This window comes from Eurosta solidaginis, chromosome 5 (genome assembly GCF_040869045.1).
Source record: "Eurosta solidaginis isolate ZX-2024a chromosome 5, ASM4086904v1, whole genome shotgun sequence".
NCBI lineage: Eukaryota > Metazoa > Arthropoda > Insecta > Diptera > Tephritidae > Eurosta > Eurosta solidaginis.
In genome coordinates, this window is record NC_090323.1 from 238,029,599 (window position 1) to 238,101,687 (window position 72,089).

General features: G+C 37.6%; 4 protein-coding genes across 4 annotated transcripts; 2 read left to right on the plus strand and 2 right to left on the minus strand.

Moving 5' to 3' along the window:
- Positions 1-18,482: 18,482 nt before the first annotated feature.
- RNaseX25 (Ribonuclease X25) lies at positions 18,483-42,882 on the plus strand. The gene is made up of 2 exons (XM_067789034.1): positions 18,483-19,167; positions 39,238-42,882. The coding sequence occupies exons 1-2, from the start codon at positions 19,094-19,096 to the stop codon at positions 40,163-40,165; spliced, it is 1,002 nt and encodes a 333-aa protein (XP_067645135.1). The 5' UTR covers positions 18,483-19,093; the 3' UTR covers positions 40,166-42,882.
- Spn28Dc (Serpin 28Dc) lies at positions 30,223-34,895 on the minus strand. The gene is made up of 2 exons (XM_067789033.1): positions 34,209-34,895; positions 30,223-31,563 (listed from the first exon to the last, which is right to left on the minus strand). Exons 1-2 carry the CDS (start codon positions 34,772-34,774, stop codon positions 30,624-30,626), a joined length of 1,506 nt encoding a protein of 501 aa, XP_067645134.1. The 5' UTR covers positions 34,775-34,895; the 3' UTR covers positions 30,223-30,623.
- A 1,963-nt stretch (positions 42,883-44,845) lies between the features above and the next one.
- Positions 44,846-46,474, minus strand: LOC137252900 (UBX domain-containing protein 1). Its single transcript, XM_067789035.1, has 3 exons — positions 46,293-46,474; positions 45,597-46,178; positions 44,846-45,536 (listed from the first exon to the last, which is right to left on the minus strand). The coding sequence occupies exons 1-3, from the start codon at positions 46,340-46,342 to the stop codon at positions 45,203-45,205; spliced, it is 966 nt and encodes a 321-aa protein (XP_067645136.1). The 5' UTR covers positions 46,343-46,474; the 3' UTR covers positions 44,846-45,202.
- A 3,671-nt stretch (positions 46,475-50,145) lies between these two features.
- LOC137252902 (uncharacterized) lies at positions 50,146-60,411 on the plus strand. Its single transcript, XM_067789037.1, has 3 exons — positions 50,146-50,432; positions 50,488-52,109; positions 58,645-60,411. The coding sequence occupies exons 1-3, from the start codon at positions 50,243-50,245 to the stop codon at positions 60,217-60,219; spliced, it is 3,387 nt and encodes a 1,128-aa protein (XP_067645138.1). The 5' UTR covers positions 50,146-50,242; the 3' UTR covers positions 60,220-60,411.
- The last annotated feature ends 11,678 nt before the right edge of the window (positions 60,412-72,089 follow it).

The following is a 72,089-nucleotide window of genomic DNA, read 5'->3' on the forward strand; positions in this document are numbered from 1 at the left end:
AAAGCTTTTGATGGCAGAAATGCGTTCGGAGTGTTTGCCAAACCACTGGCGAAAAGGCGAGCCTGCGGCCGCCCGCCAAATTAATATCTTAACTGTACATCCTGTTGTTGAACCAAAATGTTAATTAAAATGTATTTAAACCTACTACTTAGGTTTCGGGCTACTACACTGAAAGAAACAGACTGGTAAAATCAACCGAAATAGGGGTCAATTCAACCGAAATTTCTGTTAATTTTTATCCATTGCTACAAGATGTTGAATCAACTGCGGCCAAATCGTTGATTCGTAATTGACCGTTTTAGTAGTCAAATGAACAAAAAAAGTTGTTGCGACAGTTTTGTACGAAAGTACTTATGTTGCCATATACATAAATAAAAAAATAAATGTAAGGCGAGATAACCACCGAAGAGATCTAAGGCCGAGCTTCTCTTCCAACAATTTGCGTCGTGCTCCTCTTAATTTTCCCTACATTACAATTGACCGGACGGGACCTATATGTGTTTTATGCCGACTCCGAACGGCATCTGCAAGGCAGATGGGGTTTCACTGAGAGCTTTTCATGGCAGAAGTACACTCGGAGCGTTTGCCAAACACTGCCGAGGGGTGACCCCGCTTAGAAAAATTTTCTTCTAATTGAAAAATCTTATTTCTAAAATTTTTATATTGCTTTGCCCGGGGTGCGAACCCCGGCACACATTAAACATTATACACTTTATTATTTTGTTTTATTAAACGCACTTTCACCAAATTTTATAATTTATTTAGTTTATAGTTTTGAACTTCGCTTTGGAAATAGAAATGAAAATAGCAGTCACAAAACTGATTCTCAATTCTTTCAGTTCCAGCTTAGCTCATTATCAATTTCTTTTCTCGCATGTAGTTGCCACACTTTATTGTTTCGAACAAAACTTTTAGTATAAATGTATGACGTAACATTTAAAAAGAGAACTTGTAAGTCATAGAAAAGTAAAGGATCAAATCGCTAGAACGTAATTCACCACTGGAGTAACTTTACATGTAATTCGGCAAGTTTAATTTTCGTAACACTTTAAGTTGAAACGATTCCAAAACAACTCAAACTTTTATGTTGTCGGAAACATCAATATTAAAAAAGGATGTTTTTTTATTATCTTATTAGATACGTTCGCGTGAGTGAAAATTCGTAAAAACTTGAACTAACTTTGGAAAAATCCTGTTCGTTCAAGCAAAACTTTTGCAACAAGAGGGCGCAATTTTGCATTTCGCTTGGACGAGAAGTTGCAAAATTGTACCCGATACATAGGTGTCCCGGTATCTCATAATTTTTGCACAGTAAATTCCAAAAAGAGTTTTTTCGTTTTGTATTGATAACTGAAAAACTAGTTTTTTGTTGTTTTCCCATTTTGTGTGTTTTTTCGATTTGATGGCTTTCTTGTTTTGGTGTTTTTTTTTTGCAACAAATGGCACCATCGTCATAAGTACAAAGTAGAGAGCGCAGTGAGCGTAAAATTCTCTTTGAAATTTGCTCATGTATGGACAGTTGATCGCCGTTGAAATGATCTGTAAGTTCAGTTGTGTTAACAGAAAAATCAGTTAGATTGATTAGGAATCTGTCAATTTTACAAAATTTTGTTAACTTAAGAGCGACAATTTCTCTTCTGTTGAAATGACTAAACTAATTTGTTCGTTTGACAAAGAACTCGGTCCAATTAACCTTAATTCGATCAATTTCACCGAATCTCCGTTAAGTCAAGTACAACAGAACCGATTTGTTGATTTTACTAGCACCATTTCTTTCAGTGTAGGTCAATCGATTTACCGTAATGCACAAGTGTGACTGTATTCATAAACCAATTGGATTGCCCCCACATTAGGCCGGGTCGATTTGTGGGGAGGCAAAAAGATCGCCCATTACTCTGTGAAAATCATATTCTAGGGATCAAAATAAGAAACTTTGCCGAAGGAACCATACCTCTAAAATGAATTCTGATACCCCCCCCCCCCCCCTTTGGGTCGTAGGGGAAAATTTTGAAAAATCCCACTTTGAAATGCCTATGTTTTTTTCTTTTTGGAGTTTATTTTTCTCTTTAGAAATTTATTTAGTTAGAACATTTGTAAATGAAAAAATGAATTCAACTTAGTAATAGAAAAGAAATTAAAAAAAATTATTAGAAATTAGCGTTTTTACAACCCCCTTTTAAAACCAAGGCATCACTGTGATGCATTTGCATGTCGTAAAATTGCTTGTGTTGTTTTTTTAAGCCACCACAAGACACAGCAGGTAGAATTGAAATTGCCCCTACCCAAAAGTTCGACCCAAAGGGGGGGGGGGGGGATCAGAATTCGTTTTAGAGGTATGGTTCCTTCGGCATATTTTCTTATTTTGATCCCTAGAATATGATTTTCACAGAGCAATGAGCGATTTTTAAATCGACCCGCCCTACCCCACATATTACATTCATTTTTGACCAGAAGGAAAGACAGGCATATTTTTTTAATGTTTGAGAAAATTTAACAACAACTAAAGCATAACAGACGAAGGGATACCACAACTGTTTTAATTATACGGTGTAAAACTCCTCGGACTTTTCTTCCGGCACTGCTTTTCAAACCCGCACTCGTGAAATGATGTTCTTGTTGACGTTGCAACTCAACAATTTTTGCATTGCGGATTTTTATGATAACGCCAAGCCTAACTGGATGCTCCTATTGCATGGAAAGTTGAGATGTTATTACAAAATCTTTCCCCTTGGATTTACGTAAAATAGCAGTTAGTAGAGGATGTGAAGGGGTTGGATTAAATGTTTACTTCACACGTGGTCACTTACTGAACGCATACGGGCTTCTCAAGTAGTTTCCATAACCAGTTTCTTTAGCGTTCGCTTCTACCAACATAGTAAGCCAAATATGAGATGGATATTTTTACTTTTTTTGTTCATTTGCAAGAGTATGAACAGATTCATATACATATGCATTTATTCTTTCTTTCGTTCTTTAATTGGAGTTTAACGTCCATTGCGACTTTGACCGCGTTTCCCCCGGCGGGTTAGGGGGCTTAGAATACACCCGCTGCAGGTATGCCTGTAGTAAGAGGCGACTAAAATACCAAATTGATTTAAGGGGCTGCCAGCGCAATTTCTCCAGCCCAATTGGCAACCTCACCTAACCGTGGCGAATCCTGTTTCTTTAACAGCCGTGACTCTGGCGACCCCAAATTCCTCATGGATATGGGGGGTGGGAGGTCGTGATGGCAAAGAAGGTTTCATGCGGTCCTTAAAGGAGCTTTGTTACCGGAACGTCCGGTCTCTGCTTCCGGCAAAGGACCATCAAAATCGATAAAACGCGCAATGTAGCATAGGCACTGAACTATTTGTATAACGGCATAAAGTCAATATTATATCTTCTTCGATACACAACGGCACCGCTTTTTATACTCAGCGTGCTTTGCACACAGAGTATATTAAGTTTGATTAGATAACGGTTGGTTGTACAGGTATAAAGAAGCGAGATAGATATAGACTTCCATAAATCAAAATCATCAGTATCGAAAAAAAATTTGATTGAGCCATGTCCGTCCGTCCGTCCGTCTGCCCGTTAACACGATAACTTGAGTAAATTTTGAAGTATCTTGATGAAATTTGGTATGTAGGTTCCTGGGCACTTATCTCAGATCGCTATTTAAAATTAACGATATCGAACTATAACCACGCCCACTTTTGCGATATCGAAAATATCGAAAAACCGAAAAAGTGCGATAATTCATTACCAAAGACGGATAAAGCGATGAAACTTGGTAGGTTGGTTGACCTTCTGACGCAGAATAGAAAATTAGTAAGTTTTTGGACAATGGCCGTGGCACCGCCACTTTTAAAAGAAGGTAATTTAAAAGTTTTGCAAGCTGTAATTTGGCAGTCGTTGAAGATATCATAATGAAATTTGGCAGGAACGTTACTCCTATTACTGTATGTGCGCTAAATAAAAATTAGCAAAATCGGACGAAGAACACGCCCACTTTAAAAAAAATTTTTTTTTTAAGTCAAATTTTAACAAAAAATGTAATATCTTTACAGTATATAAGTAGATTATGTCAACATTCAGCTCCAGTAATGATATGGTGCAACAAAATACAAAAATAAAAGAAAATTTCAAAATGGGCGTGGCTCCGCCCGTTTTCATTTAATTTGTCTAGAATACTTTTAATGCCATAAGTCGAACAAAAATTTACCAATCCTTTTGAAATTTGGTAATCGCATAGCTTCTATGACGATAACTGTTTTCTGTGAAAATGGATGAAATCGGTTGAAGCCACGCCCAGTTTTTATACACAGTCGACCGTCTGTCCTTCCGCTCGGCCGTTAACACGATAACTTGAGCAAAAATCGATATATCTTTACTAAACTCAGTTCACGTACTTATCTGAACTCACTTTATCTTGGTATGAAAAATGAACGAATTCCGACTATGGCCACGCCCACTTTTTCGATATCGAAAATTACGAAAAATGAAAAAATGCCATAATTCTATACCAAATACGAAAAAAGGGATGAAACATGGTAAGGTAATTGGAATGTTTTATTGACGCGAAATATAACTTTAGAAAAAACTTTATAAAATGGTTGTGACACCTACCATATTAAGTAGAAGAAAATGAAAAAGTTCTGCAGGGCGAAATAAAAAACCCTTAAAATCTTGGCAGGTATTATATATATAAATAAATTAGCGGTATCCAACAGATGATGTTCTGGGTCACCCTGGTCCACATTTTGGGCGATATCTGGAATACGCCTTCACATATACAACTACCACCACTCCCTTTTAAAACTCTCATTAATACCTTTAATTTGATACCCATATCATACAAACACATTTTAGAGTCACCCCTGGCCCACCCTAATGGCGACATTTCGAAAAGGCATCCACCTATAGACCTAATGCCCACTCCCTCTTAAAATGCTTAGTAACACTTTTCGTTTGATACCCATATCGTACAAACATTCTAGAGTCACCCCTGGCCCACCCTAATGGCGATATCTCGAAAAGGCTTCCACCTATAGACCTAATGCCCACTCCCCCTTAAAATGCTCAGTAACACCTTTCATTTGATTCCCATATCGTACAAACACATTCTAGAGTCAGCCCTGGTCTACCTTTATGGCGATATCCCTAAATGGCGTCCACCTATAGAACTATGACCCACTCCCTCTTAAAATACTCTTTAATACCTTCCATTTGATGTACATGTCATACAAACATATTCCAGGGTTACCCTAGGCTCATTTTCCTACATGGTGACTTTCCCTTATTTTGTCTCCATAGCTCTCAGCTGAGTATGTAATGTTCGGTTATACCCGAACTTAGCCTTCCTTATTTGTTTTTTTTTTAGATTTATGTCCATTTTCAAATAGACAAATCCCTCCAAACGTGCGGCTGTGAAGATTTATTTGGCTGCAGAGATGTAAGTGTGCTGACAAAACCCTGGAGTATAATATTTTCGGTTTAACTGATCGGTCTGCCAGGTCCTCGGCGGATAGCAAGCTCTTTGTTTTGACCTCGTTTACCGCCAGACCCTTTTCATGTATCTTGGGGCCGTTTTCACTATCTCCGGTTAAAGATGGATGACATTTTATTTGACAGAAATAGTTTGGTAATCTGTCGAATAAACTGCTGTTTTGCGTGAACTGGATATGGAAAACTCAGCCCCAAAACTAGCCCTTATCAGGGGCTTATACCTTTGCACTCTTGTATAGAATATTGCGAAGTCAAAAAGCAAAAGATGGGTTCATGGTTAAATTTAACAACCACGTCACTGTCGGCAACCATAATTCTAAATAGTAAAGGACTTCATTTTGTTGGGAACCAGCATTTACGAAATCCAGCGAAGAATCACTTTGCCAACAAATGCTGCTTAAAAATTAAAAAGTTAAGTCCTCTCTATGTAAACGAAAATCAGCTCCACAAATACCCCTTTTGCATTAGCAAGGCCGCTGATAACATCTGATAAGGCGGCTCTGGGAGTACTCGGAAAAAAGTATGCGAAGGATTTACGGACCTGTATGCGTTGGGACCGCCGTGGTGCAATGATAGCGTGCTATCCTACTACGCCGAAAGGTTTGGGTTCAGGTCTGGGAAAAAGCATGAAAATACTGTTACAATATTAGCAACACTAAGGGGTACTGTCATCTCTAAGCCGATGCTAAGCAGTGATATCATGCACATCCATAGATCAATCATTATGTATCTACATAAACGAATCAATAATTGCGTCTACACATATGTACGTATCCGAGCAGCGGAGAAGCAATGCACAAACACATGCATATATCTTATCTGAATTGCTCACAAGAGAGGGCAATAATTTGTGCAAGTATTACTCAAATGTGAAGTTATAAACGTAGTTGTGGCTGGCAATTTTGTAGCTGATAACTAACTAGTAAGTTCTGGAATGGAAAAGCCTAAAAGTATGCAATGGGAAATCAAAAAGTATAAAAGGCGCGACAGTAGAGGCGAGAAATCAGTTTCATTTGAGCTATCAATCAGTTTGGTTATTAAGCCAGCTAGTTGCAAAGTATAAGTGTTATTGTGAAGTACTTTAATAAAGGCCATTTTTATAATGGAAACAACAGTTTAGTGATTCGAACTTAGCAGAAGGGCAAATAAGAGGATTTGCAAGTAAATTCGTTACAATTGGTGTCAGAAGAGGAATTGTTGAATAAATTCCGGAGATTGGGAATACACCTTGGACATGGCAAAGTTAAGTGAATTGAAGATCCCGCAACTGAAGAAGGAGTTGGAGAGCCGTGGAGTGAATACAATCGGCATTAAACTCGAACTTCAGGCACGACTACGAGAGGCAATGGAATTAGAAGGAATTGACGTGGAAGAGTATGTCTTTCATCTTTATGGCGATGAGACAACAAAATTGGAGGAGAAAAACGAAGCATCGCAGGCAGTTACTAGCACAGACTTGAACGTGATATTAGCTGCAATATCTGCACAAACGTCGACAGTAACATCCAAGATGGAAACACAACTGGAAGAACAGAAAACATATATGGCATCCCAACTGGAATCGCAGGAGACACGCATAACATCCAAGATGGAAGAACAAGAGGAGCACTTATCATTGCAGGTGGCACAAATGTCTTCGCAGTTAGAAGCACAGGAAGCAAGGGTAACATCAAAGCTGGAAGCGCAGGATGCAAAAATCGCTCAATTTCAGGCAGAAGTCAAAATGAAATGGAAACAAACAAATGGCATCTCAAAATGTAAACTTCTCTTAGAACTTACATAGAAAATCAAAATTCAACAGACTTCTAAGTCAAGTTAAGTGTTGCCAAGTTTTGAGTAATCAGTAACATGCAATGTTCATTTAACAAAACTGTAAGTGACAGTTCTCAAGTCAAGTCAAGTCTATGCTAAGTATGAGTAATGGGCGCTTTAGGGGTGTATTATTGACGAGATATAGACGGGTTTTCGATCTGTTATGGAGGTGATATAAATCTGCGGTCCGTAATAAAGTTATCGATTTTTTAAAGTTATCTATTATTATCGATATGTTATCGATCTTTGTTATTGAAAACTTATCGATTGTCAACATTAAGAAAAGGTATCGAATAATTATCGATATGTTAACTAAAAGTAGATCGATTTGGATATTAACCGATTTATTATCCTAGTGTTAGCAATTTGCTATCGGCGTGTTACCACTTTGTTATCGGTGTGCTATCGAAAAGTTATCGATGTATTATCGGAGATTGCCAATTTGTTATTATCTTGCTATTGATCTGTTTGATAAAGGTTTCGATACAACCCCAATATAAAATCTATGGCACGTCTGTAAACCATTGATTACAAGCCAATAAGAAACCCATAACTCGACGATAATAATTCGCCATGGATAATAAGCCGATAATAAAACAATAGCGAAGTTCTTCTCAAAAAAAGGAAAAATTATTTATTTCTGATAAAATTAGCTCTGCTGTTATTTAACTCCTATCCCTGGGCAAGCTCTATTTGTTTCAAAATATTAGTTTATTAGGGGTAGTCCCGCGGCAGCAAAAACTCTGAGTGTATTTCTGGCACGAAAAGCTTCTCGAACCGAAAATGCATCTGCTTTGCAGATGTCGTGTTAAATCGGCATACAAAATAAAAACTGAAAAGTAGCACAACCCGAATAGACATCTCGGCCTAAATCTCATCGGGGGTATATCGCCTAGACTTTATTTTTATGTTTTTATAAATTAGCTTTAAACAGGCAACAATATAGTCCGCCGAATGAAGACACAGTTACATCGCAGGCTTGACAATGGAATGCCAATGCAAAAAATGCTCCGGCCAAGAGAGTTTCCTTATCTGAACCCTCATATAGAGATGAGGATGGTTGGCGATGGAGCGTGCCAGTTAGTTTAGCGTAGAGCCGACTTACTTCATTTGTTTGCGGCCAAAATCATTTCCATCGTTACGCATCAATTAAGTTAGTAAGATCGCTAGGCATCTTTTTCGTGTTTTGTTTTTACTCTGGAATCTGGTGCCTCCGAGAATTTGGTTTGAGGCTGTAGGCGTAGTCAATCAGCCTCTTTCGGTTAGTACTATATAGTAGTTTTCGTGTCTGTGATACCGAGGATTCATTTCTTGCCCGAAGTGTCATTAAAGTTGATAAGCGCAACTTGAATAACGCGGCTGGGCAGCGCTAATATGCCTTTTATAAGCCGTTGTACACTTTGACGTCTTCTATCAACACATAAGTTTGGGAAAATGATGTGTTGAAGACACTCGAGGTAGGGACCCTTTCCCTAAAAGGGTCCGGACTTATCTTTGTTTTTAACTATTATTCAAAAGCCTTTAATTTAAGTAAAATGTGTTTTGCTGATATACTAATGACTAGGCAAAAGTTGGAATAATGGCCAAACTGGCAATTATATTAAAAACATTTTCCTAAAAATACTAATTTGATGGTGAAAATAAAAAGTAAATTAAACAAGTAAGGAAGGTTAAGTTCGGGTGTAACCGAACATTACATACTCAGTTGAGAGCTATGGTGACAACACAAGGGAAAATAACCATGTAGGAAAATGAACCGAGGGAAACCCTGGAATGTGTTTGTATGACATGTATATCAAATGAAAGGCATTAAAGAGTATTTTATGAAGGAGTGGGCCATAGTTCTATAGGTGGACGCCATTTAGGGATATCGCCATAAAGGTGGATCAGGGTTGACTCTAGAATTTGTTTGTACAATATGGGTATCAAATGAAAGGTGTTAAAGAGTAGTTTATGAGGGAGTGGGCCATAGTTCTATAGGTGGACGCCATTTAGGGATATAGCCATAAAGGTGGATCAGGGTTGACTCTAGAATGCGTTTGTACGATATGGGTATTAAATGAAAGGTGTTAATGAGTATTTTAAAAGGGAGTAATCCTTAGTTCCATAGGTGGACGCCGTTTCGAGATACCGCCATAAAGGTGGACCAGAGGTGACCCTAGAATTTGTTTGTACAATATGGGTATCAAAAGAAAGGTGTTAATGAGTATTTTAAAAGGGAGTAATCCTTAGTTCCATAGGTGGACGCCGTTTCGAGATATCGCCAAAAGGTGGACCAGGGGTGACTCTAGAATGCGTTTGTACGATATGGGTATCAAATGAAAGGTGTTAATGAGTATTTTAAAAGGGAGTAATCCTTAGTTCCATTAGTGGACGCAGTTTCGAGATATCGCCATAAAGGTGGACCAGGGGTGACCCTAGAATTTGTTTGTACAATATGGGTATCAAAAGAAAGGTGTTAATGAGTATTTTAAAAGGGAGTAATCCTTAGTTCCATAGGTGGACGCCGTTTCGAGATATCGCCACAAAGGTGGACCAGGGGTGACCCTAGAATTTGTTTGTACAATATGGGCATCAAACGTATGGTGTTAATGAGTATTTTAAAAGGGAGTGGGCCTTAGTTCTATAGGTGGACGCCGTTTCGAAATATCGCCATAAAGGTGGACCAGGGGTGACTCTAGAATGTGTTTGTACGATATGGGTATCAAATTAAAGGTATTAATGAGGGTTTTAAAAGGGAGTGGTGGTTGTTGTATAGGTGGCCGCCTTTTCGAGATATCGCCATAAAGGTGGATCAGGGTTGACTCTAGAATGCGTTTGTACGATGTGGGTATCAAATGAAAGGTGTTAATAAGTATTTTTAAAAGGGAGTAATCCTTAGTTCCATAGGTGGACGCCGTTTCGAGATATCGCCATAAAGGTGGACCAGGGGTGACCCTAGAATTTGTTTGTACAATATGGGTATCAAAAGAAAGGTGTTAATGAGTATTTTAAAAGGGAGTGGGCCTTAGTTCTATAGGTGGACGCCGTTTCGAAATATCGCCATAAAGGTGGACCAGGGGTGACTCTAGAATGTGTTTGTACGATATGGGTATCAAATTAAAGGTATTAATGAGAGTTTTAAAAGGGAGTGGTGGTAGTTGTATATGTGCAGGCGTTTTCCAGATCGCGACCAAAATGTGGACCAGGGTGACCCAGAACATCATCTGTTGGATACCGCTAATTTATTTATATATGTAATATCTGCCAAGATTTTAAGGGTTTTTTATTTCGCCCTGCGGAACTTTTTCATTTTCTTCTACTTAATATGGTAGGTGTCACAACCATTTTATAAAGTTTTTTCTAAAGTTATATTTCGTGTCAATAAACCAATCCAATTACCTCACCATGTTTCATCCCTTTTTTCGTATTTGGTATAGAATTATGGCATTTTTTTCATTTTTCGTAATTTTCGATATCGAAAAAGTGGGCGTGGTCATTGTCGGATTTCGTTCATTTTTCATACCAAAATAAAGTGAGTTCAAGTAAGTACGTGAACTAAGTTCATTAAAGATATGTCGATTTTTGCTCAAGTTATCGTGTTAACGGCCATGCGGAAGGACAGACGAACGACTGTGTATAAAAACTGGGCGTGGCATCAACCGATTTCGCCCGTTTTCACAGAAAACAGTTAACATCATAAAATCTATGCCCCTACCAAATTTCAAAAGGATTGGTTAATTTTTGTTCGACTTATGGCGTTAAAAGTATTCTAGACAAACTAAATGAAAATGGGCGGAGCCACGCCCATTTTGAAATTTTCTTTTATTTTTGTATTTTGTTGCACCATATCATTACTGGAGTTGAATGTTGACATAATTTACTTATTCCTTCTCCGATTTTGCTAATTTTTATTAGGCGTACATATAGTAATAGGAGTAACGTCCCTGCCAAATTTCATCATGATATCTTCAACGACTGACAAATTACAGCTTGCAAAAATTTTAAATTACCTTCTTTTAAAAGTGGGCGGTGCCACGCCCATTGTCCAAAATTTTAATAATTTTCTATTCTGCGTCATAAATTCAACTCATCTACCAAGTTTCGTCGCTTTATCTGTCTTTGGTAATGAATTATCACACTTTTTCTGTTTTACGAAATTTTCGATATCGAAAAAGTGGGTGTGGTTATAGTCCGATATCGTTCATTTTAAATAGCGATCTGAGATGAGTGCTCAGGAACCTACGTACCAAATTTCATCAAGTTACCTCAAAATTTACTCAAGTTATCGTGTTAACGGACGGACGGACGGACGGACGGGCATGGCTCAATCAAATTTTTTTTCGATCCTGATTATTTTGATATATGGAAGTCTATATCTATCTCGATTCCTTTATATATGTACAACCAACCGTTATCCAATCAAACTTAATATACTCTGTGAGCTTGGCTCAACTGAGTATAAAAAGAAATTGGGCTCAAAATAACATTCACTGGTTTTATTCATATGGCTCATTGTACTAATTTTATTTGGTGAAAATTCCAAGTTAATTTCGAATAATCCTTGTGTTCCGGAATCGATTTAAATTTTAAAATTCTTTACTTTGGCTTTTATTCCTTAGTGCCACAAAGTATATGTTTCTATGTTTGAGATGTAGGTGGCGCAGTTGTTCGTAAGTAACACTGAATATGCGTTGGTTTCCAACTAAAACAACACAGCTGAAGGTCGGTAGATGTCGCCCTAATCTGTTGGGCTTTAGTATTCAATTTAAAATTTTTTTGCGTAAAAGAAATTTTGGATAATTTGAACACATTGAGTGCGAATTTTTGAGTGACTAAAAAACGAAAGACTTAAGCAACAAACTTATTTTCATTATAAAAAATGTTTCATAATTTTAAAGTTTATTTTAAAAGTAAGGTTATCTCAGCCGCTGTGTTGGAGTTTACACAATATGTCATTAACCCGTACTTACTTGCCGATAAAAGAGAAGGACGACACGGACATGAGTTTCATGAACTCTTAGAAAAGACCGATGCACCGGTTTTACTTACTTACTTAATTGGCGCTTAACCGTTTGAAAACATTAACGAAGAAATCTTTGGTCAAAGAGTCAAACAAATTTAGCCTCCACGACGTTACTTCTTATGACAGCCAAGATATGAGCACGCTACCGCAGAGAAAATTTGGCTAAAAAATAATAAGGTGCGTTGCCCTGCAAAACATATACGGGCATACAAATTGCTGCCTATGCTGATTTTATGGATTTCATTGGACTAAATAAAGAGGCCAAATACGTGGGTCTGTCTTTGAAGTATGTACTTTCTGGCATCGCAGAAGAAATGGGTACATTGGTGACTACGTTACTTTTGAGAAATTTAAATTCGAAACTGTTAAATATTTCGTCAACTTGAAAAACAATTATAGCAGCGAAAATGTTGGTAGCCTCTTAATTATACGAAGAAAATGTACGTTTTTCCCATATAACTAAACTCCTTTCTTGGTGGCTATATATCACCGACGAATCATGGGTCCCTCAACAACCCCATCCTATTAAGCAGTCTGGAAACATAAACGCCGTCAAGATAGAATGAGATTACCCAAAGAGTATTCGACAGATCATTTTCTAGAAAATGAATGGTCCTTTCCGCTATGCCGAAACTCATCGATATGCTGCCCGAGCCATTTTATGCGAATGAAAGCCTTCGGTAGTAGGAAAAAAGTGCAGTTCTCGCTGTTTGGGAAGGTCAATTGCAGAAGGAAGTTAGTTCTCTGGCCATTTGTTACGATAGCAGTAGACAAAAAATGTAGTTTCGGCTGTTGTGAGAAGTTCCAGATAGCGCAAAACAAAAGCTGTCTGGTAGACTTTGCTGAATGCTGCCAAAATTTGCTATGTGGTTAAACGAAAAATAAAGAGAAGTAGAAGATAATTGCATTCTCGAAGGATCTTATTAGATAACAAGGGTAATACCATAATACCAAATAGCAAACAAAATCTTACGAATTTTGAAAAATCGTACATCTTAATCTAATTTTCTGGATTTCTTACTAGGTTGTCTACCATATCCTGGGGCAAGTCATATCAAATATTAAAACATCTCGGAAAACGGCTAAGTAGCGGTGTGGCAATTTATCCAAGTGTATTTCGGCATTGAAACACTTCGCAGCAAAAATACATCGGCTTCGATCTTGGCATAAAATACGCGGGTGTCTTCAATTTGTAGCAAAATTAAAAAAAATGGCACGCTTCGGAGGAAAAACCCGGCCTAAATCTCTTTGGGGGTAAATCGTGCCAAACTCTTATATTACTAGTGGACTAGGCAGGCTTTGTTTTGTCCGAATTAAAGTTTTTTCCTACTTTAAAGATTGTGTCAGTTGGCTCTTTCTCTATCTTTCTCCCCCTTTTCCCCTCATTGTCCCTCTATCTCTACCTATGTATATTTCTCTATCGCACTGTCCATATCCTTCATCATCATCATTAATTGGCGCCTAAGTACCTAAGCGCTACGGTTCTTTCATAATAGGTCACGCCAGCTATCCCTGATTCGGGATAACTTATGCCAATCGGGAGCACCAAGGGAGGCCAAGTCGGAGCATTTTCGTCCATTAGCATAACATGAGCTAGCCAGCGAATCCTTGGGATATGTATTCGCTGCACTATCTTTATATCTGTGTTAAGCTCATATAGATCATGACTAAACCTCCTTCGATGCTAGCCATCGGCATCACGTACAGGACCATACATTTTCCAGAGAACTTTTCTCTCGAACTTTCCAAGAGCCAACTCTTCGACGCCATCTATGATTCCTAACAATACGTCAGGACAGGTACGATGAGCGAGTTGAGAGAATGACTTTTGTTAGTCGAGAGATAACTTTTCAATTGCCTACTCAGTCCAAATGAGAACTTGTTGGCAAGAGATTTTAAATTTTCGCCTGTGTATCCTCCGATTTCATCACGCATGGTATCCATACCTTGGGGGTACTGCGTGGAGATTTGTGTTTTATCCACCACCTCAAACCGCGCGTTCATGTTTTGTCTTTGGTGGTTTGGTACCACTTCCTCTAGCCACCGCAAGCTCGCGATGTTGTCGCACGCTATCATCTTCACACCATTATACCACCCCGGAGTCTCAGCCTTAACTCCCTTTAGCACCTACGAGAAAGCCGGAGTCTTAGCGTTATCTCCCTTTGGCTTTTCTCCTACTTCTTTAGTTGGAACTTCCCTCTGACTCGCAGCTTTCGAGGTAGTTGCTACCTCGCTATTGGGACCCATCTGTCTTACAGTTTTGTGCCTACTTGTCTTGTCTATGCGACTTCCCTGCCTCGCGGCTCTGGGACTGGGTCCTTTTTGCCTCTTCCTCCTCGTGCTGGTTGCAGAACCGAGGGTTTCTCGCAGCAAACCTTTTGAACTGCCTTCGACCTACTTATACCGCCTCATGAGCCCATTCCAAGCGCTCGATCTCCACTTCTGTTGGGTTGACCACTGCTCCCAGGCGTTGGATAATTCTTAGTGCTGCACGGTACTGCGAGAGAGCTCTTTTACTTCCTCTTTTCAAACACGGAGTTCATTGAATCAGCACTAATCTCGCTCCCCGAGTCCGACGCATCGCTTAATGCATATTTATCATCCTTGGCTTGTGACTCAATCCTCCTCTTATCATCGCCCTTATTACAATTAGGTAATGAGTCGTTCATCTTGGTCGTACAACCATCTGCCCAACAAGGCGGGCTCAGCGGTTCAGTATTACATACGGGGAAAGAACCGTCCGCCATAGCAGCGCCCCTTACTGTGATAAGGCCATCAATACTTCCGGAGGTGGCCTGGCATCGGGAAGGCTCCATTCGAATACAGCCGAATTTATCCCCTGGCTGCAAATCGTCCAATAGGCACGTTCCGCATAACACCCTGGATTAGGGGGCTGGCAGTTCTTTGTCACCGACATCCAACCGCCCTCCTATGAGGCGAAACAGCATAGATGCCAGTCCTAAACAGCTCCGCCTCATAGTCGGGCGCTATGGAGTTCGGCTAAGTCCTCACACCAACGACAAGGTGCCTTTGGGTTCAGAGTGCACCGTGATTGTGACCAAGAGTATAATATCAAAATCGCAATTTATGACTTATACAATTTTTCTAGATGGTGATATGTCTACTTATATGAATTTAAATGTGTATATACCTTTTAATATGCACTTCTCTTAGCTGCCACTTTATTGAGGTATATTTGCTTTGGTGGTGGTTAATACTCTTTGAGAGAGCGGTTTTGTTTGTTAGATTCTGTTGCCTTTCAGAAATATGACAATAGCGCAGTCGTTTAGTGACGAGCCTATGTCATGTACATACATATGTTTATTAGGATGGGTCGTTTTTTTTTTGTTTTGTAAATGTTCATAGCAGATTCGATTCTATGTAAAACAAGTAAAGAAATTTAAGTTCGTGTGTCAAAAGTGGGCATTGTTTTTAACTGATTATTTCCATTTTAGCCAGAAATATATCTCGTTATTAAGTTAATATATGAACCTATTGCCTCGATACATCAATTCATATAGGAGTTATTGATCCCAAGTTGATGGAAAATGTTTGGTTAAAAAGGGTGGCGCCAGGCCCAATTCAAACAATTTATAATACTTCCAAATTAGGGCTTAATGGCATCTTAGAAGTTATCTTTCACTTTTATAATGTCCGAAAATAAAAGTTAGATCCGGGCTTTTATTTTTTGTGGACGGAATAAAAGCCAGTACGGCCACATAACTAAGGAACGGTTCATCCAAATGAAACGATTTTTTCACACAGAATCCTACTTGTTTCAACAGAAAGTGATGCATCAAATTTCAAGGTAATATCTCAATTAGATCTAAATTTATGGTGAAAAAAAGGTGAAATTCTACTATGGAAAAGTATAAGCATAGTGGTATGAGAGTTGGTTATAGTTTTTCGATGACAAATTTCTAGTTTTAGTAATAAAAGTTTTGAAGTGCCCTTTCAGGTTTCAAATCCAGATATTTGTGACAAGAGATTGGTAAAAAATTCGGTTCGTTTGGATGAGACGTTCCTTAGTTATGCGGCCGGGCTTTCATTCTATCCTCAAAAAATATAAGTCCGGATCTAACTTTACTTTTATTTGAGGATTTATTGAAAAAAGTCCGAAAAATAAAAAAAGGATGCATGATTTATCATAAAACTGCTATGAGTATCCCCGGGATTACGTAAACTTTCACCTAGCGCAGTTTTTACAGCCGAACTCAAAAACAAAAGAAAAACAAATTTGATTGATTTTGATTTTATAATACAGAAACAAATTTTCTTTTTTAAAATGTGTTTCTAACTTCCTACAGGCCGGTTATAAAGTAACAGAATTCCTCTACAGAAAGTGAGGTCTATTAATTGTCCCAACTTTTTAGACAGGGTAGGTAAGACAAGCTTTGATGCCACAAAAAGTTTTTAAAATAGCGACCAAAATAAAAACTAAAAATTCCAAAGACTTTAACCTTTTATTTAACGTACTTTGGTAATTTAATACGAAAGCATAACACTCTTAATAAACGACAAATATCAAAAGAGGTATTATTATTATTATTATTATTATTATTATTATTATTATATATTATTATTATATACGAATTTACAAATCCTCTTATTTGCCCTTTTGCTAAGTTCGTATCGCTGAACTGTTGAATAAATAACTCCAATATTGAATAATGGAAAAATGGGCTTTATTAAAGTACTTCACAATAACACTTATACTTTGCAACTAGCTGGCTTAATAACCAAACTGACTGATAAAAAAAAAATAAATGTAAGGCGCGATAACCTCCGAAGAGATCTAAGGCCAAGCTTCTCTTCCAATTTGCGTCGTGCTCCTCTTGATTTTCCCTACAAATTGGCCGGACGGGACCTACATGATTTTATGCCGAATCCGAACGGCATCTGCAAGGCAGATGAGTTTTCACTGAGAGCTTTTCATGGCAGAAATACACCCGGAGCGCTTGCCAAACTCTGCTGAGGGGCGACCCCGCTTAGAAAAATTGTATTCTAATTGAAAAACGTTATTTCTAAAATATTTGATTTTGCTTTGGACAGGGTTTGAACCCAGGGCTTTCGGTGTGGTAGGCGGATCACGCTACCATCACACCACGGTGGCCGCCTGACTGATAGCTTAAATGAAACTGAATTCCAGGGCCTCTACATTTGCTCCCTTTTATACTCACTGATTTCCTTGTTCGCATCTTCTAGGCGCTTCCATTTCCAGAAATACTAGTTGGCCATCAGCTCTCAAATTTCTCAGCTGTAACTACAATTGCACGATTTTATAGCTTCTCTCATTGCATACTTTCAGGAGTATCTCAGATATATGCATGTGGTTGTGCCTTGCTTCTCAGCTGCGTGTACCTACATATGTGTAGACATAATGATTGATTCGTTTATGTAGATACAAGTGACTGTCTGCTTTATTGTGTAGTGACTTTATTTACTTAGCATCAGACTAGGGATGTGAGTATCACTTAGTGTCACTCATAATCGTCACATTATTATTATTATTATTATTATTATTATTATTTATTAAGACACAAGTAAGACAGAGATGCGATTTCGAAAAACGGAAGTCAAAAACGAAAAATAACGAAAATCGACACTGATGATGGCACTACGCCGAAACCGGTTTGTCTCAAAACCAAATTTGACAAGGGATAACGGAAAATCGTTCCAATATACATCAAAAATTTTGCATCTATCCAAAGCTATCGAAAAAAGTAATTTTTGCCCGGCCCGCTCCGAATTCGGGGAAATTTTAGCGCAGAACACCTTTCTGTATTCGCGGGCTTTAGCAGCGCTTAAAAATATTACTATGCGTGGGTCTAACACCGGTTTGGAGATCAAAAGTGCATTACTTGTGTTCACGTATTTTTTGCAACAAAATCATCAAAATAACAAAAACCGCATGAAAATTTTCACCTTTTTTTGCAAATATCTCTTGACAGATTCAACATGTTTAGCTTCCGTTCTCGGGTTCGCTATCGTCGATCCAAAACGCGTCTTTTGCACCCCTACTTTCTTCAATAAATTTACCCACCCTAGTATACCCCATTGTATACTCATTTAATAAACTAGTAGAGCGCTACTAAAATGAAATGAGAGACACACAAATGACAACGAAAATGCTTAGTAATTATAGTAGGTAGACAGTCTTTATTCATACAAATATTTTTCTGGTGTTTTGGTGCTTTCATAACAGAACGCGCCACATATAGACACATATTTTGACAATTTGTTGTGAAAAGATACAAAGCAAAGTATAAATTTAATGACAGTGAACGTATAGTGAAAATAAGCGATAAAAAAGAAAATACCAGAAAACGTCAGAGGAAAACCGTAGCAATGCCGAAAACGCTGAGAGAAATTATTTATTATACAGAGAAGAAGCGTCATCGTCAATTGGTGTAACAACAATGAAAAACTGAAAAAATAAGAAACGAAAATAAAAAGTGTATTGCTAAACAAATATTTTATAGATATTTGTACTTAGAAAATAATAAAATAAATAAATAAAAGTATTGAAATAAAGAAACAAGAATAAGAAATACTTTATTGGACACTAACACAAATAATACAGCGTGCCAAACAAGTACATAGAGCAAGAGGGGTTAAAGAAGAAAAACGAATAAATTCGGTATTACCGCACCTTGAAAATTAATTAAAATTCTGTATTTAATTTAAAAATAGGAGCACATATACAACTGAATGCTTAATTTCTAAATAGAAAATTAAGCAAAATCATAATCAAAAAAATATTCGCTACCAACTTTTTGTGTATGTGAAATGGGGCAAAATCGCATATTTGTAGCCACTTTTGGCTTGTTGGTATTTATCTCACAGTGGCTCAATGTGATTAGGTAAGTGATAAAGTAATAACAAAACGATCGTTAATAAACATAAATAGAAGTACATAAAGCAAAAACTCTTGTTAATACGAAATGCAAAGTAAAATATGTAAATTTGTATGTGAATTGTTTGTGTTCAATACCAAAATTTTAAAATTTGCAAAATCAATGCGGTAAACAAAAGGGTTTTTGAACGATACGAAAGTGCCAAGCGAGTGCACGGAAGTATGCACAAACTGCATGAAATTGAGCCAAGCCAAACGCACACACACACATGCACGCAGACGTGGGTACTAATAAAAGTTCGCTTACTCTCAAACCGAGCCAACATTTTTTGAAAAGTTTGATCAAAAAATATTTAATTATCATACCTCAAGATGATTAATCCTTTCGATCCGAATGGGACCTATGTGTCCCGGTATATGTTTGAGGATGCCTAGCCTGGCAACTAAGTGACTAAACTGGGCTTAGCTGATCCCATTTCGTAGTTTATGGTATTCTTAACAGTACTCCTTTCCCTTATTTGACATTTAGTTTAGTTAAAATAATAACGCAAATTTGAACGCAATTTTTTGACGCTGTTTTTGCGAGTTTTAGTGGTTATTGAGTTTTAAAATCAACCAAAAGTACATTAGTGTTTTCGTTATATATTGAGGTATGTAATTATCAGATTTTCTGTTTATTTCGGTTAATTTTTATCCATCGCAACAAGATGTTGAATCAACTGCGCACAAATCGTTGATTCGTAATTGACCGTTAAAGTAGTCAAATGAACAAAAAAAGTTGTTGCGGCAGCTTTGTACGAAAGTACCTATGTTGCCATATACATAAATAAATGTAAGGAGCGATAACCACCGAAAAGATCTAAGGCCGAGCTTCTCTTCCAATTTGCGTCGTGCTCTTGATTTTCCCTACAAATTGGCCGGACGGGACCTACATGTGTTTTATGCCGACTCCGAACGGCATCTGCAAGGCAGATGAGTTTTCACTGAGATCTTTTCATGGCAGAAATACACTCGGAGCGCTTGCCAAACACTACCGAGGGGCGACCCCGCTTAGATTCGTTCACGTGAGTGTAAATTCGTAAAAACTTGAACAAAATGTTACTAACTTTGGAAAAATCCTGTTCGTTCAAACAAAACTTTTGCAACAAGATGGCGCAATTTTGCATTTCGCTTGGACGAGAAGTTGCAAAATTGCACCCGATAAATAGGTGTCCAGGTATCTGATAATTTTTTGCACAGTAAATTCAAAAAAGGGTTTTTCGTTTTGTATTGATAACTGAAAAATTAATTTTTGTGTTGTTTTCCCATTTTGTGTAATTTTTCGATTTGTTGGTTTTCTTATTATTTTGGTTTTTTTTTTTTAAACAAGTGGCACCATCGTCATAAGTACAAAGTAGAGAGCGCAGTGAGCGTAAAATTCTCTTTGAAATTTGCTCATGTACTGACTGTTGATCGCTGTTGAAATGACCAGTGAGATCAGTTGTGTTAACGGAAAAATCAGTTAGATTGACCAGGAATCTGTCAATTTTACAGAATTTTGTTAACTTAAGAGCGACAATTTCTCTTCTGTTGAAATTACTAAACTAATTTGTTCGTTTGACAAAGAACTCGGTCGAATTAACCATAATTCGATCAATTTCACCGAATCTCTTTTAAGTCAAGAACATCAGAACCGATTTGTTGATATTACTAGCACCATTTCTTTCAGTGTAAGTATGTCATATACTCACATGCCATCTGTAAGACACAAATCTTTTACCGATTATTGATGATAACAGTTTTCAATTGTTGGGTAATCAGTTCTCAACTTGAACGAAGACAAAATCCACTCATAGGATTCATAATAGTTCTGATAGCTGAAAGGAAGGAGAGAGCAGCTGTTCGTCGAAGTGGCATGTCTGGGAGAAAAAGGAAACTAGCCGCAGGTCTCCTACCTTTTCCAATTCCTAAGCGAAGGCGTGCCACAATCTGTGCGGAACAAAATAAGGAGAGGAGAACAAGACGATATGCGAAGAATGCGAAATTCCTCTCGGCAACATTGCTTCGGACCTTATACAAAATAAAAACCCACTTTTTATAGTGTATTGCTTCTCTATTATTATTTTTTTTTTTATTCCTTACCGATTCATTGAATTTGAAATAAAGTATATTTTCTTATAAAAACCAAATGCAACTATATTTCAGGTAAGGGATCATAAAATACTAATCGGGAAAAATAAGTCCCACAAAAAAATACTGACGGGACTTATGTATCCGACCGCCCCTTTTTTCAAGAATTTCATATTGACGTGATAGAATGTTTTTATTTTACCCACTGTAACGATTGAACACCTTTAACAAGTTCTGTTTACCCCACAAGCCTTTCGGATCGAAAGGGATAAAAACGTTCAAATTTAAAAGCATTTTCTGTTCGAAAACTAATGTATCGTCGAGAGAAAAATGTACCTTAAATGTGATTATTCTTTAATAATCATTTATGATTTATGATTTATGATCCCTTGTCAAATTTGGTTTTGAGACAAACCGGTTTCGGCGTTGTGCCATCGTCAGTGTCGATTTTCGTTCGAGATTTCGATTTCGAGAACTAAAATCGACACTGATGATGGCACAACGCCGAAACCGGTTTGTCTCAAAACCAAATTTAACAAGGGATGACGGAAAATCGTTCCAATATACATCATTTATCCACCCTGTCAGAAAATCAACAAAACAAGATAAGTTATATTTGATATCATTGAAAAATTAAGCTTTAATTGTTTTAGAGTAATATTTGACTGCTTTTCACAGTCATTTTCTGATCATATTCGTGAACATATTTCAATCGTTTTGGTTGAGATTTTTGAATCATTTTTGAATGCGATTATGATGCATATATTTTTCATATCTCATTCAAAATAAGATACTACACAATAATCGTATTTCATCTGGTGAAGAAAGCAAGCGGAAGTGAGCTATTTGGACCACAGGTCACTCGTAAACAAACTTGACCGATATTCACCTGCGACTACAACATCTAAGATCAGTTATGATCGTCAATTAAAATAAGATACCGTACAGAATGTTGAAGACATATGCAGGTACATATGTCAAGACAGTTTCACTTACCTAGGGTTCAAACAATTCACAACCTCTGTATTGTCCAACTATTATGTATTTTCTGGGAAGCCGAAGGTGGAGAAATGGTTTGGGAAATCTTCGGTCGAGCAGCATTTGCATTATATTGTCTTGAAGAATGTCTTAATAATCAAATTTTTATATACATATTTTATCTGAACTTCATGATTGAAAAAATGTGTGTATGTGAAAAAAATAAGATTTTTAATGAAAAGTAAAATTTTAACAAGTATAAAATTCATTATTCAGTCAACAAATATAGTCAGAAAAGATTCAGAAAGCTGAATTAAAAATGATTATAAATTTTTGATCACCTAAAGTAAACACATTTGATTCAAATATGATTCCAAAATGTGATTGAAAAATTATATACACTTTTTGATCATCTAAGGTAAGCATTGTTGATTATTGTTTTTGTTGGCTTTTATGAAATATTAATCTTTAATCATCAAAGGACTTCAAAAATGCTTCGAAATATTGATCGAGATATGCTTTTCAGTTTTTGATCATCAAAGGTATTCATATTTGATTATTTCTTTTGTTCAATTATATGATAACTCATTATTTATCCAGAAAGAGTAATCAAATTGTTTTTACATATATGTAGGGAAATTCAAAATTTAATCGTCTAAGTTGTACTCAAAAATTTCAAAACGATCTATTTGAATAGAAATTAAGCCTGGGAGTATCCGTATATTCGAGTATCCAGATATACATCCGGGTTATCCGTTGACACGAATAAATTCCGGGAAGCATGGATATGCGGTTAATATTCGTTTGTGAAACTATTCGCATTTATGAAGATATATAACCGTATTTTCGGCTATCCAGTGGAAGCACCAATTTGGTAAACTATATTCGTTAATTTAACAATAATAACAGTAAATACTTGCCTTATTTATCATTCCAATTAACAGTGAATGCAAATAGGGCTCGTATGGAGAAATATTTTATTTGATATTAAACTATTCTTATTCTAGTATAAGAAGACAAGCGTCGGCATCATTTCCCGACTATACACAATTACGATGGGACTTACTGCATTTCTGGCACTGGAGAATACCCTTTCAGAAGCTGTTGAAGTAACATGTACTAGTCAATATGCTACCTGTCAATGGAAGACTCAACTCCACGATGACAAACACTGATCTAATTGCATGATCCTATGTTACCAAACTCCAATCGTAGCCGAATCATTGGTACCAAATTAGGTTTTAAACGGGCTTTTCGATCATACGGTCTTACCGTGGTATGATATCGGGTCTACCCAAGCTCCCACCATTTTAAGAATAATGGCATCCGGTTACAAAGGCAACACCACCTTAAGTCTCATTACTTTTCTATTCCAAGCACAAATATTTCGTTGTAACATGTTCTAATGCTAAAGGCTCACCAGATACATGATACCATTCTACAATTTTATTACAAGTATTAAGGGATGTGAACAACCTTTTCTGAGTACCAGGCATAATAATAAATTTGCATCACAATTAAGGGATTGTGATTCAACCTTGCCAATACAACATGATTGAAAATGCTCATTCACTGTAAATAACTACTTCGAATAATCTGTTCAAACCCTCGTCCCCTCGATAGAGTGGTAAGATACAGACAATTCTTCATTAAGTTCACCTACTGATCACATTTACACTAGATCAGATGCCATCGGTCAGCATAGCCTAACGCAGTTTCAAACATTAGACATCTGCATTATCTTCAATTTTCTCAACAGGTTAAACAACGGGTCACAATTTTTGGGATGTTATCAACCTTTTCTTTGGGCTTCCACAGAAAAGTCTTTGAAATTAGAATAAGTAAAGAGGCAGTTTACCCTTTTGCTCGGGCCAAGAGTAAACTATATGCCAACTTTCCAACTGTCTGATTCGAAGGCCCAGTACTTGGCAGCCCCTACCCTCAGGGCCGTGAAGCTGGGCTTTCATTACTACAACCCAAATTGGGTAAAAAGAACGCCCCCAAGGTCAAACGGAGCTTTGAAGGGGATCTTGGGGCTACAATTGAGCCGCAGGGTTGGTGCAAGGGTGAAATGGCTGAAGATACTATACACGTGTATACCAATGGTTCTAAATTAATGGAAGGGATCGGGTCTGCTCGTTACTGTGTTGATCCAGAAATAAGCAGATCCTACTGCAGCGTCTTTCAGGTGCAAATTATAGCCTTCAAGAAAGCAACAGAAATTTTGGAGGAATCGTGTTTAAGCTGCAGTACTTCATCAAGAAGTGTTCTAGAATGCAAAGAAGCATTGGAAAAACTTCGCTCGGGCCAGACCATACAATCATACTGAATTCCCAGTCATAAAGAGATAGAAGGTAACAAAAATGCTGATGAGTTGGCAAAGTAGGGTGCAGCACTCGCTGAATGGACGGCAGACGTCCCAATCCGTTCGGTAGAAATCAAAAGGAGACAGAAGTTGCATATGATCCATCAAGCAGGAAAGGCGTGGGTAGAAGAGAGAGGCTCCAAAATGTCTAAGATTATGTGAAAATCTACGGCGTTCGACTCACAAAGCTAAAAATAAATAAATTTAAGGCGCGATAACCTCCGAAGAGATTTTAGGCCGAGCTTCTCTTCCAATTTGCATCGTGCTCCTCTTGGTTTTCTCTACAAATTGGCCGGACGGGACCTACATGTTTTATGCCGACTCCGAACGGCATCTGCAAAGCAGATGAGTTTTCACTGAGAGCTTTTCATGGCAGAAATACACTCGGAGCGCTTGCCAAACACTGCCGAGGGGCGACCCCGCTTAAAAAAATTTTCTTCTAATTGAAAAACCTTATTTCTAAAATTTTGATGTTGCTTTGCCCGGGGTGTGAACCCAGGGCATACGGTGTGGTAGGCGGAGCACGCTACCATCACACCACGGTGACTCACAAAGCTGCTAATATATATAAAGCGAGAAGACTTAAGACCACCGATGGGCATACTAACTGGACACTGTCTTCAGTTCCCTTCACTGCAGGGAGAAACGGTTGAGCACGTTCTGTGTTCGTGTCCTAGAAAATTGCAAGTATTTGCCAAGATGACGGAGTTGTTCTATAACATAAGTCATGGCACCTGATTGGAGTTCTTCGTTTGGTCGTCAAACTAATTCTGATAAGACTATGGGCAAATTCAGACTGTGTAAGGATATTTATTGACCGACCAGTTCAACCTAACCTAACCCAACCCTAGAACACAACCGTCTACCCACCATATTGACATTTGAAAAAGGGTAGTTTTGAAATATATGTAGTTATTTGCATATAAAAAACCATATTTGTATGCAAAATGCACGAACATAACTATATATGTCACCCGGTCTATGAAAAGGTGGCTTATGACTAAAAAAAAAAAAAACAGCTTTACAGCTGTTCCTCGCAATTTCTTTTTTGAGTCATAAGCCACCTTTTCATAGACCGGGTCATATATATTAAAATTTTAATGTACGTAATTGATAGTCGAATTGCAATTGACCTACAATCAATTTTACACCTTGCTCTTTTTTAAATGACTTATTGCTTATGCTTCGCCCTCTCAACCCGTATAATACTCAAATTTCTACAAATAATCATGCAAATGTTTCGCTACCGTTTATAAACAAATTATCTGTGTTCATTGAAATTTAATACTACATAAATAACAACAACGATCTTACTGCAACGACGTCTATACATTGATGAAGTTATCGCCATTAGTTTTGAATTATCAACAACGGCACAATTACGCATTTTGTTAAAAATAACAATAGCTAAACAAAAGTACAGAAATTGACAAATAAATAAATATATCATGTGTTTACTTAATATCGTCAGCCGAGTATCGAAATATGCCACTCATGGCAGAAGCGTCTTTTGCCGTCAATAAAGATTTATAACCGACCTTGGGAATGCCATTGACATGACTAAGGCGTTATGTAACAAACTAAAACAGATTAGCAATCAGCCGGTTCCGAAATCTATTTTGAGGTTTTTGCAGGAAATATCTTCGAATAGCGACCGGTGAGAAAGTTCGCTGTATGTAGGGTTGGTAGAAGTAGTAGTGGTAATATGTCCCTGTTCCTCGGTCCAACCTTAAAATGTCTCAACTTTCTTATAAATATTTGTATAGAAATAAACACAAAAGGCGCTGCTTTTACCCCAAGAACAATAGAACATCGTGATGGTATTGGCAGGGTTTAGTTAAACTTTGGTCAACGGTAAAGTCTTTCTCAAATCCGACTATGTAGATACAATACACATGAGATGCTAAGATGCAAAGAAATTCGCGAGTGCTAATGCATTCCGTGATCGACAAATCTAGACGACGATCCAACAGACGCGCACACAAACATAAAGACAGTGCATCCCCTATTACTACCACCGAAAAGAGGTCGAGGAAGCCATCGAACACGCTGAACCATATACATCAGTAGAACCGGACTGCATTTACATGTCGACTCTTAAAAACCTTGAGGGATTACAATATATCGTGCCGTCTTCAACCTGTATCTGTCCACTTTCATCATACCTGCAAAATGGAAAATGACGAGGGTGGTACCGCTACTAAAGCATGTGAAACCAGCTAACGTATGAGACTCATATCGATCTCTCTTATCGCAAGTAGCCAAGACGCTGGCCAAGAAGGTCGCATTTGTTCATAACAAATCGTTCCCGAGATGGTCGGGCTTGGTACCGGAACGTATCAGATCTGCATCCGGCAAAGGAACATCAACATCGATAACACTACCCAAGGCCTTCGGGGAGTGTCCTTATCGCTACAACAACAACGCAGATAAATTGTGGACAGAATCAAAAATCCTGTGTGGTCGGCAGGCATCAGTGCGTTTAGGAACATAACGTCAAAATCTTGAAAAATTAAACAAGGAATGGCACTATAAAAGAACGACTATCTACCTAGCCTTTCCAAGTCTTTCACCTAGCGAATCTGACTGGAAGATACTGGATGTCGAACGTCACTGATCAGGATTGCCGCGAATGCAGCCACAATTTTATCTTAAGTCCAGAGCCGTAACAAAATCCTCAAAATGTTTGTTGTGAAATTGATTGCAAACATTTATATTCATTGCACATAGATAGTAATACTTTTTTTCAATGGAAAGTACAAAATTGCCCAACATCTTGGGAATAACACGATAAAAATACAAAATAGTCCGGAAATACGTACTTAACAAAAATGACGCATAACCAAAAAAAAAAAAAAAATACAATTTGGAAAACTAGCAAATAGATGCTAATTTTTAATTATAATGAGCTGACATTGTAAGTACTAGTATTAGACTGGGTCGATTTATTGACCGATATCGCGCCCATAGTACAGGTTTACAATTATGGTATGTATGAGAGGGAAACAATTCCTTTCTGTTTCTAACACACTGCCGTTTGATACTTCGGTCAGTGTCAAACTATTGTGGAACTCAGTGGAACATTCGTTTGACACTGAACGAAGTGTCAAAATTACCGGGCTTGCTGTCGTGGAAAGCAACGCAGGTAAACAAAAAAAGGAGCGGAATATCATATATGGGTTGCTGTGATGGTAAATTTTTTTGGACGAATTTAGTATGGAAATGTAGAACACCTATATGGGTCCTACAGAAAATTATACAAAAGTATTGAATTGGGTTATCTGAAGACGCGTAGTTATTCCAGTATTAATAATACAAACACGGGTGCTAAGTTTTTCTACCCGTTCAAAAGTTCTCCGCGAAAAACAGTTTGAAACCGAGGTCGACTGCAATAACCCGTCCAAAAATGTGGAAAGAGAAATAAAAAGACGCGTTTTTTCCTGTTATCAATAGTTCAAAGGCGAAAAAGTATTTGAATTATTGGAAGTGAGGCAAAAACTCGTCTACTAATACCTCCCCCGACGCTTTTGGTCGTGCTTTAGCAATGGTCCCCGGTAATAAAGTATCACAATTTGTTAATTTAAATTGTCAAAAACATATGGATTATGGAAAGTAAATAAGGATATTTCTTTGTAATTTTACAATAAAAATTAAAATTAAGTTTTCGTTAGCAGCTAGTACACTTTTCTTGGACCTAAGAAGTACAACAGACCTAAGAAAAACGAACAAGAACAAGCATTTTATCGGGTGAGCTGTGTATGTGCGTGCTGCTACATATCCTACTTGTAGACCTTTACAATGTCGCGCCATCGATTTTTCGATAGGATTTGGGCTCAGGAAAAAAAGTTCCACTACGCATACCCAAAAAAAATAATTTTCAAGCCTCCGAAATTTCATTTTTTTGATTATTTTCGACATTGATTTTTAAAAACATTTTCAGGAGGTGTGGAGGAAAGTTTTTTTTTAACTTAGCAACACCACACGCTTATTAAAAAATAAAGAAATACAAGACGCGATATAACTCCGAAGAGAATTTAGGCGAAGCTTAACTTCCAGTTTGCGTCGTGTTACTTTTAAATTTTTCTCACAAAATTACGGGACGTGACCTACAAAAAAAGTAGACCCAGTGACAACCGTGATTGAGCTAATTCAATATAATAAGCGCTCGATTTTGCAAACAAATTCGGGAGGTTTCAATCCTGTTATCATATAGAACGGTGACCTGGTAACCCATATTTGAATACTGCTTATGGATAGAACGTTCTCTGGCCTCTGAGAAATTGACTCTCCCATCTAGGTGGCGTGACTTTTAATCTCTTAGTTATATGGATTAAAAAGCCTGATGAGGTAATTAAATATATTAAAAGCCTACACATACAGTAATAGGCTGAAAGGGCAAGCATAATAAATATAAATAAAGTGTGCAATTGAGAAATAAAGCCATGTATTCGCAAACGAAAATCTGACTCAACGAGTCACTTCCTTCCCACTACACTACAACAACAACAACGTAGAAGCATTTATGCTACAATATTAGATGAGGCGGTTACGGGAATGTTCGGTAGAAAATGTCTACTAGGGATTTGTGGACATATCGGAGTTTGTTGAAGCTCGAGTTTATGACGCAATGTGAAAGTTAGGTTAGGTTGAACTGGCCGGTCCATGAGGACCTCACATATACTGAATCCGTAGACTGAGTCCGTAGTGTTACTAGAAGTTTATTTAACGAACAAACTGAAAACCCTATCAAAAACCAGGACCTATGTTATAAAATAACTCCGTCCTCTTGGCAAATACTAGAAGCCTTCTAAGACCTATGCCACTTGATGCTTTTAGATCTGACAGCTGTATGACTCCCAATAGCTTCTTAGCCTGGCAAGCGCAGGGCACGAGCACAAAACGTGCTCTATCGTTTCTTCTTCCAACTCCCACTTTCTACATCTACTATCACTGACTAAGCTTTATTTAAAGGCACGTGACGCCAGAAGGTGTCCAATCAGAATACCCGTCATGAGTGTACAATCCTCTCTTTTTAATGATAGAAGCAACTTGTTAGTCTAAGGTTGTAACACCTACACATAATCTTCGACACTTTACAGTCCCGCGCTTAGACCCATGCATTTCCCGCTAGGTGGATCATGTGCACCTCTGGCCTTCTCTTAATCTCGTCCAATCTGATTAGGACGTATACGAAGCAAGTGATAGTAATGTAAACATTTCGGCAGAACCTTATATTTCTAACATTTTTGGATCCCATATGTACCTATTAAATGAAGAACGCTTTAGAAGTATTTGCTGGGTATTCTCTTAAAAAATTATAATGTAGTTGTTGTTTTAGTGATAAAGACACTACCCCGCAACAATCACCATAAAGGTACTAGCCCGATTATCCCGGGAACGATTTAATATGGCCACATTGAACCTTATATGCAATCCCAATCCCCCACCTCCTAGTTCCATGAGGATACAATCATATTTGTAACAGGATTCGCCTCGCGTAGGTGAGGTTGACAATTGGGTTGCGGAAGCTGTAAATTGCGCTTAGCAACCCCGTGAATCCCAAAAATTAAAATTGACAGGGCGTTTACGATAACAAAGAGTAAACAAAAGTTTAAAATATCGTATCAATCAATCTCATATTTATTTTAAGAAATGCATAAATGAAATACAATACAATACTGAGAAAAGGATATAAATTGCAAAAGGATATTAATTAGTAGTCCATATCTGCTTAGCAATAAAGTATGTTTTGTGGACTAGAATCGCTTTCAAATCGTATGTACTACGTACATAATTATGATTTGTTCTTAGGCAAAAAATTAGTATAGTCTTGTTTGTAACAAAATTATTAGAGGTATATAGTAAGTATATCCTAGTTGTATATGGTAGAGTATAACTCTGTAAAGCAATTAATTGTTTCTTACAGGACGTTTTTGTTTTTAATTTTTCATGGCATGGCAGCGTTTACTTAAGAGATTTTAAGTTCATACTTTTTCGCATTTTCGCATTCTTTAAATAAAGTGTGGTAAAGGAAAGTTTATGATACCATAAAATAATGGCAATTTCGTAGGATCATGTCGTACTAATAACAAAAACGGCGTATCGGCGCGAAACAGCACATTACCACCGGAACGTTTCAAGTACGTGACCGTTGCAGCTGCACCCTCCGTGCCATTTTCGTCGACCACAAAATCCACTTTATGTACAATATCACCCACAAACAGATCGGACAATAAATTGCTACTCCTATTACGATCCAAACTCCAACGTTCCAGCAGATTTAGTGTAGGAATATGCGGGGCGCCAGCTGATTTCTCAAATGGGAATATAACGCCACGCTGTGTACGACGCAATACTTTGCTCGATAAATCTATAACCGGTGGTGGTACAAATATGCCATTAACACCGAGTGCACGAAATACGCTTTTCATATTAATATTTTGTGTTAAATGCATTTTTGGAAATGTAAATATCGCATTTTGATAAATCATTTTAGCAATCATGCCTTCAATTTTTTCTGCATCTAAAGTTTTTAATAAATTTCGTAATTTATCACGACTAGAATTGTTCGGCTGTATAACATACATTGTCGTAAAATTGTTTACATAGGGTAAGCCGATTATTTTGCAATCATATTCACTGGCATAGTAATAAGGATATGCACCAGCAGTAGCCATCATTTTAACTTTTATTGCTGGGTTTTTTATACCGTCGGGATAGAAATTGTCGATTATAGTAGCGCCGCTTAGGAAGGGGTTTTCCCAGTAACCTTTGAAGTATAAAGCGCTTGCTATTATTGCATTCGTATCTGCTGAGATGTTATCGGTTATGATGCCTGCAATTTTGCCAAAGGTACTTTTGTAAACCCAATCGTTAATATAGTCACGCGATTTTGGTGTATTAAAATCCAATGATGTGATGTCACATTTGTATATAGAATTGATAATGTCCCTGGAATGTTGAAATTTGTATAATTAAATGCATGTTTTTAATTTATAGATTAAAAAACAGCAATACAAGCCATTGTTTTTGATGATTGGGATAACTGTATGTACTAAAACGAGCTCCAGAAAAAAAATGTTTTCAGTATATTTGTACCACCATCAAAAATAACGGCTCATATAATGATAAGGGTAATCCCAAAAAAATGGTATTTTTTTGCCTTTGAAAAGTTCGTGAAATTTCGTTTCAGAAATAAATTTAAACCTTCCGCTTTTCCTGCAAGGCTTCTTTTTTATTAATTTGTATATTAAAAACTTAAGGATCGTTTTTTCAAGAAACGTTAAGGTTATCTGTCCAATAAAAACAGTTTTTTTATACCAAATTTTAATTGAATTGAAATCATTTTAGAAAAAATGTTTTTACCAAAACCACAGAATGACAGTTGTCGCCGAACTTTTTCAATAATGACGTGTCAATCCCTACGAGGTATTTTTCTACTGGGAGTACGCTTCGAATACGCAAGTTTTTTTATATCTGACTGATAACTTAAAGGGTTACGATATTTCTATATAATTGTATGCAAAATTTCTTAGAAAAATGTTCACAATAATCATACAAATCAAAACCCATTGAAGGAAAATTAAAAAAATGTGTTGTTTGGCCTTTATCTGTAATGAAAAGTAAAATTTTGAAACACCAATAATGCATATGTCGGCTTTTTTGACGACCACCCTGTACTAAAATTTCGAAAGCATTTAGTAGCCACGCCTACTTTCTAACCACGCCTATTACTGAAATCCAAACATCAAATGTGTAGTATTTTATATGACAAGAAAATATCAAAGTAACTTTGAATTTTAATAAAACGGACGGTTTTCAGAATACTAAATCATGCGATTTGTTATTTCGGATACAATTTGATACATCACGTCCGATAGTTACATTTTAATAATGGCCATGCCCATATACAAGATAATTAACATATGTGACCCAGCCTATGAAAAGGTGGCTTATGACTCAAAAAAGAAATTGCGAGAAACAGCTGTTGAAGATAAACAATGCATTTCTTCAGTTTCTTAGTAGTTTTTTTTTTTTTTTGAGTCATAAGCCACCTTTTCATAGGCCGGGTCACATGTATATAAGAAAATATAACTGTTTTCAATCGGGTCCAAAATTTATATTTTATATCGCCATTTATAGTGTTATACATTCTGGGTATTAGAAAGCAAAAAACTCAGTTTTTAACGTCTCCATTGGCGGCCGCCGTGGTGTAATGGTAGCGTGCTCCGCCATCCACACTGAAGGTGCTCGGTTCACGCCCCGAGAAAAACAACATAAAAATTTTAGAAACAAGTTTTTTCAATTAGAAGAAAATGTTTTCAAGCGGTGTCGTTCCTCGCTCTCAGTGAAAAACTCATCTGCCGTTCGGAATCGGCATTAAACATGTATGTAGGTCCTGTCACCCCAATTTGTAGGAAAGATTAAAATATGCATAAAGCAACTTTTAAGAGAAGCTAGCCCTAAAAACTCGTCGGAGATTATCGCGCCTTACATTTTTTTTTTTATGAACTTTTAACCCTGTTCGACGGCCCTTAACCGCCTCCATTCGGGAATAAAATTTATATGTGATATTATTGATATTATTGTTCTATCGTCTGAAGGGGTGAGCCTAGAAAAAATATTTTATTTGACTTATAAGGAGTACCCTAATAAACAACAGCGAACACAAAAATAGCATTGGAAATTTTTATCAAATTTTCGATATTTTAAGAAAACATTTCTTTAAATTTTGTAATTGAAACTATGCAAGCCAAACTCAGAGAACTCATGTTAACTTTACGAAAATTTCGAACTTTTTATTTGGAGTTCTATGAACCTTTTTGAAAATGCAGTTTCGTTTATTATGTTGTAACAAGTTAAAGATCGCTTAAAATTCGCATTGATTCTTTTTTTTAACAATTTTGTAGGCCAATCAAAGTTCAAGTAATAAGTCTACCAAAATTCCTGTCAGATCTAGAAGCAGCAAGTGGCATAAGTACAAGAAAGCTTCTAGTATTTGCCAAGAGGACGGAGTTAATTCAAAACAGTACTGGAATTCTAACAAAAGCAAGAGCTTAAAGAAAAACCATATGGGCTGCAACAAAAATCCTCGTCCAATGAGATAATAGCACCTGATTGGCGCACGCAATGTGTGGATCGCTTCAATGGGCGGATCGCTGATGATAAACCGTCTTGGGTTTTGAAATAGTCGGCTATACGGTCTATGAACATTTTACAAAAATAATAAACTTGGCCTTGAAGACAACAAATTAATATAACAAAAAAAGAACATTAAGCAATAAGTTCGAATGTTCTCGAAACTTTCTTGAAATTTCGAATTGCTTCAAACACGGTTTTTATTTTGGTTTGCATAGTTTTCCGTTACAAAATGCATAGAGGTTTTTCTTAAAATATTGAAAATAAAGAAATAAGAATTTATTTGACGAAAATCGTAAAAAATTGCAACTGCTATTTTGCGGTTCGCTGCTGTAGATATATGTATGTATGTTTTTTGCACATATTTATGCATATATATGTACAAACTTGTAAACAACATATATCATGTTGTTTGTTGTAGCGATAAGGACAACAACGACATATATCATCATACATACCTATATTTTGGATTCAATTCATAACCATTTTTAACAAAAAGGCCATTCACAATCTTTATCACATTGCCCATAGCTTCTCCAGGTACATCACCCACTTTCGGTGTTGTTCGTATATTAAATGCAACATTTGTATTACGCCAATTATCACGATTTCTTGATTGTAACGCAACTGAATTGTTTTGCATTTCCTGCATCATAGCACTAAACTCGGTATGAAATGCATTGAAGGCATCTCTTAATGGTGGCACATCCAAACGGAAGATATGCCTCAAATCTTCATAGTTTTTGCCTCGCGAACCCAACAACAATAACGCCATTGAAGACATAATGCTAACAGGTGAAAATATTGTAGTTTTGCCCAAATGTAAATTCTCGTTCAATAATAATCCAACATCTTGTGCAAAATTCAAAACACTTGCTGCCACAATATCAGCTGTTCCTGCTCCTCCTGCTGGTGTACCAGCAGACGTATCATCAGCCATTGTTATGCCATTTTCTCCAAAAATATAAGCAAATATGCACGTTTGTAGGCAAACTGCCAATATAGATGACCTTAAACTTATCATTGATAGCACAATGTTTTAACGCACAAAACTCACAAATGGCAAGCACCCAAGCTGAATTGTTGTTTATAAGTAAAGTAAAGCACAATCAAAGCTTATTGTACTCATTTTGGGAAATTCCGGCTTATGCGGCAGTTACTCACGAACGTACGTACCAAAAACGTGTCAGCTGACACGACCTATCTTATGAGTGTGCAATGTAAACGAAAACTCACCGACGTGCAACGCCCGTACGTACGTAGCCCGGAACGTAGAAATCAAAACAATTTTGATTTTTTCCGTAAGAACGTGTCAGCTGATCGCTCTCTCACTAGACAGAGTTGCCTAGTAAACTTTTGTGCGCTAATTTTTGACCGTTTGCAATTTTATGCAAAAACGCCTAATTAAAGTTTGAAAAATTGTGAAAATAATTCGAAATAATTATGTAAAAGTGCTGATTATAAATATTTAATCTATTTATACTTATTTAATAGTATTCCGGCCTTTTACAATATCAAAAATTAAATTGGAAAAAGTTGATGTTTCCATAAGCATACATGCAAAATGGTCAATGGCAACAGTGCTTATCTGTAAACAATACACACACAAATATGTTATGTACATGTACACAGACGCACACATTGATTCCTACGGGCTTGAGAGTTCGGTCAAACGTGCTTCGTACGACAAACGTCCTTACGTACGGCACACGTCGGTGGGTAACTGCCGCATAAGTCAGTTGTGTATGTTTGAGCTGTCAAACTAGTCGTTTTTTGATTATCAGCCAACGTAGCCACCTAAAAGCGAAAATGTTGAGTCGCTCGCTATAAGTTGAGCTTGAGCGAGCACGAAGCGCGCTTTATATATTTGTAGTTGTTGGTATGTTGTCATTACTAATTTACTTTGTGTTGTTGATGAAAATAATTAGTTTTTGTTCTAAACATAAATTATTTTTAGTTTCTAAACCGGAAATCAACATAGTTTTGTAAAAACAATAACCTTGATATAGTAAGTTGTTAGAAGTTAGCATAAAACTTGAGAAAATTGCAAGAGACTTTAAATTTGAAAGAAACAAAAGACTTGGGCAACAAACTTTCTCATATCTTAATATTTGATTTATATATGGGGTATTCCATCCCATTTCGACCAATTTTGAACCCGACCCCTTTAGAATTGGCTGAAAGTTTTTCTTCTTTTTCTAGCTTACGAAAGAAGTTTTTTATAATTTTTTCAAATTTTTTCATCCAACTCAAAAAAAGTTATGAATTTTTAAAAAAACACCGTTTTTGTTTTCAAAATGCTATAACTTTTTCAAAAATTGACCGTTTGGGATCATTTTTTTTAATATGTTTTTAAATGTACTTTTCGGAAAAAATACAAAAAAAAATTTTAAAGTTTTTTTTTTCAATTAAATAAAAAAAATCCTCGGCCCACTCCGGGATTATTGGGGATGATTGCAGAATTGATTGAAGTTTTTTATGAGAAAAAATAAGGGCGAAATTCGAAAAATCTCGAAAAACTGAAAAATTACAAAAAAAAACTTTAAAAATTTTTTTGAATTTTTTCCAAAAAGTACATTTACAAACAAATTAAAAAAAAAAAAAGATCCCAAACGGTAAATTTTTGAAAAAGTTATAGCATTTTGAAAACAAAAACGGTGTTTTTTTTAAATTCATAACTTTTTTTGAGTTGGATGAAAAAATTTGAAAAACTTCTTAAAAACGTCTTTCGTAAGCTAGAAAAAGAAGAAAAACTTTCAGCCAATTCTAAAGGGGTCGGGTTCAAAATTGGTCGAAATGGGATGGAATACCCCATATGTACAGCAGTGGCAATTTTTTTCGATTTTGGCCTATTAAATTCTTCCTCTTTTTATTTTCAATAATTTAAGAAACAATTTCTTCACTTTTTCGAGCAAGAAACCGACAAAAGTTTTACTAAAATTTAAATTTTTTTATTTGGAGTTTTCTGGTTTTTTTTTTTTTGAGCATGCAGTTTTGTTGATTCCAGCCTAACAAAGTACAAGCTATAGGTCTCTTAAAATTCGTATTGATTTTTGACAATTTTTTCCGAAGACTGCTCGAAATTGTTGTAAAAACTCTCGAATTTTCGAATTTTTTGAAAAACTTTTTCGCGATTAGTTGGCATAGTTTCAGTTACAAAATTTATTGAAATTTTTTCCTAAATTATCGAAAAGTAAAAGGAGAATTTAATTGACAATATTTGATAAAGATTTCTATTTTTATTTTCGTGCTTGAAGCTGAATGAAAGATGATGCTCCGGCCAAGAAAGTGTTTCTATCGGAACCCGCCTATGGAAGCAGAGGTAGAGGGCGGCCCCCACTCCGTTGGAAGGACCAGGTGGAAAACGATTTAAACTCCCTTGGTGTGACCAATTGGCGCCGGTTGGCGGAGCGAAGGAGCGACTGGCGCGCCTTGTTGGACGGCCATATCCGTTTAGACGGTTAAGCGCCAATTAAGTAAGTAAGTAAGCTTGAAGCTGAAGTAAATATGGACCCAGGCAGCCCAAAAAGTTTTTGTGGACAATATGGGCGTCATATGAATAGTGAAAACAACATATTTAATAGCGGGAGGTTTTCAAGTAGATGTTCCAAAGCTTTTAGGAGTTATCGACCAAAGTTTGATTCTGAATGTGAAACGAACGATGATAATAAAAGCCTATTTGTTTCCTTATTTGAAGAAGGTGAAGGAGGGGTAGGACAGGGAGAAGGGGAAGTAAAGGAGAGAGATGGGGAAGGAAGAGGAGACGGAAAGGGAGAAGAAGAAGAGGGAGAGGTAAATGAGAAGGAGAAGAAGATGAAGGAAATGTATGAAAGGAAGGGAAGGAAATGGAAAATAAAATGGAAAAGGAGCAAAAGGATTAACCAAAGGTGAATGCGTGATGGATGTGTAGAGAGGGAAGAAGAGCAAGGGGTTAATAAGTTTTCGAAACATCATCTGACTGAGCTGCTAGTACTTTTGCCTGGTATAAAATTTCGCCGCTTCAGAGCTTCGCTTTTCGAATCTCGCAATACTTGTAAAGATCGCAAGCTTCTCAATATTCAATTTAGTCGCTATTTTGCCAGTTTCATATGTAGAGTTTACGATATCTTCTCGAAAATCTCGCTTGTGTTCGAGAAGAAATCGCTAACTTGGCAGTATTATGCCAATGCAGCGGTTAAATTAGATGTTAAGAAGCTAACGAGTATGACGGGAATTTTGAGATTTGGGATAGTCGCGAGAATTTTATTCTGGATCCACTTCCTGAAATCTTGAGCTCTAGTTCATTGAGAGAGGACTTTACCTTTCAATTACGCGCTTACTTAAAAAGCATGGCGCGAATGGGCCGGTTTATTATATTATGACAGCAATTACTACATGTTTTTTATCGTTTATCGGAGAGATTAGGAGCCGAATCGTAACATACGATCACGCATTGAATACGATATGAATGGAATTTACGTTAAAAGGCAGTCGTATAAGTTAAATGGGATTATAACATACGATAGCAAACAAATCTCGATTTATTTTGAACAAATTACTCTTTTGGGACCAAAAGTACGTAGGATCATATTCTAAAGTCATAATAGATATTAAAACGTCAAAAAAAGCCAGCGACTACGTTTACGTATATCATCATGCGAATACGAATCAAATAGTACGATCACGTATATTATAATCCAATATCCATGTTTTTACGTGTGGAATCATACTGTAACGAATTTAGAGGATTCCTCTTATTGCAAACCTTCTGCTAACGTTCGAATCGCTAACCTGTTGAATAAATAACTTCAATATTCAATAATGCAAAATGGTCTTTATTAGGCTACTTTGAGAGTACTTCACAATAACTCTTACTTCACAACTAATTGCGTGTTTAAACAAACTGCTTAGTCATGCCTCAGCTTGCGCTGCCTTTGTACTCTTGGTTCCCTCATTCACCAATTTCTCTCTAGTAATTTCGTGAACTTCACGCTTGGTTACCAGCTATATACATGTATATTTGTAGTTTGTATCCATATGCGTGCGTATTTGTGAGTACTACTTCGGCTGATGATGACATGCGTTTGTGAGTATCTCTCTGCTGCCTTGTATGTATGTCTGTATATGATGATTGATTTGTTTACGTACATACCAGTGTCTGCTTAGTATTGGCTTAGTGATACTAGTATCGCTTAATATAATATTGGTCACAATACGATCACGGATTTTACAATTTGGCCCCAGTTCCAGAATAAAGTAAAAGAAATCACACGAATGGGAGTCGCCTTGTGTGAAGTCCCGACTGGTTTTGATTCACTCGGCTAGATTATTCGCCGTTTGATTATTTGAAGAAGTCGCTTCTGTTGTGTATGTTTGCGTTACGTGCTAGCTCATATAGCGATAGAAGAATTTGTATTCTTATACAATACAATGCAAATCGGTATTCTTAATATAATTTTAAATAAATAAGTACCTTTTATAAATGTTCCATCTTTGTTCCCGTTTCAGCTTCACAATTGACCAGAGCGCAGAAGAAGTAGTCGAGGCCAACACTCAAACAATAAACATCGATCAATACAACGACAGCGATCTTACAAGCAAAGAATTATCTCCTCTTCTTGATGATTTTTCTGATGAAGATTTCAGCATTGAAAATGAAGAAGAGGCCAATCACGACTTTGATTTGTTGATATTTACACAACAATGGCCCGTAACAACTTGTTACCATTGGCGAGAGGAGGATAGCACGCACGCCTGCATCTTACCAACCAAAAAAGAATTTTGGACTATACACGGAGTCTGGCCAACAAAGCTGGGACATATGGGACCGAGTTTTTGTAATAAATCAGCCGGCTTTGACTTGGATCAACTTAAGGTGATTCTTGATAATCTTGAGACATATTGGCCAACAATTGATGGACAACAGCAGTTAGGATATTTCTGGAAACACGAATGGTTAAAACATGGTACATGCGCTGCTGCTTTAGAAGAGTTGAACAATGAGTTGAAATATTTCGAAAAGGGTTTAGCTTGGCGCGATCAATATTTAATGTCGAATATATTGGGTAATGCTGGTATACATCCAGATTCGAATAGTACTGTTGTTGCTTTACAAACAGCTTTGGTTAAATCGTTGGGCAAAAATCCATCCATACATTGTTTATATGATAATAAGCGTGATGTGAGTTATCTTGAGGAGATACGTATTTGTTTTGACAAACAGTTGGAGCTTACCGATTGTGACGGGGTGCTGCCAGGCGATGCTGTATCTATAAATTATCCAGGCGGTACCGTTATTACGAATTGCCATATATCCAAGCCTATACATTATCCGAGTAATGTGCCGCCATTGTTGCGTGAACAGGAGGAAAAGTGGAAGTTCCCTGTAGTAAACACTTATAAGTTACTGCAGTTCATTATGTGGTTTACTTTGTAAGATGGATGCGGTTTCTCACGGTATAGATTTTTATGTATGTATATTCAAACAGACAGCTATATGGGGCGTACAGTGGTTTATTTTGAATAAGTTTGTACAAAAATCATATGTCGCGTTAAACGAATAGAGTTAGATCAATAACTAACGAGCAACCGAACATTTATTATCAAAGTCGAGGGATCTAAGCTTTTAAACCTCGACTAAGAGACATCATTAAACGATAACATCATATCATTTGACAATTGATTTTGCTTTCCTCTCTACCCTGACGTTAGAAACGTACGAAACGATAATGACAGAGAATATCATTGCTAGGAGAAAACGACCCAAGACGATTCCTTCGTCGGAGCTATCGTTCGCAATTCGCCCGAGAACTTTTAAGCGAGATTCAGCTATCCATACTGTTTCAGACCTACACCTTTTAAGAGAAACCTCATTAAAGATGCTAGAGTATCATATGACATTCGTTCTCTTCAAAGACATGGCTGAAAGGGATGCAAAAGACACGATATTTAGAACCTATAAAGCAATTGACAAGCCGCATGTGAGCTACGCATATCTGTGTAGTCGTCAAGAAACATACTGGAGGAAGCTGCAGTCCTTTCAACACCGCTTAAAGAACTGCTACGGGATTATTTTGTGTTGCCAAAACATTATCTACACAGTGAGGCGGGAGTACTTCCTATAAAGGAGAGAAATTAAATGCTGAACAAACAGTTTCTGTTAAATACTCAGAAACCTGAGCATCTTAACAGGCATCTGCGCCACCCAGGTACGAGCGCCACTATGGCCCCCAGCGGGTCAGGGGGTTAGAAGATACCCGCGGTATGTATGCCTGTCGTAAGAGGCGACTAAAATAATCCAGGCTTTGTGTAGCGCAGCCCTTTCAGGTTGCCAGCGCAATACATAGCTACTCCAAACCAAATTGTCAACCTCACCTATCCGTGGCGATTTCTGTTTTATTAACAGCCGAGGCTCTGGCGACCCCGAACACCTCTTGGATCTAGGGGGTGGGAGGGCGGTATGGCCTAGAAGGTACCGAGATGGTCGGGCTTGGTACCGGAACGTACCGGATCTGCATCCAGCAAAGGACCATCAACTCGATAACACTCCCAAAGGCCTTATCGCTACAACAACAACAAAAGCGTCTGGCACATCTTGTTGTTGTTATAGCGATAAGGTTGCTCTCCGAAGGCTTTGAGGAGTGTTATCGATGTGATTGTCCTTTGCGGAATACATATCCGGTACGCTCCGGTAACACAGTACCATTAAGGTGTTAGCCCGACCATCTCGGGAACGATTTATATGGCCACATTAAACCTTCAGGCAATCCCTCCCTCCCCACCCCAAGTTCCATGAGGAGCTTGGGGTCGCCAGAGCCTCGTATGTTAGTGAAACAGAATTCGCCGCTGATAGGTGAGGTTGACAATTGGGTTTGGAGGAGCTATATATTGCGGTTATAAATCATGATCTTTGTCATCTGTGTTCCATGTGAAGTGCAAGTAAATATGTCGATCTATTTCTATTCGATCTAGATACTGTAATAGGTTAAACTCTTACTTACCCAGAACCCAATCATCCTTTCAATTACAATATGGAACCAACGCTCATGTCTCTTTGATCGAACCTTATTGAAACTTCAAGTTTACCTGGACTTCCAGTGAAGGATATCCGTGACAATTCGTGAGAGATCGCACCTACCGGATAGGACAAAGCACTAAAACAAGAAGAAGAAGGACGAAAATAAGAGCTCAATTATTGAACATACGATAAACGACCGGATCAATGTTATCTTGTCCCTTAAAAAATTTCCTGTAGACAAGGACCTAAATCAGCTGAAAAATATTGATTTCATTTTTTAAGTGGTCATTTAACAAACGGCTAGATAAGATATCGATCTATCGGAGCTTATATCACATACCAAAAACAAATCAGATATTTATTAGATGCTGCCATTTCAAACAGAAGACTTCTAGGTGATTGAGGTATGGATTTTAACCACGTAGAGGCTCTTCGCCTTCACATAACGTCTGACGGGCAAGGCTTTTTATGCGCCTAGCAATCTTACACAGTTACCTTGTGACTTGCCATTGTTCCTACGCCCTTGAATATGTAAGTTTTCGACATTGATATTATTAGTTCATAAACTTTACTAAGTTCATTACAAATAATTTTTCGCATCACAATACAAATAAAGGACGCCGTATTTGATTAACGTTTCTAGCTCTAAGCGCCATCATGATTTTTGATTTTTGAGAAATATTTATTCAAGGTACCCCACTGTGATGTTTTTAATAACAAAAAATAACTCATAAATGATATACTGATTATTGTAATTGGAAATGAAAGATACAATTATGTTTTAGGATTTATATATGAACCGTATTTCAATTAAATATGTAGGTAGTTGAGAGAAATAAACATATATATATATATTTTTAATAACGCAACTAGAACTTTGAATGAAAGTATCAAAATGTAATGCGATGATACAAGAATTTTTATACATCATTAAGAAATCAAATTCTATGCCGTCTTTAAGGATAATATTATGAGGCATACGCATCAATCACGCTTAACTCATATTATTAACTCTAGCAATCTTTATATTAATACACAAAAAAGTGTTATTTCTAATTATGTAAAGTTAAGTTATCCACTCGGATGACAATTATGATGAATGATGATTTACTTGTAGATAATTTATTTTGTTTGTAATATTTTCACCTATAATGTAGAAGTCAATTATGTTCAATAAATATAATAACACAAAACAAAAATATAAAAATGTCCTTCTAAATAACGTACTAAGAGCTGGTATGAAACGAAACTCTCGTTCTTCTTAAAGGGCACCAGCACAATGGCGAGTGCAACGAAAGAGCTGCAAGGATCGGTTAGAGCTTTTTATGGAGTTAATGAAGGTGCAGCTCTCGTATCGGGCAAATGATAGGAGTATGCGTAGGTTGTCTGATATGTATATGCAAATGTTACCATAGTCAACGCAGTTTTGAATCGTGGCCTTACAATGGGAATACGGCGAGCTACGACAATCTACTACAACACTTGTGGGGACGTGCTAAACACCATATTAGCTATTTGTTAATTGATTGACGGATTACACCATTTGTCAGTGAAAATATAATCTTTGCGAGAAATGCCTCCAGTTGTAGGTCTAGTCGAATGTGCAAAAGCTGAATATGCACTAGGAACTTTGAATACATCCTCAAAATCTGCAATTAGGATTTAAAAACCAATTTCCATAGTTTGAAGCATGATATAAATATTACAAGGTAAAACCGGTGAGAGCCGAAATGACGTTTAAAAAAATTTTGTTTTGTTACAATTTTACATTTTTTTCAAATTTTGTTTTCATTAACATTTTAATAACTCTAGCCAATTTTGAGCATATAAAAGAAAATTTATACTCATTGAAGTCATAATAAATTTCTACTTTGGGTGCAATGCTGGGTTGGTATAAAAATAAATAAATGTAAGGCGCGATAACCTCCGAAGAGATCTAAGGCCGAGTTTCTCTTCCAATTTGCGTCGTGCTCCTCTTGATTTTCCCTACAAATTGGCCGGAGGGGACCTACATGTTTTATGCCGACTCCGAATGGCATCTGCAAGGCAGATGAGTTTTCACTGAGAGCTTTTCATGGCAGAAATACACCCGGAGCGCTTGCCAAATACTGCCGAGGGGCGACCCCGCTTAGAAAAATTTTCTTATAATTGAAAAACCTTATTTCTAAAATTTTGATGTTGCTTTGCCCGGGAGTTGAACCCAGGGCATACGGTGTGATAGGCGGAGCACGCTACCATCACACCACGGTGGCCGCCAATTTGTCGCTGGGTTGGTATAGTCTGCTTATAAATTAGTGCACCAAAGCTCGAAAAAAAGTGAATAAAAATTTCACATTGTGTTATGGGTAATAGTCTAGTTGAGGGGTCGACTGCTAATACGCTCGTATTAATCTCGAGAACAATAATCCGATGGCGGAAAAGAAAAATTTTATCTATATCCGGAGATATTTGCAGTTGAAGTTGGCAATTTTCATGTGGTTGTTGTTGTGTTTGTACCCACAAAAAAAATTGTGCATCACCGTAGCTGTAGCCACGGTTATACCACACACCCGGACTTGGCATGGTGTAGCCCAGGGTTATTTTTTATAAGCGCGGCCAAAGGCCGCCCACTCAGAAATGTGTTCTGCGCAAAAATACTATGGATCCCACCCCCGGTTTCGGAGGTACCCGCGGGTCTTTTTTCGGTTTTCCGTTAACATCTTTTGAACGATCTAATATTTTTATTTTCCGCCTTCGGATTATTAATACTGATGTCAAGACGCGCCGTTTGACACCTCTCTCGATATTTTTGGTGGCGTATTAGCAGTCGACCCCTCAACTAGACTATTACCAAATTGAAAATCGCGTTATAACCAATTAAGTTAAAGGCTCGCAAGGGTCCCGTTTTTTCCCCGTAACTCACGACTTTTGGTATGCGTTCATACTTAGATCTTCGAGATCTACTAGACACAATGTACGACTTCCTGACTACTTGTACACCGTTTAATATGGCAAATTGTGTTCTTTCCGATGGCGGCAGCATGATTCAACCTACGAAAAACGCGTTTTTAGCCCCTAACTCCAGTTTTTAACAGTCTATTGAAAAGTCTGAGAATGCAGTTTTTAAACTCGATAAGAGCTATAATTGACGCGCAAAAAGTATATTCAATCTTTTTTATTTTGTAGCAAAGTGTTATCGATCTTATTGGTACTTGTAACCTACCCAAGATATCTGATCCCATCACTCTTAAACTCACAAAAACTAAACTTGGGGTCACTGCCTTTTCAGATAAGCTTGACATCTTTTTTTTATGTCATATAATTATACTGTTATACTCTTATTTATTTGAGCATACCACATATGTACTATAAAATTATGAATACAAAACGCTGCGTTTTAACCCAGAAGCATATCGAAATATTAAATCACAAACAAAATAGTAAAACTATAAATATTCCACACCAATCAAATTAATTTTATTTAGTCATAATAAGCACTGCAGACGGCACCAGACCCAGAACATCTAGCGGTTTTTCGAAATCTTCATCTGTAAAAACTTTGCGTGGAAATGATGTCATTAGATTAAAGGGTGCTTCGTCACCAGTTTTCAGTTGTATAAAAACGCGTACCGCAGACAATTGCTCTTTAACATTGAATGTTTCAGTAAGAGTGGAACCGTCACGTAAACGAATTTGTATGCGCGTTTGCGTGTAGTCCTTTAGTGCTGCTCGTACACTAGATGTAGACGCTGTGGCTGGTGGCAGCGTGGGTGAAGTTACTGGTGAAGGTGATTCAACTAGATTTTGTTCCCTAAGTTTTTTTAAAGTTACTTTTATACATTTAAATATTAATGATTTATTTATTTACTACCTGGCTTTACGGGCCGCTTTATCTGCTTCGATTTGTGCACGTACACGTTCCCTTGCAGCTTTTTCTTCAGCTTTTTCACGTTTGCGTTGGTCAACAATCTTTTTCATTTCCAACTCTTCCATACGCTTGCGCGCTTCAGTCATATCTTTTCCTGATTTTATACGATTTTTCTCTCGTTCTAAGGCCTCAGCCTTTTCACGCTCTTCACGCTCACGTCGTTTTTGTTTTAGTTTTTCCTCAATTAAAGCGAGTTGCGCCTTCTTTTCTTCTTCAGTTAGTGGTTTCTTTTCTTCCGTAGATTCTGAGAAATTGCTGTGACCAGTTTTAGCGGCATGAAACTCGACTTCAGTTTGATCTTTGCATAATTTTCCGCAATCGTCGCACTTTAGAGATTTTGCTTCGGCGCCTGTGGATGTAGTAGGGTCTGTAGAGTTCTCAGTATTCTCAACTACTGATGCAGTGTTATCGGCGCTAGCTGCTGCCGGAGCTGATTCAGTTGGTATCTCTTCATCGGCATGGGCCAGTAACCATTCCATAGCCGGTTCTACACCTTTGTTATTGGTAACTTTTATAGCATATTCCCTTCAAAGAAATTGTTATTTTAGAACTTGCATATATGTATATATATAATGCATTGCATGACGAATGAAAAAAAATTAGATTCAGGACGCCGGATAGTTTTTATTCTTTACTTACACCTTTTCCTTAGCAAAGCCCATGTCAACTAGTGTTTGGACGTCAGCCATAATGGTCTTAATGAATTGATTGTGTTAATTAGTCCTTAATATATTAGAAAATATAGTTATATTTTCTAAATTGCCAAAAATTTTATTTGCAATCTAGAGTTGGATTTCGATTCGATTTTTAATCGTTTCAATCGCTTTAAGAAATGAAGAATCGATTTTCTTTTTAGAATCGCTCGATTTTTTTAGACTTCGAGGTTTTGATCATGATACATGATACCTACTGTTGTACCATGGTTTTGATCAGCAACAATAGGTACAATTTCATATTTATTAATAAAAACGTGCAGAAAATATATTTTTTGTAATTTTTTATAAATTAAGCTTTATTGGCGCATATTCATGGATCGGTAGTAGTGCAGTTTACGGTACCCACCCTAAAGTTGGGCTAAGATTTTCGAGTGAGGTATCAAAAGACGCGTATTAATCTCGAAAACAATAATCCGAAGGCGGAAAAGAAAAATGTTATCTCTGTCCGGAGATATTTGCAGTTGAAGTTGGCGATTTTCATGTGGTTGTTGTTGTGTGTACCCACAAAAAAAATTTTGCATCACCGTTAGTATCTTTTGAACGGGTAAAAAGAGTTAACGGCAGCGATTTAGTTTAGCACCCCCCAGTTCGGGGTTAAACTTGGTATCAAATGAAAGAGGGAGTTCTCCCGATCACAAATATATATAACTTAAAGTGCGCAGACTTATAGTTTACGAGTTATTTGATGTTAAAGTTTGCAAATTTAGCAAATTTCTATAGCACTCTCACTTACAATTTACACATCTTTCAAAACCTTTATGCTCATAAATATCTATATAAATTGGCAACGATACACTTAAATTTCATTTTAGTATATTTCACATATAATTCTTGCATTGTTTTTACTTAATTTAAATATTTTTATTAAATAAATCGCGCTTTTGTAGCAACATTCACATTTATGTATGTATATATTTTATCGATGACATTACAAAGCTGTCCTGCCACATCAACAAAGAAAAAACAAATATAAATATTAATGTGCCACCTTTCAGTTAATAAAGAAAAAGGAAAATATATATTTTTACTACTATGCGGAAGGACATCACCGTGGCGGTAGCCACGGTTATACCACACACCCGGACTTGGCATGGCGTAGCCCAGGGTTATTTTAAATAAGCGCGGCCGAAGGCCGCCTACGCGGAAAGGTGTTCTACGCAGAATTACTGTGCATGGCGCAGCCGGTGTTGGATCGGCTAACATAACAATAAATATAAGAGTTATAAGGTAATATCAGCTCGTTCACGAATGCAAAAAAGAGCTTTTTCAAATTTTTGGTAAATAAAGACTAGAAATGTTAAAGATATATATACATCAGATGAAAGATATTTTTATAAATTATTTTTCGATTCTGCACTTGTTCCGTTTTTTAGATGTGGCAGCACAGCTTTGTAATGTCATCAATAAAATATATATATACATAAATGTGAATTTTGCTACAAAAGCGCGATTGATTTAATAAAAACTTTTATATTAAGTAAAAACAATGCAAGAATTATATGTGAAATATATTAAAATGAAATTTAAGTGTATCGTTGCCAATTTATATAGATATTTATGTGCATAAAGGTTTTGAAAGATGTGTAAATTGTAAGTGAAAGTGCTATAGAAATTTGCTAAATTTGCAAACTTTAACATCAAATAACTCGTAAACTATAAGTCTGCGCACTTTAAGTTATATATATTTGTGATCGGGAGAACTCCCTCTTTCATTTGATACCAAGTTTAACCCAGAACTCGGGGGGTGCTATTCTAAAATTTTCCCGCGTTAACTTTTGCTTTCGGATTCTTGATCTAGACGTGAATACGCGTCTTTTGATACCTCACTCAAAAATCTTAGCCCAACTTTAGGGTGGGTACCGTAAACTGCACTACTACCAAACACTTGTTTTAGAGTGTAATCTGAACATGATTTTAGACACTTTTACTTGTTTTCAGCTCGATTTAATCGATTAACTAAATCGATTTAAATATTTACCAAAAAATCGAAACGAATACAGCTCTATTGCAACCCACAAATAACCTACTTCCATCCATGGTGGAACGATACAAGGTGGCAGCATGGGACAGCTGATTATAAACTTTTTTTATTTGATTTGATACATCAAATTCCGGCGCAGCCCCATTTTGACATTTGTTCATAGAATTTACAAAAACAAAGTACATGGAATTTTTATTTATGTTTGTAGGTTTGTTACCATGGTGCCACCTTGTATCATTCCGCCTCATTATTGCAATCTACAAATAAGCTACCAGACTACAAAAATAAATCGAAAATTGTTCGCAGAATTTGGTAATGAATAATATCTATTACGTTCCAATGAAGCGTGATCCAGATAAGGATAGAAATTAAACATGCATGCAAATGCAACAATGTGAACCATATTATCCAGTCCTTACGTTGCAATGAACAGTGAACCAGGTACTGATAAGAATTTAACATGCAAATGCAGCAACAAATATGGAAAAAACTGATCATCACGGACAATAATTAAATTTTTGTGGTGATATTTTTAAGTGGCTTTAATTAAATGCAACCATGTGATATTTAGCGGGTTTTGTGCATGTACGACATTTTTCATAATTGATTGGTACTAGAAAAGCGTGTGCACACTCACCAAAGGCTGCATTCATTTGAATGCTTATTCTGTGTTGAAAAATGTTTGCGTTTCATTCAACTACTTCATTCTTTCTTCGAATGAGTTAAGGAGTGGATTCTCTTCTTTCACTACTGAATGAAGAATGGGTTGACTTTTAAGCCACATTCCTTAGCAAAGAATGAATGAATGAAGAGAAAGCATTCTTAAATCAATGATTTAAAATATCAAATGATTGCACACTTTTACAGCTCTGCTTATGGAAATCAATGTAATCGAGTTAGCGTTATGGTATGGCACCATTGATCGATTACATTGATTTCCATAAAGTTAGTTCGGTCAGCTGTTTTATCTGGTTGTGTATAATTCACCATTAATTGGTCTTTTAATCGATTACGTTGATTGCCATAAAGTTGGTTCGATCAGCGGTTTTATCTGGTTCTGGTTATGTCACAATTAACTGACCTTTTAACTCGCACTGATAAACCCGACATAAGCACTTAATACTAGAGTTGAGCTTTTTCGTTCATTACAGAGATTCGGTTCTTTCGTTCTTTTTCTGATGAACGAACAACTTGTGCTTTTTGTTCATCAGTTCTTTTTTTCAAGCAAATTTGTTCACTGCTGCTTCCACCCACGAAAAAAGTCAACAAGTATAGATGGGGGTGTGTATGCAGCAATGCTTTGTGTAGGTATACTTAAATGTGTTATGAATAAATAAGTTAATATATATATGTATAATTACCTTCAAAAAAAGTTACAAAATTCGGATGATCCAGGAAGTTGAAAGAGTACAGACACAATTGAAAATATGAACTTTTCAAGTTTAATTAATGTAATAATTTTTACAGCAGTGCCATGCATATCTTTAGTGTAAGTGCCATCATCGACATTCGTGCTTGCTGTGAATTTCTACGTATGTATGTACGAATGAGAAGAGAGAAAGAATAACATTAGATAAAACGAACTAAAAGAACAAATAGAACCCAAATCGAAGATCTAGTTCACTTCTTCAGTTGAGAGACCCCGTTAATTGAACAAGTTCAGAACGAAACGACCCAACTCTACTTGATACACAGCACACAGCACAAGTAATATAATGGAGACATGGTATAACATATCTGCCTTACAAAAATTATGTGGTGGCACCCAAGTACTTTGAATAACGCAATACAACACTGTCAACAGCTGGCTTGTAAAAAAAGGAAAAAGCATTTTTCGCGAAAATTTTTTACCGGTCTCGATTTAAACAAGAAATAATTGTTTGCTAAAAAAAATGGATCCAGGAGGCGTTGCTCATAGCCTGGAGGGCAAGCAGCTCACGGATGATATAAAGCTAAAAGAACTAGCACCGTTTAGTAAAATGTTGCTATCCGATGGTGTTCGCAATGGATTGCAGAAAACGGGATTTATATACCCCACAGCAATTCAAGCTACTTCGATTCCGATGGGAAAATCAGGAATAGGTAAATTGTTCAATTATGCGTAAGTATGGTATATTTTTAATCTTTTTCCGTTTAGATTTACTTGTTCAATCAAAATCGGGTACTGGAAAAACATTGATATTTTGCGTAATAATACTCGAAGCATACCGCTCTGATCTGGCAGAACCACAATCTTTGATAGTAGCACCAACACGTGAAATTGCCGTACAAATAGAAATGGTATTGAATCAAATTGGCGGTTGCTGTACGGGTTTTCGTGCTGTTAGTGTCATTGGTGGTCTAGATGTAGCCGATGACAGAAAACGTTTACAAGGTGCCAAAGCTATTGTAGGTACACCTGGGCGTTTGCTGCATTTGATACAAAATAATGTACTTAACACTTCTAAGATGCGTTTGCTGGTATTGGATGAAGCTGATAAAATGTATACGCAGTCATTCCGTCAAGATTTGCGGCGTATACAGAATGCTTTGCCAGAAAAGCGGCAGACCATCGCTTGTAGCGCAACATTTTGTGATGGTTTAGATGAGGAATTAGCAAAAATAATGCGGAATCCACTATTAATTTCCACTGAAGAACGTGCCACATTATTAATTGGAATAAAACAATTTGCTTATGAAATACCCGAACAAAAAACTAGTATACTCGAAATGCGGTCAAAGTTAGAAGCTTTGCGTTATATATTCGGACGTATAGCATTTAAACAATGTTTGATATTTGCTGGTTCACAATCACGTGCTAATTCTTATTGTAACTACCTGGAGAAAGAGGGTTGGCCTTGCGAGCTAATATCTGGTGCTCAAGATCAGAAAACACGCCTTGAAAGGTTTCATAAGTTTCGTGAATTCAAAACTAGAATTATTATTACAACTGATCTTATGTCGCGTGGTGTAGACTCAGAACATGTTAATTTGGTTATAAATTTAGAACTTCCAACTGATATGGTTACTTATTTGCATCGTATTGGACGCGCAGGACGGTTTGGTTCACATGGAATCGCTATAAATTTTGTTGCATCTGAAAAAGATCGTTGTACATTAACGCGTCTCATATCACGAATAGGCAGTGGTATGAACGTTTTACAGTTTCCACCAAAAAACGTTGCCCAGACGGAAGATACAGAGTATGACTTCTGGGATTTCTCAAATTTTGACAAACATGCAAAATGTTTTGGTCTTTTCGGTTTTGAAGCATTGGCACCTTTGGCATCGCAAGATCATAGCTTACTCTCTGATACCTTGGAAAATAAAGAAAATCAAAGTGATAACATATTTAATTCAACATCATCTATCGATACAAATACATTCCGCGTTGACTCCAAAGACAGCGCTTTAAATATTCAAGATAATCTGCTAGAACGTCCTGAATGTCAACAACAGATATCACCTTCTCATAACCTCACCGTAGAATCACGACAAGGGTCATCACAACAACTTCCTTCTTCAAATACTATTGATGATGCTAGTAGCATTGCCGCAGACAGCCTACGTAGTAGCCAACAAGACATTTCTCGTTACCAATCCATTCTAATGCAGAAAGCTGCTATACCTACACTATTTGAGTTCCTCGTTGATCCGAATAGTAGCGATAGCAAAGGCGATGACACCAAGGATGGCGAAATAAAAAAGAAGCCAAAAATCGATTTATTTGATGACTATAAGAAAGCAGTTCTCACAAACTCGGATAGCTCAGTTAAAGATGTAAGTTTTAGTATTACCTTATATAAATTAAACAATTTTAGTTTCTTTATAAATGTTAACATTTACTTCAATATCAATTATATTAATTTTACAATGTAATGTCGCGCAAAACGTCTTGTTGGTCCAATTGCCACAAAGTAAAGTGAACAACATCATTCTCATAAGAGTATGTGAAGCTACCGCTGCTTACTCATCGCTACCATCCATTTACCTTCCCACCAACAATGAATCCAATAAGAATGCTCTCTTATACGTTATTCCAATTAGAACCACTGCAGTAGGGCCAGCGTTCACACCATCTCCGCTGCCAGCAACACAGATCGCTCTCCCAGCATTCATCGTACTCTTGCATTGCAAGTGTTTGCGAACCCGTTAAGTATTTTACTTATTATGATAGCGAAAATATATCTATTACGTGGGTGGGCATCAATAGTTTCTCGTCTTAACTCCTCCCCTTCTAAGTGAGGAGCGTCCTCGATCCTTTACATTTAACGTACGTAACGTTTTGTTCAGTTTGGTGGAATTAAATTATACGCAATGGCTTTGCCAATTTGCAAATTGAAAATATGTACGTATAATCTTGCTGACTGTACATAATGAATTATAGTTTGATGTATTGGCAATTTATTAGTGGTGGAGCAAAAGAACTTCCGTGGGACTTTTATCAATTTTAAAATGTCGAAGATAAATTGTTGCCGAGGTGTTATTTTCTTTGGAATGTAAAGGTTCTCTCAAGCCCACTCATACCATTTTGGTGAAAATTTTGTTTTGGTTTCTAAGCGAGCGGTAACTTATGGTCTTAAATGTAAGATATTAAAATTAATTCCCTAATACTATTTAATTATTTCACAAACTATAATTTAAGCAATTATTTAGATTAAGTATTTAGTTTAAACTTAAATAACTATCTGTGAAATGCTCAGTAAAAAGTCCCAAAATTACGATGTAGTAGTTCAAACTGAATATTGACCTTCCGTTAAATGCAATGCGAACTCCATGTTAAAGGTATAATAAATACTTCCTCAAAAGGTTGCTTATTTTAGATTAGAGATATACGCCGCCGCCGCCGATAAAGTGATCGGCGTAAACCTCTATTTTAGATTGTCCTTATGGACCACCCTCCCCTTAATAAGAACTGTAGTTCCTAAGTCCTTTTCTACAATTTGTTCTTCATAAAGGGGGGTTAATTTATTTCCTAGCCTTCTGTTTCTTTTTACCATGACCTTATCACCTGCATTAAATGTACGTTGTATCCGATTTTTGTTGTGACTTTTTAATTCGGATTGCTGAGCTTGCCTTATACGTGCCGATACTTCATTATTTGTATTTTCTGTAGCAGGCCGAAATATGTCGATTGGCCTTTTATTGGTGACAGAATGTATTGTTTTATTGTACTCTATAGTAGAAAGCAATATCAAATCTTTTGTGTCATCAATGCATTTCTCTAGCTTCATGCATCTAGCTATTTCTACCAATGTACTGTGAAATCTCTCTACTTGGCCATTAGAAGTGCTGTGGAGAGGTGGAGCATTTACGATTTCAATACCAAAACTGTTGGCAAGAAGATATCTGACGGTATTTGAGTTCAATGATTTCTCATTATCGCAGTAAATGACTCTGGCCTTAGGAAATACATTCAAAAGTTGTAGGATTTTCGGTTTTATATCTACGATCGTCCTAGATCGTATTGTTTGAACAACTGCGAATTTGGAAAATTTATCCAAACATGTTAGAAAATAATTCGAGCCTGTAGAAAAAATATCAATATGCAGGGTTTCGCCTACATATGATGGGATTGGTGTTTCGGATATTCTATGTTTCTGGTGATGTCTACTATATTTTGCCCTTGAACAAATTTTGCAGTTACCAACTGCTTCTTTTGCCTTCTTCTCTAGTTTTGGAAAAAAATAATCCTTTAAAATTTGTTTGACGTTTTCTTGTGGAGCGCGGTGCGCCCGATTATGTTCTGTAACTATAATCTCTAGCTGGTCGTTTGGATCAAATATGTCTGTTACAAACGTTTTTGCATATTTGAATTTCGTATTTGGAAATATACGTACTAAGTCATGTTGAATGTGTGCTAAGGTAGGCAAACTACAATGAATTGCATTCACCACTTTGGTGTTAACAAGGTCTTGAATGATGCCTAAAAGTGTGTTTTTATCACGAAATCGGATAATATGCCTTGTTCTGTTTCCAAAAATAATAAAAGTTCGTTTCGACGGTATTTCAGCCTCTTCAATAATGATTTGGTTTTTAAAACAATTTACTGGCTTTTCAACTGCCTCTATCGTATAAGTTAGGGACTGTTCGCTATGAATCGTTCCCGAGTTTGAATTTGAATCTTCTTCTATTACGTTGAGTTGCTGACGCGACAGGGCGTCGGCAACACAGTTTTCTTTTCCTGGCTTATAGTATAATTTTGCATTGTGCTCATCGATGAACGCTTTCCAACGTTTGAGCTTAGCATTCGGATTTCTATCCGAAACTGCAAACGTTAGAGGCTGGTGATCTGTAAAAATGTTTAAATTTTTTACACCGTAAAGGTAGTTTCTCAGGTTCTTTAACGCCCACACAATGACTAGAAGCTCCCTTTCGTTTGTAGCGAAGTTAAGCTCATTATCTTTTAATGTTCTAGAAATCATGGTTATGGGCCTACCATCCTGAGACAAAACAGCGCCCAGGCCATGGTTAGAAGCGTCTGTTGTCAAATCGAAAGGTTTTTTATAATCAGGGTAATCAAGCATAACATTTTCTGATACCAAAATATGTTTTAGGGAATCAAATGCTTGAAGCTGTTCTAAGTTTAAAACTATTTTGACTCTTTTGGATTGAGTAGCACTGACTCTGCCGTTTTCGCCTTTTAGAATATCTGTCAGAGGTTTAGCTATGCGGGCAAAATCTTTAATGAAACATCTGTAGTAGCTGGCTAATCCTAGAAACGATCTGAGACTATACAAATTTTCTGGAGCCGGGAAATTTAGCATTGCATTAACCTTGTCGGGACATGTTTTTATGCCCTTCCTTGACACGACAAACCCGAGGTACTCAATTTCAGTCTTGAAAAAATGCGATTTTTCCACCGAAACCTTCATGTTTGCATCACATAAACTTTTTAAAACCCAGTCTATATCTTGAACGTGTTGCTCTTTTGTAGGTGAGAATATTATTACGTCATCAACGTAAACGTAACAGCTTCTACCTATTTGCTCCCTAAGTACATCATCCATAGCCCTTTGGAATATACTTGGCGCGTTCTTTAAACCAAATGGTAGTCTACAAAATTCATATTTGCCATTGTTCACAGAAATTGCGGTTTTCTCCCTATCTCGCTCTGCGAGCTCAATTTGATGAAATCCTGATTTCAGATCAAGGGTTGAAAAGTACTGGGACTGGCCCATGCTTGAAAGAATGGACATAACGTTTGGTATGGGGTACTTATCGTCGATAGTAATTTCGTTTAACTTTCGAAAATCTACTACCAGACGTTTCTTTTTATTGCCTAGCTCGTCGAGTCATTTTTTATCCACTACCCATATTGGGTTGTTGTAAGGAGACCTAGATGGTCTAATAATACCGTCTTTCAGGAGTTCCTTTACCTCCTTATTGACAAAATCTATTACGCCCATTGGGTATGGATATAATTTGGAATAAATGGGTTCCTCATGTTTTGTTCTAATTGTGGCAACTACATTCGTATTGTATGGTAGAGCCGTATTTGGATCGGCAAAAGCCTTTTTTCTTTTATCGATCATATTTAAAAAAATCTTTTTTTATAGCAGGTACATTATCTTGTTGAATTTTGATGATATTTATGCTTTCGTATTTAATAAATACTAGCTTCTCGGTCCCATAATCATGAATAATTTCGCCTTTTTTAAGGTCTACTATAGCGTTAACCTGCTTAAGCAGGTCAAGCCCAACTATCGCATCAAAACTTAGCAAATTAGGTAAAATAATGAAGTCGGAGTTCACACCAAATAGGTTTATAGTGCATTTTCTTTTTACTTTCGTCTCTCCATGTATTGATCTTGCTAAAATTGGTTTATTTAGGGGTACGATCCCTTTTAGCTCGGCAAACGGTTTAATATAACTTTTTGAAGCGCCAGTATCAATTAACATCTTTATAACCCTTCCCTCAGATCCTATTGATCTTCTAATCCAAGGGAGTAGGGTACTATCCCTAAAAAATTAATATGTTCTTCAATATTTTCGACTTCATTATCCACTATGCTATCGTATAAATTTTCGTCAGCTGTTTCCTGCGAGATGTGATTAACTCTCTGAATTTTCGGCCCGGTATTTCTATCGGACTCAAGGCGTCGTTTAAACTGTTGCCCTTGATTACTGGTATTAATGGGGAGATGTCTTTGCTTAGAGCTTTGGAAGTTATTGGTCCTATTTTCTTGTAAAAAATCATTGGACGGATTTTGAGGTACGTAGTTCGTTGAACGACGTAACCGGGATAGTGATGGATCTATATCCATCGGCTCAGATCTTTCTTGCCTACCATTATAAGAAAAATTCCGTTTTTGTTGCCTATTGGGATTGGTTTGAAAATGTGGGTTTTTGTGGCCACTTAAATTATCCAATTGATTGTTGCTGCTTTCGCTTAGTTTCTTGTCTATAGTTTAACTTTTGCTATTTTCATCGAAACGGTTTGAAAAGTTTGTCGCAAATACGTAACGCGCATGGTTTGCCTCTACCTCCTGTGCAAGTGCCAAAGCAGATGGTAAATCCGCCGGCCGAGCAGAAAACAAAATATCGCAAAGGGGTTTCTTTAGACCCGAAATAAAAACGCGTAGAGCATCCATTCTGTACTTCTCATTAATAGAAGTCGCTATCTGACTTTCGTAAGTCATTATAGTCTTATTGGTAAGAAGGGTGAGTTTTCTGTCGACTTCATCATAAAACTTCAATACCGTCAGATTTCCTTGTCGCAAAGTACTCATCTCCTGCTCGATCAAATATATCGGCCTCTTATCGGCATAAGTAAAATGTAACCTCGCTATTATGGCTTTAAAATTCAACACGGTATTGAATGAAGCCAAAACACCATCAGCGGCGCCTCTAATCTTATTTCTGATGATTGCGACCGCCTGGTAATGTTTTGCGCTTCCATCGTACCTTTCGTACAGTTTGTAGGCCGTGTGCGCCGCTTTCCTCCATGATACATATTTTTCTTGTTTACCGTCAAACTCAGGCAAGGATTTGACGAGGTCGAGGGTCTCATCGCATTGCACATTGCCTACAATCTGCACTTCCTCAAAAGATTCTACATTGGCCGTCAATGTAGTTGTAAATTTCTTGGTAACTTCGTCTAACTTTTTGTCGAAATCCGCTTTCTGTGTAGACAATGCAGCCGATATCGCTGCGGCTACAATAGCTTGAAGTTCTTCGGAATTCATTTCTGGATTTTTGTCTTTTAAAACTAATGATTTGAAAAGGGTAACTAAGTCAGAATCGCTCATTAACTTGAGGTACTATGCGCTATTTAGATTAAATGGGCCGAATACCGAAAGGCTAATTTAATGGCAGAAATAGACCATAAATTCCCTGAATATTCTTATTAAATTTTATACTAATATTTTTCCCTAAATATTTTTATTACATAAATTTTTCTGAAATTGATTAAAGAAGTAGGTAACATTAATGGAAGGTACCATACGCAGTTTATAAAAAATGGTGAACTACAATAGGCTAATTAAATGGCAGATTGAGCCCACAAATTACCACAATATTTTTTTATTTTATTAAATATTTATTTAATAATAATTTACCGAAATACACTGAGCAAATCACTTACATGGATTTTTCTAAAACCGTTTCTTTATTTGTCTCCGTTGTCTTTCCTTTGTGAATGTCATCCAAGGTCGATGCGATATGGGTTATTTTCCTTCAATTTTCTGTTATTTTGTAGGTACTGTTTTTCCTCATCAGCAATAACATTCCAGAATATTAATTAATTACGATCTTCCCGGCCCCACGTTTGGGCGCCAATTAAACAATTTTAGTTTCTTTATAAATGTTAACATTTACTTCAATATCAATTATATTAATTTTACAATGTAATGTCGCGCAAAACGTCTTGTTGGTCCAATTGCCACAAAGTAAAGTGAACAACATCATTCTCATAAGAATATGTGAAGCTACCGCTGCTTACTCATCGCTACCATCCATTTACCTTCCCACCAACAATGAATCCAATAAGAATGCTCTCTTATACGTTATTCCAATTAGAACCACTGCAGTAGGGCCAGCGTTCACACCATCTCCGCTGCCAGCAACACAGATCGCTCTCCCAGCATTCATCGTACTCTTGCATTGCAAGTGTTTGCGAACCCGTTAAGTATTTTACTTATTATGATAGCGAAACTATATCTATTACGTGGGTGGGCATCAATAGTTTCTCGTCTTAACTTATATAGAATTTTAATAATAGAAGATGTGTTAAGACATATTTAACCATAGTAGGGTTCGTTTTTTATCACAGTTTTCATATATATTACAATTTAAAGTATATTTTCTATTACAGACAGAATCTAAGGACATTGGTGTACCAGCCACATCAAATAAAATAGCTGCTTATAAGTCTATGCTTATCGATCAACTTGAGCGAAAATCCCCTGTTGAAAATAAGCATGACATATACTCGGACTATGCTAATTTTAATGCTGACGAAAACTCTAGCAGTTTGAGTCAGGATACTTGCTCTCACGAAATAGATAAAGCCACATTTATTTTGTCAGTTGCAACACCGTCAAAAATGCAAGATTCTATTGAGGAGTACACCAATACTACAACAACTAGTGATATACAAAATTTACGATATAAAACCGATAGCCAGGATGATGTTTCCGAAATAAAACACTTTACTTCGCCAGCTCATCATAATCAACCAAATAGTATGATACCTGATGTTGTACCCCCTAGTCAAAGACTTTTGAATGTGCCATACAATGCTCAACAATATCACAATTTAACAGTAAATGTGGGTGCTCAAATCGAAATACCACCACAGCAGCCACATCAAGCATTGCACTCACCAAATTCCCCAGCTATGAGTGACTCTGTTATACATTCCCCCGACGATGATCAATCAGCAACTATTAGTGCGCCGGCTTCTTTAAACTCTCAATCTAATTCTGAACGTGGTGGTAGCAGTGGATTCAATGAAAGGAATACTACGAGCGCTTCTTCAGGCATAGTTACGTCTGATACAGAACCGGATGAATATATAGAAAATGGATATTATACATCTTCTGAGGAAAACTATACATCTTCCGAAGAAGCCGGGTCAGGATATAGTTATGAAATAGACCCGGCACTATTATTTCCTATGAAAAAACGGCGGCGAAGAGTTATTGGGAGCGATTATACTGAGGGCGAGGATGAGGAGGAATATGAAGATGAAAACGACGGAGAAGACAGCGATGGTGAAGTTGAAGAGGATGACAAATCTGAAAATGACGAGGAAAATGATAAAAGTGGTGAGTATGAAGATGTTGCGCATGGCCAAAATGATAAAGGCAATGACGGAGTTAACGATGGTAATGAAGCAGATGACGATGAAGAAAAGACATATAACGCACAGAGTGGAAATGAGAATATACATGCAAACGGAGCGGATGAACTTAAAGATGAAGCAATGATGCGAAAGGGTATACCAGAAACATCAGAACCGAAGGCACAAGCAAGTGTGGATTTTAATAATGTTAATAAAACATTTGGTAAAAAACGAGATACTCATTTTACCAAACGTGTCAAAAAATCTCACTCACAAAGAGACGCGGAAGCTAAATGTAACGCAGATTCATCCAAATATAATGCGTATTATAGTGGTGACTACGATGCTGCCCATACGCGTTGGATGGAGATTTATTGGACACAAGTAAAACAAATACAAGACTACGTGAAAATGACTCTTGAAGCAAGAAAACGCAAGGAAGAGAAAAATGAAGAACGAAAATTTGATGAAGAAGCAATCGAAAAAGAAAATATTGAAGAAGATAATATTGATGAAGACCATATTGAAGACGAAAATGTCGACGAAGAACACATTGATGACGAAAATGTTAATGAAGAAAAAGTTGATGAAAATGAAAAGTGAATCAACAAAAGATATATTAAATATGAATATTCACCACATTTATACACTCGCACTACTTATTGAATTAGTATTTATTTTAGTATTTAACTTATTGGAACAAATTTGTGAATTCCTTTTCCTTTTTTATGAGCTAAAAGCATTAATTTTTACTTAATAATAAAATGAATTGAACTATGAATTACTTTAAGACAAGTGTTATTTAAAATATTTATAAACTAGCAAATTGGCCGGCTTAAATTCGCAAGGTGTTACTAGAATCTAGTTTAAGCAGCTATTGGCATTGACTTCGATTAATTATGTTAACTATTTTTTTGCAAAGAGTAACCCACCAGGAACTTCCTACGAATATTCATAGTCATGACAAAGTAGTATGACCTAAAAGTTTTATCGTTATTATTATTAATATTATATTAAATTATATTATTATAATTATATTAAATCGGTCCCGAGACGGTAGGCTTGAACCTTAACCGGAGCGTACCGAATATATTCGGCAAAGGATCACCGACACCGATAACACTCCCGAAAACTTTTGGGCCGTGTCTATATCGCTAAAACAACAACTCTCCACCATCATAGTGCAGGAGACTTATTTCAGATTATAAAAAAAACATCTTATTCCTATATTGAGGGGAAAACAAGGATAGCTTTAAGCTGAATTAAGAATGAAGGTGATTCTCTCTCCAACCATACAAAATTCCAAAAATCTAAAATTTTGGGTGTAGGTTTGACGCATTCTTTACTATGCGAGGCACAAAATAGAAAAGGGAACTCATCTGAATTACTGTGATTTTCCTTTTATGCTCTGATGGTGATCTTAGCAAGGCTAGTGTTTTCTTCGTGTGACAGGAAAACATACTATACAAACTTTGCATTTGCTGGATGCTTACAATAGACAGGATTTGAACGACACACACTGTGGGATCAAATACACCTTCCTAAATTCTCGACTAGCAAACCAGATAACGCATCCTGGCGACTTTATTTAAAGGCCGCGGCCCACCCATTGATTAGCTATGTAATACGAGTAAAACAAACAAATATCTCCCTGATCTCTTCGAAACCTGACATTATCAAAGACCAAATCTCCGTCAACCTTAAAAATACTGCATGCCACATTTTGGAGAACCTGCAACCGTGATTGTATCTTCAAATCGCTTGCCGACAGCACTTGCGGTAAAGGCAAAGATACGTTCATTACCACTTACAAAGCAATTGGCCAGCCGCTGGCATACTAAGCGTCCCAAATATGGTTGCCAAGCCTTAAGGTTACTCACAGGAAGAAAACACAGGTCTGACAAAACACTGATCTTAGAATCGATACAGGCTGTCTTCTTATGTCCGCAGAATACCACCTACACAGTGAGGCGAGAGTACCCCCATTAGGGAGAGAAAGCAAATGCACATTTTCTGTTGAATACGCAGAAACATGGGCATTCCAACATACATCTGATAGAAAAGGTCCCACCTTCCAGGGGCTTAAGAGGTCATCTTAGCAAGAATTATGAGGAAATACGGCACCTGAGAACACAGCCGTTTGTAGAAAAAAAGGTCCCCAGTTATATCCACAAAAAGGCGTCAGACTTCTATGCCAGCAGTTGCCCGAACCACGTTCTTAGAGCATTCTCCCTCTCCCCAGCGGGTTAGGGGGTCAGAATATACCCGCGGTAGGTATGCCTGTCGTAAGAGGCGACTAAAATACCAGATTCAAGGGGCTGTGTAGCGCAACCCTTCAGGTTGTCAGCGCAATATATAGCTTCTCCAAGCCCAATTGTCAACTTCACCTATCCGCGGCGAATCCTGTTTCACTAACAGACGAGGCTCTGGCGACCCTGAGTTCCTCATGGAACTTGGGGGTGGGGAGGGAGGGGATGGCCTGAAGGTTTAATGTGGCCACATAAATCGTTAATCGCATCTTAATGGTGCTGTGGTACCGGAGCGTACCGGATCTGTATCCGGCAAAGGATCATCACATCGATAACACTCCCCAAAGCCTTCGGGGAGCTACCTTATCGCTACAACAACAACAACAGCATTCTCCCTAGGAAGACGCGCGTCACTCTAGCTCAACTGCGATCTGGACACTGTAATAAGTTAAACTCTTAATTATCCAGAATCAATTCCGACATACCCAATGTATGTATGTCCTGCTGGTAACATGCCTCTACTTGACACCAAATATCTTTTCAATTTCAATGTGGAATCAAAGCCTCTAACCCCCTTATCTCTTTGGTTCAACACTGTTCAAACAGACTCCCGTTAGAGAGGTTAGGTTAGGTTGAACTGGCCGGAACATGAGGACCTCACATAGACTGAATGAGTCCGTAGTGTTGCCACACGTTATCTCTTTGGTTCAACACTGTTCAAACATACTCCCGATAGAGAGGTTAGGTAAGGTTGAACTGGCCGGACCATGAGGACCTCACATAGACTGAATGAGTCCGTAGTGTTACCACCCATTAGAGAATATTGGTGACAATTTGTGAGTGATCGCACATATTTCATTAATTAAATAAACACTTATATATAAAATATTGATTGGAGCAAAAAACTGCTACAACAACAACAACAACATGCCAGACCATTACGCATTGACAATTCGGAGCGCAAGTTTAACCTTATTTAATACGTCACATCATGTCCATGAATGCATGGCGAAGTAATTCTAAAACAAGAACTGGAATTGTTCAATTCTTTTCCATACTCGCGGCGGAAATTCCACAAAAATGTACCGAAGACGTTTAATGAGCCCATGATATGGCGACTCTCTTTACATGCTCATTTAATCCAGTCCATATAAGCCTATAAGATTTATGGCTTAAACATCAGAACACAACTCAACCTTAATGCATACCTTAACATGAGTCAGTCATAGTTCGGAAAAACAGATGGTATGATGAGGAATGTCGGGCACCCCAGGGGACTAAGGGGCTGCTACGGATAAATTCTAAGCCCCCTAATTTTTGCGATTTGCTCTACCTACAAAATATTCACAATCATCGATTTAACCGGGACTTAGTCACCCTGTGTTGGTGAAAACGAAAATGTCAAATGAAACTATTTGATAGAATGCTATCCTCGAGGTAAAATCTAGCTTAAATGGAGATGGTAAAAATAGACAAACTGCACGCCTGTCGAAAATCCGCGCTCAGAACTGCCACAGATTAGCTTCTCATGACGCCAATACATTATCCGCAAAACGAGGCGGGAATACTGCCCACAAAGAAAAGAAACAATATGCTGAACTCCCCAGGGCCAAAAGGAAATATCTTCACCAGCACTGTGAAGAAATACGTTACACAAGAATGCGGCCGTTTGATCCAGACGAGCATAACCAAAGCCTATATCTCTTTCGAACTTCCTTGAATCCGAAAGTTCACTTGGACTTCCTTTAGAGGATATCGGGGCACGAAGAAGAAGGCGGAGGTGCTGAGTTGCTTAAAGAGATATACCCAGCGGGCAAAGGGGCTTAGAATATAACCGCGGCAGGTATGCCTGTCGTAAGAGGCGATTAAAGGGGTTGTATAGCGCAACCCTTCCAAGGGATTGCTAGCGCAATATGTAGCTTCTCCAACGCAATTGTCAACCTCACCTACCCGCGGCGAATGCTGTTTCTTTAACAGCCGAGCCTCTGGCGACCCCAAGTTCCTAATGGATCTACGAGGTGGGATGGCGGTATGGCCTAGAAGGTTTAATGTGGTCATACCAAATCGTTCCCGAGTCGGTCGGGCTTGTACCTTAATCGTTGTTGTTACGGAACGTACCGGATCTGTACCCGGCAAAGGACCATCAATATTGATAACAGTCCCCAAGAGCTTCGGGGAGGATCTTTATCACCAGAACAACAACAACAACAACTCTTATGCTAAACACGATCTCAGAAGCACCTTCCTCGTCTTTTTTCCTTCCATCATCTCTATTCGAATTCTAAGTAGCTTTTGATGTGTATGAATTCGAGTTTCCAGTAATTTTGTACACGCCTATGCCAGATGGCGTTAAGAAATACTGCAGGTATTGGGAAGGACCTCCCAGACCCATCCAAAACTAATTGGAACATCAGAAAGCGACTACCTATCTTGCGATTTGTTAAATAGGGTGAGAAAGGACAAGACGAAGTACCTAATAAAGTATATAAATTGGATACTGTAAAGGCTGGCACTGAAATCCAACTGGTAACCTCTTTCACCTCAAAGTTCTGATTTGGCCTGAGTACGCAATTGAAAAGCAAATGTCCTTTACCGACGAACACAGATCACACTCTATAAGTTTCTCATCATACTTGTCCTCAAGAGTGAGATCCTATCGACTTTAAGGAACGTAGCGCCTATCACCATATCAAGCATTCAAGCTACAAGGATGGAAGAAGTCAGTAGGCGGCCATCTGCTGTAGGTGTATCCAGTGGGGGTTTCAATGTGTAGTAAGCATTATCTCTAAAGACAACAAGAATTAGTATTGGGATAGTCTTAGGCTAATAGGAAACTAATATAATTTACTGTATGGTAGTTATTCAAAAGTAAATCGATAAAAGTTTTATCCGAAATTTGTCCATCGATGTGTAGTTGATATGTAGATTCATATCATTCGGCATTGCTGCCACTACGAAAACGACATCTAAAGCGATTATCTGTTACAAGAATCTAGTCTATGAGAGGTGTGTAGAAATGAATATTACCAGCTAGGTGTGCGCGAGAGTTTTGCATACGCACCCGCAGTTGCACTGACACTTTGCACCAGTCAGAAGAGCATAACGAGTGCAATTAATTTAGTATTTTTAGCATGTTTTACATTGTGGACTACATAATATGTGAAATGGAATTCATGGTTTGTTTGAAAGAGTCTGTATGCATTCGACATTGGAAGTCCCAGACAGTGACATCAATCGGAAAAACTTGAGCAAGGATACAACTGTCCTTGACATCCGACATGGTGTGGAGGTAGTGTGCTCAAATTCCGCACCGAAGGTCCTGCCGTTAATTCCCTGGAAGGTTAGGTTGAACTCGCAGGTCAAAAAGAGCTCACATAAACTAAATATGTCCATAGTGTTACCAGAATTTGTTTGGCGATCAAACGTAAGAACCCCCATCAGGTGCCTGGACTTATGTTATAGAATAGGACCTAGCTTAATTGCTTCCGAGTGCAGAACACGAACACAGAACGTGCCCAACTTTTTCTCCCTGCAGCCCGTACTTACCACATCTGCTGTTATTGACGCGGCCTAACTTGTAAGCATGTGAAGCCAGGAGGCAGTGTCCGGTTATTATGCCCATCGTGGGCCTTAGGTCTCCTCTCTTCAGAGATATGAGACACGTCCTGAGTCTAATAGCATCAAAATTTCTTATAACTTTGTTTTCAAATGAGGTCGCCACTCGGCAATGGTTTGGTATACAAGGTGTATTTATGCCATACAAGTTTTTCGGCGAAATTTCATCTGCTTGCAGATTCTGTTCGGAGTTGGCATGAAACAAGGTATCAATTAAAAATTAAAAAGTGGCATTACGCCAATAGGAATATACATTGGAATAGCTCGGCCTGAACCACGCATAGTTAAAATTATTATGTTACGGTGTCGGTAGCGTATGAACCCTATCAGTGCGGTTTTAGATCTGGCAAATCTTCTATCGAACAGGTATTGACGATACGCCTGGAGTAGACCCAGGATAAGAGAATTGACACAAGGGGTTAGTTATATGCTGAAATGCCTAAATTTAAGTTCTCTCTCCGAGCTATTCGAATGAATCTTCAGAAAAGGTGATGCACTACCGTGCGATTTCCTTAACCTAATTCTTCAGAAGAAAATTCAAACAGCATATCTAAGCCGCATATTATAAGAGCGTACAATTACTGACGTTAAGTGATGATATTGTCTTGACAAGTAAACCGTAAGATTTGCCTTCCTGGATTGGACAAGGAGGAAAGCAAGTAAGTCTGGCGTGAATGAGTGTCATTTGAGCCTTGGAAGCCACGTTGAACAAAAGTCAGGCTCTTCAAGTAGCTCATCATACCCGTCCTGTTGTATGGCTTGGAATCATTGAGTCGGTGTCGAGAGAAGATAATATGGCTCTTAGAGTGTTCGAGAGAAACTTTCTTCGGAAGATTTATGATCCTCTCCGTCATGTCGACGGCGAGTAACGAAGGAGGTACACTGATGAGCTGTATGAGCATTAGAAGATAATGCAGCGAATAGGGGCTTCGCTGGTTCGGTCATGTTATGTGAACAGACGACGACGCTCCGGCAAAGAAAGTATTTCAATCGACACGGCAGTGTGTAAGCAGAGAAAGGGGAATACCTCCATTGAGTTGGGAGAAACAGGTGGAGGAAGATTTGATCTCCATTATTGCTAAGCAACCAAGCAAACTAAGTTGTTGTTGTTTTAGCGATAAGGTTGCTCCCCGAAAAATTTGGGGAGTGCTATCGATGTGATGGTCTTTTGCCGGATACAGATCCGGTACGCTCCGGTAACACAGCACCATTAAGGTGCTAGCCCGACCATCTCGGGAACGATTTATATGGCCACGTTAAACCCTCAGACCATCCCTCCCTCCCCACCCCCAAGTTCCATGAGGAGCTTGGGGTCGCCAGGGCCTCGTATGTTAGTGAAACAGAATTCGCCGCTGATAGGTGAGGTTGACAATTGGGTTTGGAGGAGCTATATATTGCGGTTATAAATCATGATCTTTGTCATCTGTGTTCCATGTGAAGTGCAAGTAAATATGTAACTATGCATTTGCCTGTTTTAGCGTGTAGGCATTAAGGTTGCCCTTTAAGATTAAAAGAAAATTGTTTGCCTGATTCATTGCTTCAAACGGAGTTAATATTGGCAAAGATTTAATATACACTATTTGGTCCCAATTGAAGAAGATGCGATCACTCACTAATTGTCATCAATGTCCTCTAACGGGTGTCCAAGGAGAGAGAGATAAAGTTATTAGAGACGTTGATTCCACATTGCAATTGAAAAGATGGTTGGTGTCATGTGGGGGCACATTACAAGTGGGATATACATTGGGAATATCGGGATATATTTTGTATAAGTAAGTTTAATATAACAATAATCTATTCGAGTGTTCAGATCGAAGTTGAGCTGGAGTGACGCGCGTCTGTCTGGGGTGGATGGTTTTTTCAACTACGAGGATATTTGTTTTTAAGAACGAGGTTCACCGGGCAAACTCTGGCACAGAGGTCCGACACCTTTTTATGGATGTTTTTAAGGGCCTTGTCATGCTGATCTTTTGCAAACGGTTGATTTCTTAAATGATGGATTTCTTTATAGTGCTTATGAAGATGACTTCTTAAATCTCTGGGAGGCGGGCTTCTTCAATCAAATGTCTGTTAAGATGTCTAGGTTTCTCGGTTTTCAGCAGAAACTGTTTGGTCAGCATCTTATTTTTCATCTTTCTGGGGAGTATCATCGCCTCTGGGGACAGAAGAAGACATCCCATAGCAGTTCTGTGCGCAGTGTGTTTCTTTTATGCTCGGCGATCATATTGGGACCGTGTAACAGACAAGCGTCCGGGCAATTGTGGTTATGGGCGTTTCTTTATCTGACCGTCGCAGGGATCTAATGCGGCAGTAAGTATTCAAAGAATCCGTGCTAATTAACTAATTATGGGAAAGAATTTTGCGCGTCGGATGGCGTAATGTCAGCCGCAGCAGCAGGAACATTTGATGACATCTTTGATCTAATTTTTTTATTTCGATGTTCACTCGTGGGCGGCTCGCATTAAAATGAATTAGGTCTCCGAAAATGGTTGCCTATTTAAGTGATTTCTTCTTTAAACTAATGAAAAAAAAAAAACATTTAGATCACTCCTTATCTGGTTTATCTTTGACACTGGCATTATCATTTCAAAGGGTGAGATTGAAGAGAATCGGACATTTTAAGAACCACCCTATTAAGCATATTCAAACAAATAGATTGCTAAGCGCTTGCACTTCGCTGCAAGTGGCGTGCAATTGGCGGTACATCGTGTCATATGTTGCACATGTCCACCTTTTTCATACTGGCATCTAATCGTTGGTTAGAGCATATTTGGTGGAGGATATTCTATTTGTGGCTTTTATAGTGTGCGGCGAGCCGAAATTACTGAACTTGTTGCTGTAATTTGCTGCCACGCTTGTTTGCGTTACTGTGTGCCCGAGGGCGGAATGTGTTAACATCTTAGCTCCTCGTATATTTTATTTTATAACTTAATAGAAGCACGCTATATATACCTTAGATTGATAGTATTTCACGTCTCAAATTAGCATAGATCCGCAAAGAAGGCAATAAAGGAAAAACTTCATTAGGGCTAATTTCCCGGAATTCATGCTTCAATTTAGTTATTGAGAACGGCTTTGAGAGGATTAATCTTCAGGATACTTTACTTGGTTGAAGCGCTAAGCTTTCTCTCTCACATTGAAGAGCCATCTCATCTAGTGTTGTCACCGTCAATACAGCGTCCTTAGTCGAAAGCTGCACTTGTTGGCAAGAGTGATTCTCCATAAAAGTCTAGGCTGAAATTATTTTCGGTGTGTGGTGTGTTCGGTTGCGGTGCCAAATCTTTGGCTTTTCAAAAAAGTGCTCGGAAAATAGAAATAAAGGCGCGAATGTTAATCCCAATAATAAAGAAATTATCAGCGCACGGGAGAGATGATGCCTGAGCGAATTTGCTTCGATGCTGTGATTATATTATTTAGAATCGAGTTGAAGAAACCACAGGATAGGAAGTCGTATTGTCCCAATCCTCATGACGCCATAAGGTAGTGGATAAAAGGAATTTGAGTGATTGGCACACTTTGCGGGATCGAGGTTAGGTTGACCTGGCAGGTCAATACAGACCTCACGTAGACCAAATATGTCCATAATGTGTTTGCGGGATCGAAATATGAAATAAATGAGTCGACTAAAAGTCGCCTTGCAACCACGTTTTGTATCGAGAGAGATCCTTTTGGGATAGATGCGAACGTTATCTATAAGTATTCAGAAGAATTTGACATTTAACCGATTAAAATAAATAATATCAAAGCCCTAAGTATAACTGTAGTGACCTCGCTTGCGGTTGCGACGATGTATATTAATATTATTATCGCCTGTGTCCGGAAACTAGCAGTAGATGGCTGTACGTATTACGGAGGTCTGCGCTTTTTCAAATGGGCCCCGAGTCAGCTAAGGGAAGGCTTGGCGGACACTACCGCTTGCAGGGTAGCGATATCCATTTGACCAGAAAAGGGGTCTGCTGAAATTATTGTATTCGCCTAGGCTCATCTATCAATGATAATTATGGTTTTGTCCAATGAGAGTCCATGCGATACGTCTTAAAATACTGGAAACCTTTATTAATGCGTCTGCATAGAGGATAATGAGGTGGAATTACTGAGACAGTTCTTGTTTGACTGTCAAGATTTTTCCAGATATAGACGAAACTATTTCAGTCGCGCCTTTCTAGGACCTCCGATGAGCTTATCCAGAGCTGAGATCAGTATTATTCGAATCACATACCTGCCACGCAAGGGTTCTCCAAGTAGCTATAGCCTACGTCACAGTTATCTTATGTGGTACTACAACGGACTTTCATGTTGTCCAAGGGATCTTCCCCTGTCGTGGTGGCTACAAATTAACCTAACCAAACCTAAGCTAGAGGAATGATGAAACAAAACTGTAATGAAAAAGGCAAAACGATGAAAAACTGATCCGCTCGACAGTAACTGTAAAATTGCAAAGATGACCTCTCCAATAGAATCCGCATAGATACAAATAGAACTACTTCGACAGCGGGTGTAAAGGCGACTAGTACGACAATGCGCGTGCCTGCAAAAGCACACACCACAAGTGTCTTCATAAAACATGCTATAACAAAAGTGAACTGTTCATTCTAGACTAGCAGCCTTTTTTTAATTTCGTCCAAATATTAAAGCCAGCATTGTACAACAGTCGAGAGGATACATTCGTTATGGCGTTAAAGTGGAGCACGATTAAGAAGCTGCGAACCTGTGCATGTAAATAAATCGCGTGCAGTCGTTTTACTATGTAATCAACAGTCCAATGGGGAGCGTGAGAAAATCAATTGCTGCGCATGCGCAAGTGCGAAAAACTAACCAGGCAATAAGCCTAACATCAGCTCAAGTAGACTGAACACTAAATTGGCTAAGCAGAGGGTTATTGTGTAAATAGTGCAACGATACTGGTACTGCCAATTTAAAATTGCTAAGCACAGATACAGATGGCCCATTGTTTTGCTCTGGCTGGTGCTACTCTCAAAATCTATGAACTAACGCCTTCGGAAATGTTTGAACGTGTAGTTACGAACATGTTGGCTAATATTTAAAAACGACTTGCTTACCTTAAATGATGCGAACCAACTTGCAGGTGTTAATTTTATAATATTGCTACAAATTTGTGCACTTGCGCAATTTGTTGTATTTGTTTTTTCAGTGGCGATAAAATCGTTAAGCGCCGCCAATAAGGAATTTCCTATGCAACTAACTACTGCATCGTTTGTTATACAATCATTTGGTTTTATTATTTTTTGCATTTGAATTTTATTTGCGCTGGAGTAGCAGTAATAAATCCAAGTTTGGTATTTTGCACCATCACCACGACTTGGATGTCTGCAGTCGCATTGTTTTTGTACTACCGCCGTGAATGGAGTTATGAGCTGAATAATTTGTTTTGAATTTAATTCGATCGACGTCCACAAATCGCAGTTTGTTTTTGCCGAAAAAGCTTAAAATTGGATGAAACTTCACATAATTGTGAGAGTTTATTATTTCAACTCTAAATTGTAGAATTAATGAAGACGTTATTTGGTGTGATGAAGTGTTGGTAGTAAAGTTGTAACAAAACTCGCAACAACTAACGGTTTATTTGAGTATATAAATTAACAATGGCATTTCATGTTTTGAAATTAAATTAACTTTCAATGTACACAGATGAAATTTTGATGGTCGAGCCACAATGAAGTTCTTCATAACATAGCCACAATCAAATATATAAAGGAATTTCAGACTTGGCAAGTGATATTTATTTCGCTTCGGCCATTCACATACAAAATTTTGCGAAGCACTGCTATAAACATTTTCCCAATACAACAAAAAAATTGCTAACATATCTGTGCCAATTTGAAAAAACAACCTATTTCGAGTTAGGATAATGGCGATACATAGACCTATATCTCAAAAGCTAGCCGCAATTCACCATTGTAACTTCCTATATTTTGTAGCAGCCATTTGGCGCTAGGGCTATGAGTAAGTAACGCATGAAGATCTGTAACAGATTTCTGTTATGAAGCCAGACTATCCCTTTTATTCTAACTTGAAATAGGTTGTTTTTTCAAATTGCCACATATATTTTGTGCCGTATTCGTTTGTTATATGGCAGTTTTTAATTGCGAAAATTTTAGAAAAGTTACCAAAGAGTAGGAAATATAATTTCACTTGGAAAGTGTGCCAGCACCCTTAGCCAAAGCAAGTGCCAAATTCTTCTTCTTATGCTTTGCTTGCAACGAAATTTGCGAGTTGGCTACTTTTTCATGTCAGATGGCGCTAGCGTCGCTCGATCTGCCGTTTTCCATAAAACTAGGTACAATCTACCTATGATGCATAAAAGCTCCGTCACATAAGCAGTTTTTCATATAGATGCGTTTAACTCAATCTTATGCATAAGATTGCACATATTTTTATGGAGAACGGCAGATTGAGTGACCCTAGCGTCATCTGATATGAAAAAGTAGCCACCTTCAAGGCGAAATATACTACAATTGCCAAACCCTGAAGTTCCTTCATATTTACAAACGCAACATCTTGCGTGATTGTGTCGATGCTACTAGCATGCATAAGATTGCGTTTGACGCATCTATGTATATGAAAAACTGCTTATGTAAAGTCACATTT

Bases quoted from the DNA above. Each gene is read 5' to 3' on its own strand.
- LOC137252900 (XM_067789035.1), bottom strand. From the start codon at position 46,342: ATGGCTGACGTCCAAACACTAGTTGACATGGGCTTTGCTAAGGAAAAG. The intron at 46,179-46,292 runs GTAAGTAAAGAA...ATTTCTTTGAAG, and splicing joins GGCTTTGCTAAGGAAAAGGT to GGAATATGCTATAAAAGTTA. The intron at 45,537-45,596 runs GTAGTAAATAAA...AAAAAAACTTAG, and splicing joins AAAGCGGCCCGTAAAGCCAG to GGAACAAAATCTAGTTGAAT.
- Spn28Dc (XM_067789033.1), bottom strand. From the start codon at position 34,774: ATGATAAGTTTAAGGTCATCTATATTGGCAGTTTGCCTACAAACGTGC. The intron at 31,564-34,208 runs GTATGTATGATG...TCAACATTCCAG, and splicing joins GAATTGAATCCAAAATATAG to GGACATTATCAATTCTATAT.
- LOC137252902 (XM_067789037.1), top strand. From the start codon at position 50,243: ATGGATCCAGGAGGCGTTGCTCATAGCCTGGAGGGCAAGCAGCTCACG. The intron at 50,433-50,487 runs GTAAATTGTTCA...TTTTCCGTTTAG, and splicing joins GATGGGAAAATCAGGAATAG to ATTTACTTGTTCAATCAAAA. The intron at 52,110-58,644 runs GTAAGTTTTAGT...TTTCTATTACAG, and splicing joins CGGATAGCTCAGTTAAAGAT to ACAGAATCTAAGGACATTGG.
- RNaseX25 (XM_067789034.1), top strand. From the start codon at position 19,094: ATGGGGCAAAATCGCATATTTGTAGCCACTTTTGGCTTGTTGGTATTT. The intron at 19,168-39,237 runs GTAAGTGATAAA...TTCCCGTTTCAG, and splicing joins CAGTGGCTCAATGTGATTAG to CTTCACAATTGACCAGAGCG.